We start from the raw sequence: 72,089 nt of genomic DNA, 5'->3' as shown, positions 1-72,089 counted from the left end.
GTGTCGAAACTCGATCTTCACCGCACACAACAAAGCCCTCGAGAAGTTACACAACTTTGATGAAGAACTTCGGTCTAACTCCCTATGGATTTAGAGGAATCAAAGAGAGAAGATGACTTATAGAGAGAGAAACTCTAGATCTAGAAATTTTGAAGAGTTTTAGAGAGAGAGAGAACTGAAAAAGTGATCTGAAATCTCCCTTTACGGACTGATATAACATGGTCCGCTCGAGCGTGAAATACACTTTCCCGTAAGCAATTTCGAATGAATTTTGCATTTTTGCTTTCGGCGAGCTGACCGGGCGGCTCGACCCCCATAAGTTGACCGGGTCAAAATCGGGATCGCTACAACCTCCCCCCCTTAAAGAATTTCGTCCCCGAAATTTCAAATCAAACTACCCAAACAAAAGGGGTTTCTAGCAATCAAAACCACGCTATTTCATTTTAAAAACACTATATTAACTCTCAACCAATTGTTTTTTTCTTTTTTTTTGTCATTTCCACTATGGTTATCCCATTAACAACAGCCGTCCACATCAACCTAAACATGAAGCAAAGAAATGACAATTCGTAACTACTTCATGCTTAACATAACAACATACATAACAACATGTGGTCAATAATTTTAACACATTTCCCTCAAACACTAGGGAATATTACAAGGAAAAACAACTTAAGCATTTTCAAACAAATCCGGATACTTAAAGCAGACTTCCGCCTCCCGTTCCCACATCGCTTCTTCAACCCTATGGTGTCTCCACAACACCTTCACCAACGGTATAGTTTTACCCCGTAGCATTTGCTCCCGGGTATCTAATATTTGAACCGGTCGTTTTTCATAAGATGCATCCTCATCTACCTCCAAGTCAACCCAATCAAGAACATAAGAAGGGTCGGGTTCATACTTCCTAAGCATAGATACATGAAATACGTTGTGAACCCCCGAAAGTTGTGGCGGTAAAGCTAACCGGTATGCTACTTCCCCAATTCGCTCTAAGATCTCAAAAGGCCCAATGAACCTTGGAGATAATTTACCACTCTTACCAAATCTCATCAAACCCCGCCTTTGTGAGATTTTTACAAACACATGGTCGCCAACTTCAAAAGATAAAGGTCGTCTCCTCTTATCGGCATAACTCTTTTGTCAGCTTTGAGCCGTAGCTAACCTCTTCCGAATGAGAATAACTTTCTTGATTGTCTCTCTAACAATTTCTGGACTCAATAACGGTGTATCAGCCACTTCGGCCCAACAAACCGGTGATCTACAAGGTCGGCCATACAAGGCCTCAAATGGTGCCATCCCAATACTAGCTTGGTAACTATTGTTGTAAGCAAACTCAATCAATGGTAAGTGTCTTTCCCAAGGCCCCTTAAAATCAAGTACACAAGCTCTAAGTATGTCCTCTAAAATCTGAACGGTACGTTCCGATTGTCCATCGGTTTGAGGGTGATAAGCGGTGCTAAGAGTCAACTTAGTTCCCAATACTTATTGAAGGCTTTGCCATAACCAGACAGTAAAACAAGGATCCCTATCCGACACAATAGTCATAGGGACTTCATGAAGTCGAACTATCTCTCTAATGTACAACTTTGCCAAGCATTCAACTGAGTTGTTGGTGTACATCGGAATGAAATGTGTAAACTTAGTCAACCTATCAACAATCACCCAAACGGCGTCATTGCCTCGTTGTGTTTTAGGAAGCCCAACTACAAAATCCATGGTAACACGCTCCCATTTCCACTCGGCTATCGGTAAGGGTTGTAACAAACCTGCTGGTCTTTGGTGTTTGGCATTCACTTGTTGACGAGTAAGGCACTTTGATACAAATAAAGCGACATCCCATTTTATACCCCTCCACCAAAACTGACGACTAAGATCATGATACATTTTAGTACCTCTTGGGTGTACCGCAAGGCGTGAGTGATGGAACTCTCGAAGTACTTCCTCTCTACAAGATTCTGGTACAAACAAACGGTCTAGGTAACGTACACTCAGATCCGAGTGAACGTTCAAACCTTTAACTTCCTTCCCATTGGAAATCTTAACATGGATTGATTCTACATCACGGTCTCCTTGTTGTGCCGCTATGACCTTACTAACCAAGGTAGGTTGAGCATTCAAAGTAAACAAGGTAGCACTCTCTCCGGACTCACCCAAGTGCAAATCAAATTTGCCAATAACATCTAGCATATCCCATTCCCGAATGGCCACACTTGCCAAACTACTCACAGATTTTCGACTCAAAGCATCGGCCACCACATTGGCCTTCCCCGAATGATAGTGTAACTCAAAGTCATAATCCTCCATAAATTCTATCCATCTCCGTTGTCGTAAATTCAAGTATTTTTGAGAAAACAAATACTTTAGACTCTTATGATCGGAGAAAGCCTCAAACTTCTCACCATACAAGTAATGCCTCCAAATTTTCAAAGCAAAAATCACCGTTGCTAATTCTAGATCATGGGTGGGGTAATTTTTCTCATGAGTTTTCAATTGTCGTGAACCGTAGGCCACAAATTTTCCCTCTTGCATCAAGACACAACCAAGTCCATCCCCAGATGCATCACAATAGACAGTGTAATTCAAACCCCTTTTCGAAATTATCAAAACCGGTGCGGTAGTCAATCTAGTCTTAAGCTCTTGGAATGACTTTTCACAAGCCTCACTCCACACAAATTTGATACTCTTTCTAGTCAACCTAGTCAAAGGTGCAGCTAGTCTAGAGAAGTCCCTCACAAAATGTCGATAATACCCCACTAATCCTAAGAACTCCAGATTTCAAAAACATTCTTGGGTTGTTCCCAATCCTGTACGGCATATATCTTTCAGGAGTCCACAGTCACTCCCTCCCTAGACACTACATGCCCCAAAAACTTCACCTCTGTTAACCAAAACTCGCATTTTTCAAATTTGGCATACAATTGGTGCTCACTAAGTAAACCCAGCACTACCTGCAAGTGAGTCTCGTGTTCCTCTTCAGAGGTTGAATAAATCAAGATGTCGTCCACAAAGACGACCACAAAACGGTCCAAGTATTCCCGAAAAATTCTGTTCATCAAATCCATAAAGGAAGCTGGTGCATTGGTCAACCCAAAAGGCATTACAAGGAATTCATAGTGGCCATAACGAGTACGAAAGGCCGTCTTCTGAATGTCCTCCTCCTAGACTCTCAACTGATGGTACCCCGACCTCAAATCTATTTTTGAGAAGCAATGAGACCCTCTAAGTTGGTCAGACAAATCATCTATTCTGGGTAGAGGATACTTGTTCTTAACTGTAACTCTATTCAACTTGCGGTAATCAATACACAACTGCAATGACCCATCCTTCTTCTTCGTAAAGAGAGCCGGCGCTCCCCAAGGCGATGTACTAGGGCGAATGAAGCCTTTGTCTAAAAGTTCTTGGAGTTAAATCTTCAACTCATGTAATTCGGCGGGTGCAAATCTATACGGTGACATGGAAATCGGTGCTGCGAGGCACTAATTCAATGGAGAACTCGATCTCCCGTTGAGGTGGTAAACTAGTAAGATCTTCTAGAAAGACATTCGGGTATTCACAAACTACTCTTGGTAACTCAACACGAGCCCCGCCACTCTCATTATCCAAAAGAGTTGCAAGAAGGCCACTAAGCTTGCTCCTACTACGAGGGTCAACAACTGGCGACAAGGCTCTATCAACTCGGTTTCCCAGAAAATAGAAACGATCACCACCCAAAGTGCACACCGTAACTCTCTGACAGTAACAATCAATCACAGCTTGATAAGAACACAACCAGTCCATGCCTAAAATGACATCAAAACTCGACATATCTAGTAACACAAAAGCAAACGGAAGTCGATGCCCGGCAACTTTTATTTCACAATCACGACAACCCCGGTCTAAATCAAATGTACCCCCAACAAGTGACTCTACTCTGAGTGGAGGCACTAATCGTGCTACCTCTAACCCCAATGCAGAAGCAAATACAGTAGATATAAATGAATGAGACGCACCCGTGTCTATAAATACATTAGCATAAGAATTACACACAACAAAAATACCTCTCATAACTAAGGATTCTGGCAACTGCTCTGGCATGGTAATAGCATACACGCGCCCCCGTGGCCCCTGATTGACTTGCTCCCCTCTCGGAGCATAAGCCTGTTGTACTGACTGAGCCGAAGCGGCTCCCTGATTAACTCGCGAAGCTTGGACTGATTGAGCTTACTGGTAGCTCTGAGTCTGCCTCGACACTTATGCGCTAGATGCGCCTCCCAACTGTGGGCAAGTTCTCTTCATATGCCCCGGCTGACCACATTGATAACAATTAAACCTTTGACCTTTATTCTGAGACTGAGATTGAGACTAACTTTGAGATCAATTAGGTGGTGGTAACATTAACTGCCCTCCTCCCTTCTGTGGGCATGAAAAGGATTTGTGACCCGGTTAGCCACACTTGAAACACGAGAAGCTACTCGAAGCACTTTTTCCCGGACCTAAACTAGGCAAAGGAAAAGTGGATCTAGACTGCTGTGGTTGGGACTGGGATGGATAGGTGTTCCTGCTCTTCTTGTTCTGCCTATAGTCTCCTTGAGACTCTTGGCCCCTAGACCTTGAACTCCGAAGCCTCTCCTCCTCGGCTTGTATGAAAATTTCTACGTGTGTCGCCGTCTCCACAAGAGGATCATATTCCCGAATCATATTTCCGACAAGCTTGAACATAATTTTTGTTTTCAATTTCTTTTCAAATTCAATGCAACAGCGCTCTTCCGTTGCCACCAACTCTGGTGCAAATCTGGACAAACTAGAGAATACCGCCTCAAACTCGGCCACAGGCATGTCGAGTTGTTTGAGGTCTTTAAACTCTTGCCTCAATCTCTCCCTAGCAGTGGGAGGTATGTACTTATCTTGGAAAGCAACCGCAAAGGCTTCCCATGTCGGCTCCACTCTACCCTTGGCATATTTCCACCATTAACCCGCATCTCCTTTAAGGTAGTAACTCGCTAGAGTTACTCTTAGTTCACTATCTTCGATGTGAAGCATCTCAAATATCTTCACAGTTTGTTCGAGCCACTCATCCACTTTCTTGAGCTTGGGACCACCATGGAACTTATCTGGTTTGGCCCGCAAGAACTATCTAGTAAGGAAGCTCGCTCTTGACTCCGCAATGTTCTCTCGGGCTTGATTCTCCAACCTCAACAAGTTCATAGACTCCCTTAAAGCCCCTGCAATTTCTCAAGCTAGGGCCCTCATTGCGGTTTGACTCGCTGTAGACACCCCATTTTTGACCGACCTCAAGACTTTGACGTCATCAGTTGTGCACTTGATGATTGCGCATGTTTGTGCTTGTTTTGAGCGCCCGAAGGTCTCGGCTAAGCGCCTTGTCTTTGAGCCTCTTAACTCTTTGTGTTTTGGCCTTGTTTTTGGACCAAACCTTGTTGCCTCTTGCCTAGGGGGGGTAGAAGGCCTTGCTGGCCACTTTCCTCTCTTGTAGGCCACTTCAAGTGGTCGGCCAGCTAGGGGAAGTGGCCGGTAGGCCACCTTAACTGGCCGGCGGCCAATTTTTCTCCTTTTTAGATATTTTCAGATCTTTTGAGCCAGTTGTGGCTCACTGAAGCTCATCATCCATACACGTGTATGGAGGGATGGAGCAAGCATTTTGCTTGCTTGCTCTATATAAGGAGAGGTCCCTCCCTCTTTAGAGGGGTTACAAAATTTCAGAGCTGAAATTTCCCTCTCTCTCTAGAATTCTCTCTCTCTCTCTCTATATATATATATATATTGTGCTATATTAAGTTTAAAAGTGAGTTTTCTTCACATATTTGCATTAAAATACCTAGTCAAACACCTTCACCTTAGTGTTGAGGATCTTGGAGGTCTTGTTTGAGTTCCTTGGAGTGGTTTTGGCTTGGTTTTGGCTCAGAAGCTTGCTGTCTTCTTGCTGTGCTCCAAGGGTAAGAACTAGCCCCTTTTAAGCTTTGTTCTGGTTAAGTGCTTGACCACCTTTGCATGCTATTTTAAGGCTGGTTTTAACCCTTAAAAGTTCTATTTTTAAGGCTTAAAAATGTTGGTTTGAGCCTTGTGTGGTTAGGGGGTGGTTCACCTCCTTTGCTCTTTGGCTTGTAAAGCCCTTTGACCCATCTTTGGTAGCTTTCGTAATAACCTTTGTTTGGCCTTCTAACCACTGAAACTCAGAGGAATTTCAGTGGTGGAAAGTTGGTTTTGAGGACCAAAATAGGAGGGGGTGGTCTCCCCTCCTCATGTCTTGTTTGTATGCATAGATGGCTTAATAATTGAGCATGTTTTTCTACCACCTAATGACTTGATGTAGACACCCCATTTTTGACCGTCCTTAAGACTTGGAGATCATCGTTTGAACACTTGATGATTACCCTTGTTTGTGTTCGTCTTGTTTTAGTGGAAAACCAAAACAAAAAATGGTCAAAATGATGAACTAGGGGCACAGTTGAGTCATGTTTTCTGTCTTTTTCCCCTTTATCAATGCACTTGCCGGAAAGGGCACCGTATTTACCAGAAAAGGGCACCACTGAAGCTAACCGCAAAAGGGCAGAAAGCTCTCACATCCTCCACGCAACGAGGTATCAAGCCAAGTGCGAAGCACGAACTGGAATGGAGCAAGGTATTCCACTCCCTCATCTGGACAGATCTGATCATGTCCAAACTCCCCAGCAGAGCATCGTCAACCGATGTCAGCTGCAGATTTGCTACACACCCAGTTGTAGCACAACCCCTCTGTGGGAGAAACTCACTGTTGTGAACAAGAAGAAGAATCTAGTAGAATGCTAGGGGAAGAGCCCACAATTGTCTGTTTATTCATCAACTACCCAGGGGAGAGATTAAAAATAAGAGATTGAATAATAGAGAGATGTGTGATGAGAGGAAAAGTGAGAAAAGGGCTTTTTTTTTCAGAAAACAGAGCTTGAGGGCCGAGTGATGTGAGAATCACAAATGAGAAAGGGTGGGAAACAATACCCGAAGAAACAGGCTCCCTGTGCACGTCTGTTTGTCGTGTCTTTTGTTTTGTTTGTCTCAAATCTTGTTTTGAGTCGTTTCGAGCATGACTCGATGTGTTTTGGTTGTTTACCTTTTGTTTTCCGTTGTTGAGTCATAGTGCACTGTGTTCAGTCGTAGGCTCAATACCCGATTGAGAACTCATTTCTCAATTTCAATCAAATCATTTTGTGCTCGGAGTGCTGTGCTATTCTCCACATTTGTGCAAAACAAAAATTTGTTCTTTCTTAAAACCACAAGGTTCAACCCAGGTCATGCAAGAATAGTAAAACAAGGACCTATTTGAAGCTATATGGGTTCCAGACTACAAAGCAAAAGAAAAGAGGGAAAATCGAAGCATCTGAGTGTGTTTCACCTTCAGCAAATTCTGTGATTGTACTCCGGATGTACCTCTTCAGGCCTTGTCAGTGCTTCGAAGAATGAGTGTGCCTCTACTCCAATCTTAAGCCTGCTTCAAGTCAGAATGGCAATTATAGCAGCAGCATATGTTATCTCTCGCCAATATAAACAGGGTGTTCCCTTTTCAAGCGAAGTGTGTTACAAACCCCTCCGAGAGGTAAATCGGAGGTCGCGTTTGGATTTGGTCTCGTTAAGGCTTGTATTTCCTCATTCGGCATTTTGTTTCAAACGCGCTTTTGAAGTTGCACATTCGTCGCATCGTTATGCACACTATTTCTCGCATTGTTACGCACACCATTCGTTGCATTGTTTTGCATATCTATCTTGCATTGTTATGCACCGTTACACCTGCATTGTTATGCACATTATATTTGCACTGTCGTGCACCTTTTCACTTGCGTTGTCACGCACTTTTCACTTGCATTGTTATGCACTCTCTCTTATTCGGAAACACTGGGATACGTCCCTATGTTTCTTCTCCTTTTTCGAAACATCGGGATACGTTCCTATGTTTCTCATTCCTTTTTGAAACACCGGGATACGTCCCTATGTTTCTTCTCCTTTTTCGAAACACCGGGATATGTCCTCGCGTTTCTTCTCCTTTTTCGAAACACCGAGATACGTCCTCGTGTTTCTTCTCCTTCTTCGAAACACCGGGATACGTCCCTATGTTTCTCCTACCATTTCAAAACACTGGGATACGTCCCTATGTTTCTCCCTCTTTGGTTAAAAGCGTTCGGAATATGTTCCAATGCTCACACCATTCCGAAACACCAGGATACGTCCTTATGTTTCTCCCTCTTTGGTTAAAAGCGTTCGGAATACGGTCCAATGCTCACACCATTTCGAAACACCGGGATACATCCCTATGTTTCTCTCTCCTTCCGAAACACCGGGATACGTCCCAATGTTTCTCCTTTATTCCGAAACATCGGGATACGTCCCTATGTTTCTCACTCAATTCGAAACACCGAGATATGTCCCTATGTTTCTCCCCCCTTAGTTAAAAGTGTTCGGAATACGTTCCAATGCTCACACCATTCCGAAACACCGGGATACGTCTCTATGTTTCCCACTCAATCCGAAACAGTGGGATATGTCCTAATGTTTCTCCTTCTTTGGTTACGAGCATTTGGAATACGTTCCAATGCTTATACCTTTTCGAAACACCGGGATATGTCCCTATGTTTCTCCTTCTTTGGTTAAGAGCATTTGGAATACGTTCCAATGCTTGAACCAGTCTAAAACACCGGGATACGTCCCTATGTTTCTCCTTTTCCGAAGCACCGGGATACGTCCCTATGTTTCTTCTCCTTTTCCGAAACACTAGGATACGTCCCTATGTTTCTCTCTTTGTTCCTTCCTCACACAATTTCGGCGTGTTTGGAATTTGACTTAGGTTGCATTGTATGCACTCCTAATTGTTTGTTTTGGACCTCCTCTCATGATTCCGGCATGGTTGGAGTTTGTCACCCTTTGCATCTTTACTATCATAGCATTTCATTCGCGCTATCTTGCGCACCCCACCTGTACTTGTTAGTACATTGAATTGTTTTGAATGCAAACCAGCTTTGTGAAAGCGTATAAGTCCAATTACAAGCCGGCTTCGCGAAAGCATATAAGTCCAAATACAAACCGGCTTCGCGTCAGCGTATAAGTCCAATTACAAACCAGCTTCACGCAGCGTATACGTCCAATTTTCAAACAGGCTTCGTGTAGCGTATAAGTCCAATTTTTCAAACCGGCTTCGCGTAGCGTATAAGGCCAATTCTCAAAGTCTTCTTGCATATCATTTGCATCCTGTTCCTGAACTACGCTGGTTTGATTCCTTGCAAAGGGATACGTAGGCAGCCTGCGGGCACAACCATTTATTTATCGGTAGCTTGTATGCTTTGTCTAAGTCTTCGGCCTTGTCAAAAATGGGTCGTCTCTGGGCTTTGACATTCACTCCCGTCATTTTTATGACTTTTGAGTTCTGTCAAAGAGGGACAACTGTAGACACCCCATTTTTGACCGTCCTTAAGACTTGGACGTCATCGTTTGAACACTCGATGATTACCCTTGTTTGTGTTCATCTTGAGTTCTCGGAGGTTTCGGCTACGCGCCTTACCTCAGGACCTCTCGACTTGTTTGTTTTGTTTTTGGTTTTGCATCAAACACTTGTTGTTTTGCTTCTGAGGGTGGGAAATAGCTTGTAGGCCATCCCCACACCTCACCGGCCATGGCTTGAGGCCACTGACCTTGTTTCCTTGCCACCGGCCATTGGTGATGGCCGGTCAGCACTATTGATGGTCGGCCGGCCACTGATTTTGGTCAATCGGCCACTTTTTTTGGCCGAGACCTTTTCTTGAGGGGGTTTGAACCTTTTGAACCCTTGGTTTTAGCTTCTTGAGGAAGCTTGAACCTTTTGAACCCTTGGTTTTAGCTTCTTGAGGAAGCTTGAACCTTTTGAACCTTTGTTCTAGCTTCTCCAAGAAGCTTGAACCCTTCTAAGCTTCCAAGAGAAGCTTGCACCTTTTGCACCTTTTCCTCTAGCTTCTCCAAGAAGCTTGAACCCTTCTAAGCTTCCAAGAGAAGCTTGTACCTTTTGACTTAGCTTTCCTCAGAAGCTTGCCCCCTTTGACCCTTTTGCCTTAGCTTTTCCAAGAAGCTTAGGCCTTTTGCCTTGCTCTATAAATAGAGGGCCTCTCCTCCCATTTCAAGGGTTAGAAAATCTGATATATATTATATATATATATATATCACTTTCTCTCTCTATATCTCCCTCTCTCTCTACATTTGTGTGGGTTAGAGGGTGCAAAAGGGTCTAGTTCTTGGCCATTTGAACTACACCTCCTAGCACAACACCTCCATCATCAACTTAAGGAGCTTGGAGGCCATTTTTAGAGGCTAAGGGACTGTTTTTTTGGACCAAGAGGCTGCTGTCCCCTTTTGGCTACAAAGGTAACTCATTTTCCCTCTTTATTTCCCGTTTTTGCACACACTTTTAGCCTTACTTGCAAGCATATTTAGGCTTTGACATAAACTGAAAAAAGTCTTATTTTGAGCTCCTTTTGAAGTTTGTTTAAGATCACTTTTGTGTTTGGGGTCGTTTACCCCCTCTTAGGCCTTGTTTGGCCCCATTTTGTGCTATTTTTGGTGAGCTCCGGGACCACCATGTTTGGGCCTCCTCACCACTGAAATCTTGAGGGATTTCAGTGGTGAGGATGGTGTCTTAAGGTCCTAAGAAGGAGAGGACCATCCCCTCTCCTTGTTGTCTTCAAAAAGTGTCATTTTAGCCTCATGTGTGAGCACCATTTTTAAGTTCATGTTGGCCATGTCTTAAGTGTTATTTGTGCTTATTTTGCCATGATATAGCACTTTTTTACTTGGTTTAGACACACCATGCTTGCCTTGCATACTTGTCTTGTAATGCCATGAATTGCCTTAACATGTGCCTAGCATTTAGACCACTATGCTTACTTGTTTTGGCCTAAACTTGTGAAGCTTTTATGCTTGTTTTAGCATGCTTAAGGTCTGTTTTTGGTTGCTTAGGCCATCAATGGCTTTCTTTGTATAGCTACCATGTAACCCCCCTTGGCTTGCCTTGAGTTTTAGACCATTGTTACATGCTTAGCTTGTCTTGTTTACTTGGTTTTGCACCTTCTATAATATGATTTTTGAGCTTTCTATGCATGCCATGTATCCATGTTTATCCTCTCTTAAGTGTGCTTAAAAGTTGCTCTTTGGTGCCTAAGTGTTGGACCTTGTGTGCATGCATGCTTGTATGTGTTTTGGCCCTCATTTCCATGGCATTTGGCCACTGATTTGGGCCTATTTGAGAGCTGCCCATTTTGGTTTAAGACCATTCTCACATGTCATTGCATGCTCATCCATCTTGCATGCTTGTTAGTTTGCATAACTTGCATGCTTGCATGTTTATATTGCTTGTTCACATGCTCATATTGCATGCTTAGCTTCCATACCTAGGTTGCATAACATTAAGCATGCATCTCTTGCCTCTTGAATTGATTATGATGGAGGTTGGGGCCCATTGTTTGTTTTGTGCATTTCATTCCATATTGAAATTGCACACTTTGACTCTTTGGGCCATCACGCATTGAAATGCGCGATTGGTGGTCCGAGAATCGAGTACCATGCCCCTTTGAGTCATAAACATGATAAGGGGTGTGGTGGTGCACATATTTGCTTGAAATGCATTGCCATGCCTTGTTTTGCCCTCTGCTGCTGTCAAAACAGGTTCTGCAGGAAGAATTGGCCGGTCGACTACATACAGTGCCGACCGACCATGTATTGCTGGCCGAGAGCCACACCAGTGGTCGATGACCACATCCCCTTAGCCGGTGATCATCTACCTTGGCCGGTGGCACTCCACAGTGTGCAGAGAGCATACCTTGGGACTTGTGCAGTCTTTAGAGGAGCAGAGCATGGTAAGCAGAGGCAGCTTGTGCATGGCATTAGATTTCCGGGCGAAGTCAATCCGAGCATGCGTGCATCCCTCTTCCCGAGGCCTTTTACCGCTTTCCTTAGCTTAATTGATTTGTTAATTAATTAGGTGGTCTGTAAATTATTTAATTAGCTTGTAGGTTAATTAAATTGTATTATTCTTTTGGTCCCTCCGAGCAAGGGCGAATTTGTAATAAGCGTGCGTGTGTGTGATGCATGTCTTCCAATCCCCACTTCTTTCTCCCTTTTACTTACCTACTTTTGATGGTTAGTATTAGGACATATTTCAATTAGCATCCTTATGCTATGCATGCGTGCATCCATTCATTTGTATTGCATGCACCGGGCTCGACGCATCATACTAATTGCATAGTATCTCAAATCTAACTTGAATACATGTTATCTGTGCATTTCACATGCCATCCATAGATTAGCCGAGCCTATTCTAGTGACATTCTGTATGTGATGCATTAGCCATTTTAACATGAACTAGGATCATGCATGATTACTAACTAGTTTCTTGTTTTGGCTCGGAGTACACTGTGAGTGTTCATGCTTTAGCATCTTGCATGCATGTGAATATTAACATGACAGAATGCTTGCCATGTGGCTATGTGCTTATGTGATATAACTACCTGAATGCCTGTGGGTGAAGGTTGAGTTACTTAAATTGGAACAACGCATTGAATATGAGTTTTAAGCCCGCTTGAGAGTGGCAAAATTATATTTTCTAAGCCTACTTGAGGGTGGCAAAATTCATGTCTTAGCCTACTTGCGGGTAGCACCATCAAACCATTTTCAAAACAAACATGCAATGTTTCGTTCCAATTTAGGCGATTTGGTCTATACTTGTTTGCTGTGCGCATAACGTAGTAATTCTAAGCTAATAACTGGAATAGGAACACATAATGCTTTCAAAACAAGATATCACGGTCAGTAGAGGCCGATCTTTGATCGGGCGAGAGGCGGTGCTCATAGCTGACCTTCCCCAATCGTACCCAAGTTCCCGAGCCGAGGCAACTTTGGTGATGACAGACACGTGGCCTTTGGCACCGAGTCAGGGTTTCCTAAATTTTCCAAAATAAAATATTTAGGTGGCAACTCTGTATCTGGCAAAGCAGTCCATGTTTGGCACTTCTTTTCTAAAATTCTGTTTTTCTCAAAACGATTTTCCGGATTTGGACTCTTTGGTTCAGATTAAGAACCGTGACAATTCGAGAGTCCGAACTGTAGTGAGCCCAATATGAACAGAATGGGACTCATCCTCCTGGGGCGTTCGGGGACGTCTACACTTGATCTCAGCATGTTTTTGTGACTTTTTTGACATGCTATAACTTTGTTTTTGGCTGGTTTGGTCAACTCTTGCTTGCTTCTTACACTTGTAGTGCAATCTTGTTCACTAGCCTAGTGTACTTGATGTTGTAGCATATTATTGTAGCATGTGTTGGCTCCATTCTAGCATGTTTTTGGCCTTTCATTGACATGTTTAAACTCTGTTTTGAGTGGTCTTGGTCCCTTGAGACTTGCTTTGTATAGCTATAGTGTAGTTAGCTTCACTAGTTTTGTGTTTTTAGGCCTCTTAACATGCTTTGGTTGAGTTGTTTGCATGATATGGCATTATTTAACATGTAATTTCAGTGCATATAGTGTAGACACACTCTCACATATTCCACTCTTTCATCGCTTATGAGAGTGGTGCTCTATGCCTTGCTTGTGAGTCTACATGCAAACATGTTTTTCGTGCTATTTGAGCTTCAATTTCAGCATGTTGTAGTCTCTGATTTAGCATGATTAAGCTCTGTCCAGAGCTGGTTTGGTTGTTTATGCTTTGATATTGCATGCTTCTAGAGTGATGCTCTTTACTAGCTTAATGTATTTGGATTTTGAGCAGGTCTTGTATGGATTGTTTGCATGATTTAGTGTCTTGAGCATGCCATTTCAACTTTGAAAATCTACCACCTCCCTCATTTCTTCATCTTTTTTATTTGATTTGAGAGTTGGTTGGCCTTGAGATTGTGTTTAAGCTTGGGATTGAGGCTTGTTGTAGACATCCCATTTTTGACCGTCCTCAAGACTTGGACGTCACCGTTTGAACACTCGGTGATCATCCATGTTCGTGTTCGTTTTGAGTTCTCGGAGGTCTCGGCTACGCGCCTTGCCTTAGGATCTCTCGACTTGCTTGTTTTGTGTTTGGTTTTGCACCAAACACTTGTTGTTTTGCTTCTGAGGGCAGGGAATGGCTTGTTGGCCATCCCCACAGCTCACTGGCCATGGCTTGAGGCCACCGGCCCTGTTTTGTTGCTACCGGCCAATGGTGATGGCCGGTCGGCACTCTTTATGGTCGGCCGACCATTGTTTCGGTCAATTTGTCATTTTTGGCTGGCCGACCACTGTTCATCTGCTTTTGGCAGATATTTTATGCCAGCTGTGATAGCTGGCATCCGCAATGCCTCCCATCCATACACGTGTATGGAGGGATTTCCCTCTTGCTTAGCTTGTTTTGTAAGCTTTGCAAGATTGGAATTCCTATAAAGGCAGGGCTTCTCCTCCCTCCTCAAGGGCTCCAAAAAAAGTTCCAGAGGTCTGAGATTAGGGTTAGAGAATCCTATATCAATTTATCTCTATATCTCCCTCTCCTTTTGATTTGTGTGTGCTAAAAGGTGTTTTGTTCTTAGTTTTGCACTAAGACACATAGTATTACACCATACCTTGGTTGCTGAGGTGCCAAAGGGTTGTTCTTGAAGTTTTTGAGCTGGTTTTGACCCAAGGAAGGTGCTGGAGTGGTCTTCTTGAAGAAGGTCTACAAGGGTGAGATCTATTCCCTTTATTCCCCATTTTTGCATAGGCTTTTAACCTATCTTGCATCCGTTTTTAAGCTTAGCTATAAACTAAGAAAAGTTCTATTTTTACCTGCTTTTGATCTGCGTTTCAGGTCTTTTTGAGGTTTGGGGTTGTTTTCCCTCTCTAAGGCCTTGTTAGGCCTCGTTTAAGGCCATACCCTTTGGCCACTATTTTGAGCTTTGCATGACCTCTCTACCACTGAAATTCAGAGGATTTTAGTGGTGGAGAGGTGGTTTTGAGGTCCTAAATGGGAGAGGGTTGTCCCCTCTCCTTGTTGTCTTTGATGCTTGTAACATGTGTTTTTAGTATGATTTTGGCTTAGCTTTGTGAAGCTTTTATGCATGTTTTGATGTGCTTGAGGTCTGATTTTGGTTGTTTGGGTCATCCATGACTTGCTTTGTATAGCTACTATGCAATCTAGCTTGTAGGCTTTGAGTTTTGGATTCTCTAGCATGCTCTACTTGCATCATTTCAGTGGTTTGGCATCACTTATAATGATATTTTAGTTCATATAGCATGCTCAAATACTTGCATTTATCACCTATTCTGTGCTTTGGATAATTTGTGTTTCATGCTCCATGTTTGGACCTTTGTGTGTGGTCCCATGTTTAGACCATTTAGATGCCATCTAAGTGTGTCTTTGGCCTTATTTTGGTCTGCCTCGGGACTGTTTTGAGTCACTTTGGCCCTTTGAGGCTTGGTTGACATGATCATGGCTTGAGCCCCTTGGCTAGCCTTGAGTTTTGGACCTTGTTGCATGCCTTACTTACGTGGTTTGGTTGGTTTGGCACCATCCTTAACATGATTTCAGAATTTATCAATGCTTGCCATATGTCCATGTTCATCCATTTTAAGTGTACTTAAAGTTGCTTCTTTATGCTTAAGTATTGGACCATGTATGCATGCATGTTTGTATGTAAATTTGCCTTCATGTTCTTAGCATTTTGGCCGCTGATTTGGGCTTATTTGAGAGCTGCCCAAATTGGTTTAAGACCAATCTCGCATGTTGTTGCATGCTTGCCTTGTATGTTGTTGCACACTTGGCCCATTGACATGTTGTTGCATGTTTAAGTGGTGTTGCATTTGGCGTGCATTGCTTTGCATATTTGTATGAAGTTGTCCCTCACATGTTGTTACATGCTTGCCTAACCACAAATATTGTCACATGCCTTGCATGTTTGCATATTAGTTTAGGTTGCATTACATTTGGCATGTTTAATATACATTGCTTGTTGGCATGTCCATGTTGCACTAGTGTGATTGCATGTCTAGGATTGCATAGCATTGAGCATGCATCCCTTGCCTCTTGATCAACCATGATTGAGGTTGGGGGTCCCTTGGTATGTTTTGTGTTTTGTGCATTTAATATTGAAGTTGCATACTTGACTCATTTGGCCATCACGCATTGAGATGCGCGATTGATGGTCCGAGGGTCGAGAACCATGCTCCTCTAAGTCTCAAACATGCTGAGGAGGGTGGTGGTGCATAAATTGCTTTGAAAATGCATTGCCATGTCTTGTCTGTCCTCTGTTACAGCAAACCAGTCTTCTGCAGAAAGAAATGGCCGGCCGGCAATTTTCAGTGCCTGCCGACTATCAAAACCCAGCCGGTGGTATAATGTTTGGTCGATGACCAGTTCTCCATGGCCGGTGACCATTCCTCTTAGCCGGTGGCATCCCACAACCCTCAGGGAGTAGTCTTGAAGTAACCATGAGACTTGTGAAGTCCTCAGAGGTGCAGAGCTGTGTAAACAGAGGCAACATGTGACATAGCAGTGGATTTCCGAGCAGGGCCAAGCATGCTGGCATTCGTCCCACTTCCCGAGGCTGTTTTACTGCTTTCAGTCATTTAATTAATTTGTTTAATTAATTAAGGGTGTATAATATTTAATTAGCTTGTTAGTTAATTAATTTGCATTATTCATTCGTACCCTCCGAGAGAAGACAATTGTGTAATAAGCGTGTGTGTGTGTGATGCATGTCTTCCAACCACCATTTCTTTCTCCATTTTACTTAACTGCTTATGATGGTTAGTTCTAGGGCACGTTTCAATTAGCATCCTTATGCTATGCATGCGTGCATTTGTTCATCTGTATTGCATGCATCGGGCTCGGCGCATCATACTAACTGCATAGTATTTCAATTCCAATTTGAATACGTGCATCGAGTTGTTGCATTTCGCATCCCATCCTTAGATTAGCCGAGCCTATTCTAGTTGCACTTTGTATGCGATGCATTAGCCATCTTAACATGGACTAAGATCATGCATGATTGCTAACTAGTTTCTTGTTTTGGTTCGGAGTACTGGGTAAGCTTTTATGCTTTAGCATCCTTGCATGCGTGTGAGTGTTAACATGAAAGCATGTTTGCCATGAGGCTAATTGCTTAGTTGATTTACTACCTGAATGCCTGTGTGTGAAGGTTGGGTTGCTTGAATTGGAATAATTCGTCGAAACCCGTGTTTTAGCCTACTTGCGAGTAGCAAGCCTCAAACCATTTTCCAAATAAAACGGATATGCGATGCTTTGTTCCAAATTAGGCTATCTAGTCTATACTTGTGTGTTGTGCACATCACATAGTAAATTCTAGCTAATTAACTGGAATAAGAACACATATGTTTTCCAAAACAAAATATCATGCTTAGTACAGGCCGATCTTCGGATCGGGCAGGCGGGGGTGCTCATAGCTGACCTTCCCCAATCGTACCCAAGTTCCCAAGCCGAGGCAACTTTGGTGATAACGGACATGTGGCCTTAGGCAATGAGTCAAGGTTTACTAAATTTCTCAAAAATAAAACATTTAGGTGGCGACTCTGTATCTGGCAAAGCAGTCCATGTTTGGCACTTCTTTTTAAAAATCTATTTTTCAAAAACGATTTGCCGGATTTGGACTCTTTGGTGATTTATCAATCTCACATCGCACATTGTGAGATTAGATTAAGAACTGTGACTATTTGAGTTCGAACTGTAGCATGAGGCCCACGGGCGTGTCTACAATTTCTGGCGACTCTGCTGGGGAGTTAGAGAACTTGACTCGAACTCATGATATTTTATTTTGACTACGCTCATGTGTTTCTTTGCATTGCATGTGCATTGGTGCACCTAGGACACCATGTTTGCCATCTGCTATTCCTGAACGGTTTGCCAAAGGCTCGCTTTGTTAAGCGTGCCATAAGGCTGACTGGTTATGGGCTCTGCCACGATGGGAACACAAACCCCGATTTTTACCGAGGCACCCTTTTTGACCGTTCGACCTAGTGCATATCGGAATCCATAGTGACCATTCCAAACTAGGACAGGTTGCTTACCCGATTGTAGGTTGTTTGAAACCGTTGTATGCGTAGTGAAACCCTAGTTCTTGACGAAACTAGGACAGGGAAACCCTACCCCAATATAGGGGTGTGTTGGCTTTCATTTGCTTGTTATATGTGCTTTTAGAGTTGACCTCTACAGGGAACGCACATATCAGTTTGCAAGTCTGGGCATCAGGCCTGCGGGCATGTCAGTGTTTTGAGAATCAGTAGTATCTGCGGGTATCAGATTCAGTTTTGGGGCAGTAGTTTTGGGGAACAGTGATCAGTGATCGAATACCGTTATTTAGTTGTGCTTGCGATTGTTTGGGTAAAATTGGGCTGAGACGCTGCCTGCTTTCTCTTTCAAGAGGAGGGGGGAATTTCAGAGATTTGAGTTCAGAATAGTCAGTGTTCTCCTTCGCCGAAGCAAGGCAGATATCTGATCAATCAAGTCACCAATCACATCACCTTCGTTTAGTTCAGTGGATTTATGATGTCACAGAATTCAGAGAAAGTTGTGGTTATGGCAGCCGCACTAAACCAAGGGATCAGCTTACAGGGTGAGACCAATGCTGAGATATCACACCCACCCAGGTCGCCTGCTGCGCGCCCGATCTGGGAACCCCAGTTGTTTCAAGCTCGTGAACCCACCACGTTTGAATTAATGGGAATGATTGGCGACCTCCAGAGATCCGTGGCTAATTTAGCTTATGGAATGTCAGCCCCGCCACCAACTGCATCGTATGTTGGGAATTTCATGCCACATGAGCCCCCGCTACTAGGGCGAATTGTAATTGAGCTCAGCCAGCCTGAAGCTGTCTCAAACTCCGGCAATGACGTATCGACGACAATGGGGCTTCGCACTGAAGCAACAACCCAAACCTCCCACCAAACTGAGGCTAGTGGAAAGAACAAGATGAGGGCAGATGCAGATCCCTATGCACAACTCCAGCAAGCTGTTGAGGCTCTGAAAGCCGGGGGGTTGAATAAGCAACAAGTACTCGCAGTTGTAGCTAAGACTGTGGATGACATCTTCTCCACTCAGGCCGAGAGCAGTTCAAGCCAAAGGAAAAATCGAGATAGGGACCGTCGTACCAGAACCATTCCTCTCAACCCTAATCCTGCACCTGGAAAAGATCAGAGAGCCAAGGCAGCACCTGCCGATCCTTTTGCTAGTGCGCCCAGTAAAGGTCCACAAACTTCGAAGTATCTGCCCCGAGGGCGCAGGGCTTTTCATGCCCTCTACATGCCTTTGTCCAAGGCACTTCAAATCCTCATGGAAAAAGGTCATCTCAAACCCCTTGAGCCTCGGCCTCTCCCTGCTCATCTTCCACCGGGTCATGATGCCACCCAATACTGTGCGTACCATCAACAGGCTGGTCACACCACTGACAATTGCTTTCGTCTGTGCCACGAAGTGCAAGACTTGATCGATAATGAGGTCATCCTCCCACCCAGCTTAGCAAAGTCTGTCACCACTGAGTTTCTGGACTTCGAAGATAATGCAAGTATGTGATCAGGGGTTGGCCCACCTATGGGCGGTGCTCGGTTTACTTCAAATGTGACGTGTGGTGCGCACTGTTTTGGGCATCTGCGAATGCTAACTTTTGTAGTTTCTGACTTGGGTGTTGAGTTAGTTTTTGGGGTTTTTGTTTTGAGTCTGTCTCTTTGTTTTGAGTCAGTCTTTTTGATTAAGGGTCTGTCTTGTTGTATCGAGTCAGTTCTGTTGTATAGAAGTTGGGTGATTCCGGGGATGTTGCTTCAGATATCACTATTTTGTTTTGTGTTCGTCCTTTCTTTTGAGTATGTTTATGTCTTGAAGCCAGTCACACTTGAAGATCTGAAAGAAACAACAGTAATTTTCACACTCTCGTGTTTGTTTCTGCCTTGCGCCAGGTGTGCCAGAATCTTGAATGAAACAGCAGTGCATTTCACCTGCTCTTCTGTGCCTTCAAGTCATTGCATTAACCTAAGTTTTTCAAAACTTTTTGAACATTGTGATGAAAACGAAGAGGAAGGAATTCCTCGGGTTTTGCAAAAATTTGATCAAATTGAGAGAAAGAAAGGCATGCTAAGCCCTTAATGAATGGAATCATGCTTGTTGGTATGAGTACTGAGAAGGACCCTGGCTTGATCCAGATTGGTTCTGCATTGTCTTTTGCGCGAGCGATTTGTCGCTTTCTTAAAAAAAAAATTTCAAAAAAATATTTTGGGCAGTCCTGCAAAGATCTGTGCAGAATCGCTCTTGAGATTGTGCAGCCTAAGATCGCTCTCAGCCTCGAGACTCGACCCCTTGCTTTCGAACCTTGAACTTAGATTCAGAATGTTCAACGGTCAACCACAATGTAAGGCCTATGTGGCCGGATCAGAAGCAGCCCGTGAACTAGGGGCAAGAAAAGGTCAAGAAGATCACGTGTTATCAAAAGAAGCTTGCGAAACTAGATCAGGAACACCCCTCAAACTAGGGGCAAAAGAATTTCAAATGTGCTCAAAGAATCAAAGATGAAGATCGGCAAGAATGCCAAATCCCAGAAGGGAGCAAAGAAGAAAGTACTGCTGAAGGACAACTAAGTTCCTATCCACAACACTAGGGGCAAATTCAGCCCCCATTAGATGGACTTCTGCGTCATCAGCGAACAGCAGCCATTCTTCCGGATTCAGGTGGCTTCGAGATCTCAAAACCATTTGACATGGACAAAGCTACACTTTTACCCTTGAGAGGCTCACTGGGCCGAAAACTCGGAAGGGCAACCCAGGCAAAAGTTAGAACAAGCAAAAGAGAAACGTAAAAAAAGAACAAAAAAAAAGAGAAAAATGCGAAGAATGAAAAAAAAGATGAAAAGAAATGAAAAGAAAAAAAAAAAAGAACAAAGCTTGCAAGGTTGAAAACCTAGAAGGGCGGCCTTGGCAAAAGTTAGAGCGTAGAAGGAGAGGTTAATATCCGAGTGTCCCTTAACTGGAACTACGTAAGGCTTAATTCCCATGTTTGGGATACGTAGGCAACTTCATCCTGAAGTCCAGCCACAAACACTTCAAAATTGATTATGTCCATGTAATGGTTTTGATCATCTTTGCCTTATCTGTATCCAAGAGTTTGGTTGTGTTCGTCACTCTGAGGACTGACTACAATGCACTGTAGTGCCATTCAAACAAGGGGCAACTTTCCGTTGCCATTCAATGCGCCGCGGTGCCATTCAAACAAGGGGCAACTTTTCGTTGCTGTGCAGTGCCGTTCTTGCATGATTTTAAGTCAGAAAGTTGAACGAGCATGTTGATCAAACTTTTATATTGATCAAAATTGTTTTAAGCAAAAACAAAAAAGGGTCAAAATGATGAACTAGGAGCACAGTTGAATCAGGCTTTCTATCTTTTCCCCGATATCCATGCGTTTGCCAGAAAGGGCACTCTACCTGCTAGAAAGGCACACAACTGAAGCTAATAACAAAGGGCCGAAAGCTCTCAGTATCCTTCGAGCAACGAGGTATCAAGCCAAGTGCGAAGCACGAACTCGAGTGGATCAAGTTACTCCATTCCCTCTTCCGAAGCCTTGACTAAATGACACCGGGGGGGATAGCGGCGAGCTAATAGTGTTGGGCATGAACCCACAACCTTTTATTTATCCATCAAACCACCCAGGGGAGGGATAAAAAATGAGAAATTGAAGAATAGAGAGATGTGCACTGAGAGAAAAGTGAGGAAAAGGGCTTTTTCAGAAAAAAACAGAGATTGAGTGCCAGAATGATGTGAGAATCACAAATGAGAAAGGGTGGAAAACAATACCCAGAGAAACTGGCCTCTCGCTTTTGTAACACGTCCGAATGTCGTGTCTTTTGTTTGTTTCGATTCTTGTCATGAGTCATTTCAAGTGTCTGTGTTTTTAGGTTGTATACCTTTTGTCTTCTATTGTTGAGTCATTCTTCGCTGTGTTCAGTAGTAGGCTCAATACCCGATTGAGAACTCATTTCTCGATTTTCAAAATGAATCGCTTTGTGCTCAGAGTGCTGTGCCATTCTCCACGTTTGTTCTTCCACATTTGGAGCATCCGTGTATGTTTCAACTTCTGCCAATCCCACCTTCGCATCCCGTCTGTTCGAATCGAACTGTTTGTTCAGAATTAGCTGTATGCCGAATAAACCGAATGCTGTGTTATAGGCTGTAAGTTCAGAATGAGCAATGTTCAGAATGGGCTGTGTATTTAGACTCGACAGTGTCCCGTATGAGCCGTATGATCAAAATGAGCAGAGTACTGTGATGAGAGCGGTGTGTTCAAAATGAACACTCTATATGTTGAACATATTGAGAACTTGTGATTAGTTCCATTTCCAGTGTCTTCCGATGTTGGTTTTGCAAATTCACACCTGTATTACTCCAATTTGCTTATCGAGTTATTGCTCATTTGCTTATCGAGTTGTTACTTTGTCGCTCATTCGCTTATCGAGTTGTTACCCATTTTGCTTATCGAGTTGTCGTTCATTTGCTTATCAAGTTATTACTCATTTTCTTATTGAGTTGTTACTCATTTGATTACCAAGTTGTCGCAATTTTGCTTATCGAGTTGTTGCTCTTTGTTTATCGATTTGTAAACTTGTCAAGGTTTTATGGTTGCTTATTGAGTTAAGTTGCTACGTTGGTCTACCTGACCTGGTGATACATGCATGTTCAATTTCCAATTCAATTACATTGTTATGTAATATGATGCAATGCGATGTATGAAATATGCAATGCAACACTTTTTTTTAGGAAAAAGTTTGTTTCATTCCATCATATTTTCAAGTACATAGTTTTGAAGAAAACAAAACCTGCCTACGGCAGTACAATGTGCTCAAGCCACCAGCAAAAAGAAAGGAAAAGCAAAAAGGGAAAAGCAACAAAAATGTCTAAACAAAGCCAGAAAAAGAAGAAAGGCTGCAAAAGTCTAGATCAATGTCAAATGGTCTCAGGCATGAGAGTTTGTCCTCGTCCTCTTCCTGGACGAAGGTCCAGGAGCATCGTCGCCGACTCCACCATCTGAGCTCGAGCCCAAATCATCTCCAGTTCTATCTTCCGATGACTCTGCCTCTGCCTCTGTCTCGGACTCATCATCGTCTGGTATCGGTGCTCGTGAGCTGCTCCCAACATGAGTGCGCCCTACTTTGGTGCGGGGGTGTATTGCGGTCCCTCGCCCTGCTCTTCCTCCTCCTCGGGTAGATACAGATGGTCCTGCTGGAGCACCCCCTGCAGCTGACATCTGGAATGGGGGCTGAAAAGGACAAATGATAAATGCGTCAACAAAGCAGAGTATGAATACAGAATGCAGTGTACGAGTGCGGTGTATGAATGCTGTGAACAATATATCAGTGCAGAATGCTGTGTTTGAATGCTATGAACAGTGTATCAGTGTAGAATGTCGTGTATGAATGCTATGAGCAGTGCGTCAGTATAGAGTATAGTGACTGAGTGCAGTGTATGAATGTCGTGAGCAATGCTATGAACAGTATGCGGGTTGCAATGTATCAACCCCGTGAAGGCCGTGTATCAAGTGCCATGTTGGCAGTGCGATGCATCAGATTATGTGTGAAACAGATTATGCACAGTTTGAGATTGTGGTTGAAAGAGCTTACCGGGATACCATAGGTAGCCAGTAGGTCGAGGCTCCGCTGTAGCATCCCCATCATAGAGGCAGTCAACTCCAAAGACTGGCGAGTGTACTTGGCAGAAGTCTGCAAGGGTATTAGAGACATCAGTATTCTGCGGAATATCAAAAAAAATGAAATGAAATGACTGTACAAGATATAAAATGCAGTAGTACATACCGGAGGCAAGCCATAGAATCCGACTAGCTCGTGATCAGGCGGAGGAGGAGCGATGGGAATCTGGTAAGTCTTCCCACCCTGCCCTCGGCATGTCATCATAGTAGGCAGCTCAGGCCACCCGGCTCCCTACCCTCTCCGAGATCCACTCCTGCCTCGAGCCGGAGGTACCCTCGCTACCCTCGGTGCCCTCGGTGCCCCTACTCCAGCTGTTGGCGCCGCAGGCCTCTCTCTCAGAGCTCGACGAGCACTACTCAGAGGCCGCATGATATAGGTCTGGACAAACTCTGCATAGTCGCCCTCATCTACAAAGCGCTCATAGCTCCAGCCGATGGTGTAGCTCATCATCTTCGCTAAGGTGTATCTCTCAGTGATCCTTGCATGGGTAGGAGGAGGTGCTGGAACCGGCTGCTCTGGCACGCCCAAGGTTTGCCGCAAGAAGCGCTCCCCAAAGTACCAAGCGCGGCAGATAGGGCCCTTTAATAGAACTCTGAATCGGGCCGTCTCTCGGGCACTAGCATACCGGTCCCGAACTGCATCGGGTAATGGAGCCTAAGGTTGCCAGGTAATTTGCAAATAAAACGCAATTTGTTACCTACTGATATTGAAAGAACAATGCAAAGTGAAGCTTAAATAAACTGTAATGTTTGACATACCTCGGCTGCGGTGATGGTATCAAAGTAGCGGTGGAAGAAAATGAGGGACTCCCGTGGTCTCCGCTCACACCTCACGTCGAAGCGGTGAGAGAATGGAACGCCAAGGGACATCTCCTCGTTTGGCACTGGGGCCAGCCTCGGGAACTAGGCATACACCCACAACTGTACAGTGTGACAGAACAGATATGAGCATGCTTATCAGATAAAGCAGTATACAGATAAAGCAGTATACAGATAAAGCAGAAAGCGGTATGTGCAGTGTATTGTGCAGAGTGTGCAGTGTACAGATAGTGTGAAATAGAACTGAGAAAATAGAAAAGGGAATATGTACCTCCCAAGCTCGCCAGTAGCCTCCGAGCAACTGTCCGCTGAGGCGGGAGGACGAACTCATGTAGCCATAGAGAGTGGCCAAGCCTGCGCCACCCCAGTCATAGCGGCGGATCTGCGTCACATCCACGAGTGCGCTTAGCAAATAGAGGGCGACGGTGTTCGTCCGGTCGGCAAACAGAGTGGTCCCCAGCAAGAACATGATGAAGCCCCAGGCGTACTGCTCCTCCTCCTCCTGGGTAGTAGGTGCCTAGATCCGAAAATGGTCTTCGAACCAAGAGTATCGCATGAACCCTGCCCGAGTGAGAGGTGGCTGAGCACCGAGTAGGTACATCTGAGCGACGTCCCACTCGTCCATGTCAGTATCGAAGGGGATCGGATCACCCCCCACTCCGATGCTTGGGAGCATGGAGAAGTCGAAGGGAGTCGTCGTCATCTCCCCGGTAGCGGAAAGGTAGAAAGAGTTGGTGGTGTCCCACCACCTTTCCACTAGAGCAGCAAGGAGAGGCCTACTCGCAGTGAGGCGCGAGAGTCCCATGCAAAAAGTCCTGAAGCCAGCTCGGTCAACGATGCGACGAGCCGCATCGGGCAGCTCCATGTACCAAGCCCTGGCGGCAACATTCTCATACCTTCGGAAGGCATGGGAATCCCCCTGTGGTCAAAACAAACATTTGCGAAGCAGTGTTACAAATACAGCGTTGAAAGCACTTAGAATTGATGAAAATATAGCGTGTGTGCGTGTGTTCAGATTCAACCAGATATCGGGTGCAGGTGTGCTCGCAGTGAACTACAGCATGTGATGTATCAGTGTGTTTGAGTGATTCAGTGGAAAATACAGCGTGTGTGCACGTGTTCAAATTCAAACAGACATCGGGTGCAGGTGTGCTCGCAGTGAACTACAGCATGTGATGTATCAGTGTGTTTAAGTGGTTCAGTGAAAATACAGCATGTGTGCACGTGTTCAGATTCAAACAGATATCAGGTGCGGGTGTGCTCGCAGTGAACTACAGCATGCAATGTATCAGTGTATCCGGCCAAACATTTAAAGAATAGAATCAACTATTACAGTTATGTATTCTACTTTGCAGAAAATGAAACAGGGAAGAGTGTACCTCAGAAGCGCCATAGGACAGATGTGACTATGTCTCATGCAGCAGAAGCTCCGGTGGCGCACCTTGTGCATGGCTCCAGAAGTGGCGAAGGCTGTCAGGAGGAAGCACGTGTATCGCCGGCTTGTAGGTCGCCGGATCGAACGGCCGGATGTAGAGAGGTAGGAGCTCGACCTCAGGGTCAACATCCATCTCCGGGGGAGCCCCACCTTGTGGAAGATCGTCTGCCATGTCGAGAAGGGTGCAAAAATGGCCGAAAGTATGAAAACCGGGCGAGAATGTGAAAAGTCAACTGAAAAGTCAACCCCGAGAGGGTGAAAAATGGGTGGAAAGCTCGGAGTGCGGAAAAGGCATGAGAATCAAGGTAAAATCGAGGAAAACAAGCCTCGAGTGGTGGAAATCGAGAAAAATGCACCGAAACCAAGATTTGTTCGGTTCAAAACGTGCGAAACGAGGAGGTGTTCGCGAATCAAACGACAAAACGGGCTTAAAAATCGAGGAAAAACGAGGAATGAAGGTTGGAAAATAACCTAGAGAGAGGGGAGAGATTTTCGACCAAGTGGCAAGTGAAGAAATAGGGCTAGAAGCCCTATATATAAAGACCCGTGGCCAAAAGGACAAAACTGCCTCGAACAGGCATTTTTGGCCGGTTGGCCAAATAGATGGCCGTTGGCCTTATTTTGTGGTCGGTGGATGGCCGATGGTCTTTCCTAGTGGTCGGTGCACCTCTTACATCCTTTTTTGGGTCATATATGTGGTTTGGGGCCTTACTTGCTCAGGACAGTGCAAGAAACTGCATTTTTGAAGCTTAACCGGTCTCCATTTTGACCTCGGACCGTGTCTTCTGTGCGTAGCACTTGATACGCGCATGGTGTATCCTTTTTCGTATCCTTTAGTATCTTGGGAGATTCAATAACTGCTTTGAATACGTTGCATTACGTGTGTTGTCTTGTTTATGATAAACATACACAAATTGCATTGTCATGCATTCCAACAGAAACGTGCGTTGTCGCGCATTCGAGTTCAATTGCAGTGTCATGCATCTCAAAAAGCGTGCGTTGTCGCGCGTTCGAGTTCGTTTGCATTGTCATGCATTTCAATTATATGCATTGTCATGCATTTCAACATCCCACATTGTCATGCGTGCCTCATTTGCATTATCGTGCATTCCAATAGTTTGCATTATCATTCATTTCAGCATCTCGCATTATCATGCGCACCTCACATGCATTGTCATGCATTTCCCTATCTTGCATTGTCGTGCATGTTTCTCATTTTGCATTATCATGCATTTTCACCCACATTGTCACACACTTTCAACAATATGCATTGTCATGTATCTTTCATTCGCATTTTCATGCATTTCAAACCATGTGCCTTGTCGTACATTTCCATATATTGCGTTGTACATAACATTACATTCCATTGCATATAGAATGTATGTATTGCATTGTAGTTTGCATGCATTTGCTGCATATCCATCTATGGCTTGCGCCTTTCCATGTTGAGCTTGGTTTGGTATGTGCCCATACTTTTCACGTTGAAGAACGGTTATGATATTATGTGTACGCACCTAGTGTTGAGGGTGACGACACCGTTTCCGTGTTAGACGTGGTTTGTTTGTGTCCATGCTTTTCCTAGGCAAGATATGTTTTGGCCGCGCGCCTTATCCATTCTATCCATTGCATACAGAATATAGGTTGCATTGTCTTGCATCCTCCCGTCCACCCACGTTGTTTCACATTGCATCCTCCCGTTCACCCGCGTTGTTTCACATTCTTAGGTTGCATCGTCTTGCATCCTCCCATCCACCCGCATTGTTTCGCATTCTTAGGTTGCATTGTCTTGCATCCTGCCGTCCACCCGCGTTGTTTCGCATTCTTAGGTTGCATTGTCTTGCATCCTCCCGTCCATCCGCGTTGTTTCGCATTCTTAGGTTGTATTGTCTTGCACCTTTCCATTCAAATTCCTATACACGTTGCATGCGTTGTTGCGTATTGCTTTACTTATATGTGTTCAAGTTCCTCATTATACACATTGTATGCGTTGTCGCGTACGCTTTACTTATATGTGTTCAAGTTCCTTTATTTTCACACATTGCATGTGTTGTCACGCATGCTTTACTTACATGTGTATACTTATCAATTGCCTTACACATTGTACATGTTGTCGCATGTGCTTTACTTACGTGTGTACATTTTATTCTTTGTCTTACACATTGTACATGTTATCTCATGTGCTTTACTTATATGTGTATACTCTTCCTCACCTCCACACATTGTACACGTTGTCACGTGTACTTTACTTATATGTGTTTGTGCCTTCATAGCATTGTTATGCCTGTTTCAAATCGCATTGTTATGCACACACTCGGGTTGCGTTGTTATGCACCCCTTTCACCCGCATTGTCATACGCCCCTTCGCTTGCGTTGTCATGCACTTTTCACTTGCATTGCTATGCATGTATCTAACGGTATTGTACCTGCTAAGTTCTCTTTCTTTTTCAGGTACGATATTGTATGTACGGTTCATTTGAGGCATGGACGACCAGACGAACCGCACAGGTATTGTATTCTCCGTGTCAAACGTAGTGACAATTACATAATTCTCTTACATCCTTTTTGTATTGTAATGTAGTTTGGTTTTTGGCTTGCTTAAAATTGTCGCATTTATTGTATGTATTTGCTTCGTTACAGTTTTCTTTGCATGATCATGAGTTATGTTCGGCACCATGCATTGTTCTTGCATTTTGCCCCTACCTTCGGGCACATATCTTGCTATCTTGCATGCTTGTCTAAGTCTTCGGCCTTTTCAAAAATGGGTCGTCTCTGGGCTTTGACACTCACTCCCGTCATTGTTATGACTTTCGAGTTCTGTCAAACAGGGACAACTATAGACACCCCATTTTTGACCGTCCTCAAGACTTGGACATCACCGTTTGAACACTCGGTGATCATCCATGTTCGTGTTCGTTTTGAGTTCTCGGAGGTCTCAGCTACGCGCCTTGCCTTAGGATCTCTCGACTTACTTGTTTTGTGTTTGGTTTTGCACCAAACACTTTTTGTTTTGCTTCTGAGGGCAGGGAATGGCTTGTTGGCCATCCCCACACCTCACCGACCATGGCTTGAGGCCACCGGCCCTGTTTTGTTACCGGCCATTGGTGATGGCCGGTCGGCACTTTTTATGGTCGGCCGACCATTGTTTTAGTCAATTTGTCATTTTTGGCTAGCCGACCACTGTTCATCTGCTTTTGGCAGATATTTTATGCTAGCTGTGATAGCTGGCATCCGCAATGCCCGCCCTCCATACACGTGTATGGAGGGATTTCCCTCTTACTTAGCTTGTTTTGTAAGCTTTGCAAGATTGGAATTCCAATAAAGGCAGGGCTTCTCCTCCCTCCTCAAGGGCTCCAAAAAAAGTTCTAGAGGTCTGAGATTAGGGTTAGAGAATCCTACATCTATCTATCTCTATGTCTCCCTCTCCTTTTGATTTGTGTGTGCTAAAAGGTGTTTTGTTCTTAGTTTTGCACTAAGACACATAGTATTACACCATACCTTGGTTGCTGAGGTGCCAAAGGGTTGTTCTTGAAGTTTTTGAGCTGGTTTTGACCCAAGGAAGGTGCTGGAGTGGTCTTCTTGAAGAAGGTCTACAAGGGTGAGAACTATTCCCTTTATTCCCATTTTTGCATAGGCTTTTAACCTATCTTGCATCCGTTTTTAAGCTTAGCTATAAACTAAGAAAAGTTCTGTTTTTACCTGCTTTTGATCTGTGTTTAAGGTCTTTTTGAGGTTTGGGGTTGTTTTCCCCCTCTAAGGCCTTGTTAGGCCTCGTTTAAGGCCATACCCTTTGGCCACTATTTTGAGCTTTGCATGACCTCTCTACCACTGAAATCCAGAGGATTTTAGTGGTGGAGAGGTGGTTTTGAGGTCCTAAATGGGAGAGGGTTGTCCCCTCTCCTTGTTGTCTTTGATGCTTGCATAAGTGGCTTGTGTTGTAGCATGTCTGCCTAGCTTGCTTTGGCTCCATTTCAATGCATATTAGGCTTTATTTTGCTATGATATAGCACTGTTTTAAGTTGGTTTAGACATGCCTTGTATGCTCCGTACAGTTGTCTTGTAATCCCATGTTTTGGCCTTAACATGCATCATGTTGTAACATGTGTTTTTAGTATGATTTTGGCTTAGCTTTGTGAAGCTTTTATGCATGTTTTGGTGTGCTTGAGGTCTGATTTTGGTTGTTTGGGTCATCCATGACTTGCTTTGTATAGCTACTATGCAATCTAGCTTGTAGGCTTTGAGTTTTGGATTCTCTAGCATGCTCTACTTGCATCATTTCAGTGGTTTGGCATCACTTATAATGATATTTCAGTTCATATAGCATGCTCAAATACTTGCATTTATCACCTATTCCGTACTTTGGATAATTTGTGTTTCATGCTCCATGTTTGGACCTTTGTGTATGCTCCCATGTTTAGACCATTTAGATGCCATCTAAGTGTGTCTTTGGCCTTATTTTGGTCTGCCTCGGGACTGTTTTGAGTCCCTTTGACCCTTTGAGGCTTGGTTGACATGGTCATGGCTTGAGCCCCTTGGCTAGCCTTGAGTTTTGGACCTTGTTGCATGCCTTACTTACGTGGTTTGGTTGGTTTGGCACCATCCTTAACATGATTTCAGAGTTTATCAATGCTTGCCATATGTCCATGTTCATCCATTTTAAGTGTACTTAAAGTTGCTTCTTTATGCTTAAGTATTAGACCATGTATGCATGCATGTTTGAATGTAAATTTGTCTTGATGTTCTTAGCATTTTGGCCGCTGATTTGGGCTTATTTGAGAGCTGCCCAAATTGGTTTAAGACCAATCCCACATGTTGTTGCATGCTTGCCTTGTATGTTGTTGCATACTTGGCCCATTGACATGTTGTGCATGTTTAAGTGGTGTTGCATTTGGCATGCATTGCTTTGCATATTTGTATGAGGTTGTCCCTCACATGTTGTTACATGCTTGCCTAACCACAAATATTGTCACATGCCTTGCATGTTTGCATATTAGTTTAGGTTGCATTACATTTGGCATGTTTAATATACATTGCTTGTTGGCATGTCCATGTTGCACTAGTATGATTGCATGTCTAGGATTGCATAGCATTGAGCATGCATCCCTTGCCTCTTGATCAACCATGATTGAGGTTGGGGGTCCCTTGGTATGTTTTGTGTTTTGTGCATTTAATATTGAAGTTGCATACTTGACTCATTTGGCCATCACGCATTGAGATGCGCGATTGATGGTCCGAGGGTCGAGAACCATGCTCCTCTAAGTCTCAAACATGCTGAGGAGGGTGGTGGTGCATAAATTGCTTTGAAAATGCATTGCCATGTCTTGTCTGTCCTCTGTTGCAGCAAACCAGTCTTCTGCAGAAAGAAATGGCCGGTCGGCAATTTTCAGTGCCGGCCGACTATCAAAACCCAGCCGGTGGTATAATGTTTGGTCGATGACCAATTCTCCATGGCCGGTGACCATTCCTCTTGGCCGGTGGCATCCCACAACCCTCAGGGAGTAGTCCAGAAGTAACCTTGAGACTTGTGAAGTCCTTAGAGGTGCAGAGCAGTGTAAACAGAGGCAACATGTGACATAGCAGTGAATTTCCGAGCGGGGCCGAGCGTGCTGGCATTCGTCCCACTTCTCGAGGCTGTTTTACTGCTTTCAGTCATTTAATTAATTTGTTTAATTAATTAAGGGTCTGTAATATTTAATTAGCTTGTTAGTTAATTAATTTGCATTATTCATTCGTACCCTCCGAGAGAGGGCAATTGTGTAATAAGCGTGCGTGTATGTGATGCATGTCTTCCAACCACCGTTTCTTTCTCCATTTTACTTACCTGCTTATGATGGTTAGTTCTAGGGCACGTTTCAATTAGCATCCTTATGCTATGCATGCGTGCATCCGTTCATCTGTATTGCATGCATCGGGCTCGGCGCATCATACTAACCGCATAGTATTTCAATTCCAATTTGAATACGTGCATCGAGTTTTTGCATTTCACATGCCATCCTTAGATTAGCCGAGCCTATTCTAGTTGCACTTTGTATGCGATGCATTAGCCATCTTAACATGGACTAGGATCATGCATGATTGCTAACTAGTTTCTTGTTTTGGCTCGGAGTACTAGGTAAGCTTTTATGCTTTAGCATCCTTGCATGCGTGTGAGTGTTAACATGAAAGCATGTTTGCCATGAGGCTAATTGCTTAGTTGATTTACTGCCTGAATGCCTGTGGGTGAAGGTTGGGTTGCTTGAATTGGAATAATTCGTCGAAACCCGTGTTTTAGCCTACTTGCGAGTAGCAAACCTCAAACCATTTTCCAAACAAAACGGATATGCGATGCTTTGTTCCAAATTAGGTGATCTAGTCTATACTTGTGTGTTGTGCGCATCACATAGTAAATTCTAGCTAATTAACTGAAATAAGAACACATATGTACAGGCCGATCTTTGGATCGGGCGAGCGGGGGTGCTCATAGCTGACCTTCCCCAATCGTACCCAAGTTTCCGAGCCAAGGCAACTTTGGTGATGACGGACATGTGGCCTTAGGCAACGAGTCAGGGTTTCCTAAATTTCTCAAAAATAAAACATTTAGGTGGCGACTCTGTATCTGGCAAAGCAGTCCATGTTTGGCACTTCTTTCTAAAAATCTATTTTTCAAAAACGATTTGCTAGATTTGGACTCTTTGGTGATTTATCAATCTCACATCGTACATTGTGAGATCAGATTAAGAACTATGACTATTTGAGTCCGAACTGTAGCATGAGGCCCACGGGCGCGTCTACACTTGTGCTTAAATGGCTTTAACCCTCTTTTGAGGGTTCCTCCTAGTCAAAGGCATGGTCTCTCCTATGCCTTAAACCATTTTTTTGGTTGACCTCCTCTCCTTAGACGACTTGCACATTGGACTTAACTGATTAACGAGTGGTTTGGTAAAGTTAAAATGAGTAAACAAGAATTGAGCAAAGTAAAACATGCCAAGATAGCATTTGTGTTGCATTGCACGTGTTTGGATCGGAAGTTAATCCAAACACAAGAAATGTGGGACGTTTTATACTCGAAGTGATGAAACGTGTTGCATTTCTTGGTCGCCAACATCCTTGATCATGCATGATGGGGTGGAGGCTCTTTGTGTATTGTTTGTGCATTCACTAAGCTTGTACAAGCTTGGTTCTTGGGCCATCATGCATTGAGATGCTTGGTTGGTGGCTTGAGAGCCAAGTGTTACACTCCTTTGAGCTTGAGGCATGATGAGGAGTGTGGCAGTACATACATTTTCTTGCAAATACATTGTTGTGCCTCTGTTGTTCTTTGTTGCAGCAAAACCAGAAGTTTGGAAAAGCAGGTGGCCGACCGGCCACTTAAGGTAGCCGACCGGCCAATTGCGGTGGTCGGCAGCCACCTTTTGTGGCCGACCAGCCACTAGTCTATTTTTGTGCCAAAATGTTCCTATTTTGAGGTAGAAGCAGTCTGGATGTTGGTTCAATGTTCAGCAATCAAGGAGAGTGCAAACAGAGGCAACCGGTGGCAAAGTGATGGATTTCCGGGATGACGCTGACCAAGCATGCATGTCTCCCTCGCCCGCGAGGCCATTTCATTGCTTTTAATTAGTTCGTGTAATTAATTATTTTATTCCAATTGTATTGTAATAATTAATTAGCTTAGAATAGTTAATTAGTTTGTTTGTAATAATTAGCTTAGCTTAGTGTAGCATAACTTATTTATTCGGACCCTCATTCGCGAGGGCACAATGTTGTAATAAGCGTGTGTGTGTGTGTGCATGTCTTCCAACCCCACTTCTTTCTCCTTTTTACTTAACCTCTTTCGATGGTTAGTTTAGGGCACGTTTTGATTAGCATACCTTATGTTTGCATGTTTGCATCCATTCATTTGTCTTGCATGCACCGGGCTCAGGGCATCATTCAAACTGCACCGTATTTCAATATCTCTTTGAATACGTGTATCAAATTGTTGCATTCATATGCCATCATAGATAGCCGAGCCTATTTAGTTGCATTACTGCATGTGTTGCATTCGGCATCTTAACATAGCTAGGATCATGCATTGTTTTCTAACTAAATTTTGTTTTGGCTTGGAGTACACTGTGAGTGTTTACGCTTTAGCATACTTGCATGAGTGTGAGTGTTGCCATGATAGCATGCTTTCCATGATAGCATGCTTGTCATGAGGCTATTTGCTTAAATGCTTAACTGTTTGAATGCCTGTGGGTGGAGGCTTGATTGCCTGAATTGGAACAACTCGATAATTGTGAGTTTTAAGCCCACTTTGTGAAGTGGTAAAATCATGTTTTCAAGCCCACTTGAGGGTGGCAAATCCATGCTTTAGCCTACTTGCGAGTAGTACTTTCAAACCATTTTCACAAACAAACATGAGTTGTTTTGTTCCAATTCTTGTGATTGAGTCTATATTTGTATGTTGTGCGTATCACATAGTTAGTTAGCTAATAACCGGAATAAGAACACACGAGGTTTATAAAACAACATATCATGCTTAGTAGAGGCCGATCCTTTGATCGGGCGAGCGGGGGTGCTTATTTTAGGACCTTTCCCTCTCGTACCCAAATTCCCGAGCTGAGGCAACTTTGGTGCTGACGGACATGTGGCCTTTGGCACGAGTCAGGGTTTCCTAAATTTTCTAAAAATAAAACATTTAAATGGTGACTCTGTAATCTAACAAAGCAGTCAATGTTTGGCGTTTTTTCATTCAAAATTGATTTTCCAAAACCAATTGCCAGATTTGGACTCTTTAGTGTTTATCAGTCTCACATTGCATTTTGTGAGATTAGATTCAGAATTGTGACAGGAGTCTGAACTGTAGTAAGACCAATTTGTGCCTCTCCGAAAGGGGGGCACGCGAAGAAAGTCGGGTCTACACCCGCTTGTCCCACCTGCTCGGCCACATTAGCTTGGCCTGCTTGCTCGGCCATATTAGCTAGGCCGAACCCTTCTTCTTGCACCAGAACCCTATGGGCCGGTACCTCATGCACACCTTGGCGAGCCCTACCACACCTTTCGCCTCTACCACCACGGACTTGACCCCTTCCTGACATCCTAATAAAGAACACAAGAGAAATAATTTAGCACATTAACTTATAAATGATCGTAACTTGACTCACACGTTCGACTACAATAATTCCATTTATTTCTCTACCATATACACAATTCAACTTCACTCCACATAAGCACTTAGTCATGTAAACACATACGGACTATTCTTTTACGATGAAATCCGTCCCACGAAAAACCAAGAATTCTTAGTAGAACGAGTATTGATCAAGTATCCTTCTAATGAGACCTCAAGGAATTTAATAGGCTCAAACAACATCCCAAAAGTTCAGTTTCATACCCATCTAGTCACATAAGTATGTTATCACATAGTCACAAAATGCATAACACTTCCTAAGCATGCTAAATGAACCCATTGTGGTTAAACAACCACTTCCCACGAGCTTCAAGCATTCAAACCCGGTAACTCTGATACCAAGTTATAACGCCCCAAATTTCTAGCCCAAATGATAATACAACAATCATGGCTCTTTCAACGAAAACAGAATATAAATCTCTAAACTTACATTACATGATACAATAGTTCTTCATGCAACAATACATTAATCCAACAATAAGTAAATAAACAAATAAATACCCCCAAGGGTTTACAAGTTTCCAAGGCTTGAGTCTGGTTACAATAAACGGTTATTCAAATCCACACACATACCGCCCTTAGCTTACACACAGAGTCACAGCAAAATGAGAGTCTCGTAATCTCAACACACATTTCCTCGCCTTTAGTTAGGCGGCATCACCACATCTTTTCCTGTACAAAAATCCCGTAGGGTGAGCATAAAGCTCAGTAAGAAATCCTTAGCAAAGTATATACATTTTATACAAGTCTCAAAAGATGAAATGCACATGCCATGCTATGCTTTTTTGAAAGAAAATCACATCGTCATATTTGAAAACCCTCATGCTCAATGATGTCATGCAATTTCAATTCTTCAAAACTTAACAATTCATTTCAAGAGCGGTAAATACGACTCTGGTAATCCCTAGGTCGGTGTCTGCAAGTAGACTATACAAGTACTATCAATTTATCATTTTACCAGTATTAACCGGAAAGCTCGACACCTAACCGCGCAGTTTTTCAGTCTTTCACCCCGAACTCTCAGGCCAACTTATTCAATATCATCTACACCATTTATCAAGACTTACCAACGTATTTATCCCAAAATCATTTCATGAAAACTTGTTTCTCAACATTCTTTTCTCAATGCAAGTTTTCAAATCAACTTTCAAAGTTTAATGTAATCAAATAAATTGATATGCCAATAACACAAGATGAATATAAATCTTTTATTCCAATTCATCATCCAAGGAATAACACAATTCCCTCTTCTCAAGTATCCTCAACAATTAGTCCTTTCAAGACTATTTCAACGTTTTGAACAACAATTTTCAAAATGAACAACAATTCACATATTCCCTGAAATTCATCATTTATATAAATATGAATAAGAAATTTTCCAAATATCCATTTATTTTGACACACAAAATAAATATAACAATATCATTCATGGATTTTCAGTCTCTTTTAAAAAAATCTCCAAATTCTAGGTTTTCTCACCAAAACTATACAACTCAAATATTTTGAAAGAAAACTTTCCAAAAATCATCTTTTCTTCAATCAACGAAGATCAAATCCCATAAAATCATTTTAAAAGAACAAGAGACAAACCCACTTTCAAAATTGCTCAACTTCTTGAATCAACAGTCAATTTTCAAAGTTATCGAAAGATGATTTCGAAAATCATATAGATCTTGCAAAAATATATATATATAACTCTAAGAAAATCCCTACCTCAAGTTTCGAAGAAGAAATGAGATGAAACCCCCAAAATCAACGGTGTCGAAACTCGATCTTCACCGCACACAACGAAGCCCTCGAGAAGTTACACAACTTTTATGAAGAACTTCGGTCTAACTCCCAATGGATTTAGAGGAATCAAAGAGAGAAGATGACTTCTAGAGGGAGAAGCTCTAGATCTGAAAATTTTGGAGAGTTTTAGAGAGAGAGAGAGAGAACTGAAAAAGTGATCTGAAATCTCCTCTTACGGACTGATATAATATGGTCCGCTCGAGCTCGACCTCCGTAAGTTGACCGGGTCAAAATCAGGATCGCTACACCTAAATGATATGAGAACTCAATAATCAGAAAAACTTAGCACTCAATCATAAAAAAGGCAAGCAAGAACTTTATGTATTAACCATTTTAAAGCTTATAATAAGATACTAAATGAAACCTTCAAATATGCACGCTTCTCTGGAGGTGAACCAAAAAAGACATCTACCAAAGCCTGAGCCAACTCCTTAGAGCATGATGCCAAAGCCCTAATGTTTTTGCTTGTAATTTTCTTTGAATAAGGGGGTTTACTTTCAAACACTACAGAAGAACCATTTACTTGCAAATGCACCAGTACCCACATTAGATCTTACTACAGTTTTGTTTTGATTCACAAGTTCCTATGAAGAAAGAAATGAGATATATAAGATCAAATATTACAGAACCGAGCAAAAGAAGAGACATTAGCCCAAAAAGAAAAGAAAAAAAATTAAGAAGAAGAAAAACAAAGAAAAGTAATACAATCATTGAGGTAAGTTATTCAATCAAACCTGCAAAGCAATGGCTATATTTTCGAGCATAAATGAGTCCTTTGTGATGAAGGTAATTAAAAGTTTCACTAAAGATCCAAAATTTTGGTAAGTATCAGTTGGATGGCGACAGAAGGCAGGTAATAATCCCTAACAGCCATGGGCATTGGCCTGCAGCTCTTCTTGAATCACCGACTTTCTAACTGACGAAAAGCAAAAATTTCAATTCCAAAAACAGAAACTCAGAGAATTGCAGCTCTTAAATTATGTACCATCACAGAAGCTAGATGAACAAAAATCAGTGACAAGTTGAAAATAAAATTTAAAAAAAGAAAAGAAAAGTAAAAAGAATAAGAAGAAGAAGATAATTAAAATAGATTGACTCCTTATCCCCCATGATAAACAGAATTTCACACGACAGTCCAAAGTTGTCGTAAAAGGCCCATTAGTGATTACATAGTGGAGCAGTTCTGATATTTTCGAAGTAATAGGATACATGTTCTTTACAACATTCCAGTGTGGGCAATGTGTCCCAGTGAACTAGGCAATTGGGCCACCCTAGGAGACCCATGGCCTAAAAACAAGCCCCGCAATACAAACTTATTACAAAATTTGGCCTCCATAAAACTATACACAGCCATGAGGTAACCAATACAAGTAGACAGAACACAAGAGAAGAACAGACAGAATAGTGCATCTTGTCTTCCACACAAGCCTCATGAATTGTACATCCCTGTAGCTTTGGACTTGATAAATTATGTTATTCGTGATTTTTTTGTGTAGAGTGGGTGATGTTGGATCCGAGGATTGAGTTTTGTGATAGCTAGGTTTATAGATGTGAGTAAGATATGGAAGGCAAATCAAAAGTATTTAATGTGTTGTGTTTCGGGAGAAAGGAACTAGCATACTATTGAGGATGTATAGATGAAGATAGATAGACTAAGCTTATCTTTGCTTCGACCTACTCATTTTTGCCTTAAAGAGAAATTTTGTAATTCTTCTTGAAAATCCTAAGTGATTCGTGATTAGTTCAAGATTAAAATATTCCAAATCCCAGAAATCCAAAACACACAATCTAAATCAACAAGCACTTACGAAAGTGATTTAGATTGTTTGTTTTTTCAGAATAATTAATAACTCGACACAAACGATTTTTACGTGGAAAAAACCACAATTGGACACCTCCAACTGTGATTAAAAAAACCACGGGCGAAACGCCACTAATCAATCCACTACTGAAGTAAAAAAGATTACAAAGATATCATACAAATTACCCAACTCAGTCAATTTGTCTTCGAATCTTCTGTAACTCTTTCTCCACGACGTCGTCTCGGAACTGATCAATCCTGAAGTTGATTCCACAATCTCACTTACGTATAGAATCAAACGCCTTTCGAAACTATACGCTTGAATCTTCGGAATCCACCGAAGAGAACTCTCTCTTGAATTTAAAGTAACCAACTCCTTGATGTATGTATTTTAGAACATGAGTGAAGAACTCTTCTCAAAACATCAAGGAAAAACTCATCAAAACTTCAGAAGAAAACTTCAAACAAAGCCCTAGGACTCTTGAATAAGATCTAGGAAAAAAGTAGTCCTAAAAACAACCTAACAAATATAAATAGGAATCCTGAATCCGCGATCTCCGCTCGAGCGCCCAACATCCCGCTCGAGCGGCTTCAACAAAATACACGTGTGATAACACAGTGATCCGCTCGAGCGCTTCATGACCCGCTCGAGCGCAAAATTACGCACTCCAGTACTTTTACAGACCTGTCAATATACTGAGAGACCACAAACTCCGCTCGAGCGTCAATGTCCCCGCTCGAGCGGGAAGAACAAAAACACAGAAAATAAATAATTTTAACAACTCAAGGTTTTGTATCCGGATTTGACAATCAAGGGACCTAACAATCTCCCCCTTTGTCAATTCCCGGACAAAACCTTTCTAAACAAATGTCCTTAAACACACGCACTAGACAAGATTAAAAACAAATACTAAAAACACTCAAAACAACTCTATAAACAAACAATCTTTCCAATCTTGCCATATATCGGTCCATCAATCCAATTCTTCATCCAACATTCACCTGTGAAAAGACTAGCAACATACCAGAAAAACCAAAACTTGTGGAACTATATAAGAATATATCAAAATGTATCCATCCAATAGAACCAAAGGAACAAAATATTCATATGAACAAAATATCCATGTGACATAACCAAGAGAACAAAATATCCATATGAACAAAACAAAATATAATCACCAGAGTACCATCAATACAATATACCATCAATATCACAGCAAATATACCATCAATATCACAGCAAGAACCAAACTCTCCCCCTTTTTGACCGGGAATGAAGAAAGCAAGAAATCAAGCACCAGGTGGAGGAGGGGGCGGCTGAAGCGTCAGCAAGGAAATGATGTGGTCCAGCTGCGAAGTAGTGTGAGCGGCAGTCTGCTCCATCTGACCAAGACGACCATCAAAGGCATCAAAACGGGCATCGAGAAAGTCTAACCTCCGGGTCATAGCCTCCTCAAAGTGCTGAAGCTAATCAGGAAAAGTGCGAGGTGGAACAGGTGGAGTAGGATCCTCCGCACCCCCGGCGGCGGCATCATCATATTCAGCCTCCTCAGCAAGTCCAACAGTGGTACCTGCAGAAGGATCAGCCCGAGAAGACTCCCCCTTAACATGAGCCCGACTCTGAGAAACAGTTTTCTTGGTGAAAGGTCTGGAGGGGAAGGCAAACTCATCATCCTCTAATACACGAACCCCAAGTTCAGACAACAGACGGTTGATCAAACAACCATAGGGAAGGCCTAACTGTTTATTCCCAGAAACACCTATCATTTTCCTAATGATCAGGGTAGCGAGATCAATTGACATGTGACGCGCAATACATAACAAAACAAAACCTTGGTCTTGATTAATTTCTGAGGAGTGAGTGGTCACAAGGATGTTGGCACAAACAATCAAATTAAGCAGTCTAAACTCCGGAAGAAGTTCAAACTGTTTAATCAAGGCACCCGTAGGCCAAGGACGGGAAGAACCACATAACACCTCAGTCACATGATTGAAATCACAGGTAGGACGACCTGGGACAGGAAAAGGATAGTGTTGAGGGTACACTTGATCAACCTTAAGAAGATGGCGAATGAGTGCAGGGGTGACAGAAACGGATTTAGACCGGACCCAAGTAGTGAATGAAGGCTCAAAGTCACTGATTTGCTTAATATTGCAGTAAAATTCTCGCACCCAATCGAGACATTGACGCCCAGAAAAAGACAACACCAAATCACCACCTAGAGGATCAAACAAGGGACGGATAGGGATGGATTCGAAAGTGTTGGGCTGGACATTTCGTTCTAGGTGAACAGTGCGAGCCTCAAAAGATTTATGGAACAACTTGTCTTGCTTAGCATTTTGAAACCTTTCAGAATTAAAGGTAGGACGAGACACAGTTGCCTTTCGGCGTTTAGGGGCAGACATGATGAGATGAGAAAAAACTAAAAACAGAAAACCCAACAAAGCCAAAAAGAAACCAAACCCGAAGAGCAAAACAGGCACAAGACAGAGACCATTAGTAACATTGAACACATAATGCATAATCATGGATGACAAAGTGCAATGATATCAGTTCATAAACAGGGAAGACAAATATCAATGAAATGTAGAATGCAAAAATGTGCATTAGGACAATGGCAGAATATCAATGACCTAGTGAAGCTAAACACTGATATAAATACAAATAGAACTTCATATGGCAACACTTCTCCATTTTGAGGTCAAAAACAGGGGCTCAAACAGGCATCACAAACACAAACAAACAACCTCAAGCATGTGGAACTCACAACCCTAGGGCGAATGGACAACACTGATTTCATACACACAAACATGAAATGCAACATGAGGAAGACCAGACCATGTAGTGAAAGTGTGTGTGAGAGAAAGGGGAAAAACAATGAAACACAAAAAGACCCAAAAACGAAAGACAATCCCCAAAAATGCCGAAATAACAGACAAAACAGAGGAGAAGAGAGGGCAAAACTTACCAAAAGGGAAATCAGTAAGGAAAAGGAGGAAGAAAGGTGAAATCGACCACGCAAAGCCCACGAGCAAAACCCTAGGTCTGAGCAACTGAAGAGGAGAGAGAAAAAAATGACCTGAAGAGTCGAGGGAGGGAGTTTTATATAAAATCGGTCCGCTCGAGCGTAGGAATGAACGCTCGAGCGTGATTCAAGGCAAGCTGACACCCGCTCGAGCTCGAATAAGGATGCTCGAGCGTAAAAATACCTCTCTCAGAACTTTAAAGCAAAGAGCAAACTACTGCAGGACGAAAAAATACGCTCGAGCGTACAAAGTTCCGCTCGAGCGGGACCCTTTTTTTTTTTTTTTTAAATTAAAAACAAAATACTCAATAACAAGAGATGAGACCCGAAACAAAAGTAGATGCGCACATTCAGCCAGAATTGAATACTAAGATGAGATAATCTGCAGTTCATGAAGTCTGGAAACTTGCAGTTGTGAAAACAAAATGACACTGAACATCATGAGCAAAGCAGATAAAAGATAATCAATGATCATAAGCTACATGAGAATGTACAACTCAAAATCCAACATGAGAGCTCACAAAAAAATGTGTGTGTGTGCAATCCATGAGAGGTCACTGAGCTAGAGTTAATCCTAGTAGTGATCGGATGGCTGGACCTCCATCAAGAGTAACTCAACAATACAGAGAAAAGTCAAACCACTAGGAATCACGGGGTATTTGTTGAGTAAATGCGGAGGCTCCCCCTCAATCAATGAGTCCCTTTTTTTTTTTTTTTTAACATTTTTTTCTTGTGGGCACTCACTGGTGGCTTTCACGCTCAAGAGTATGGAAACCAAACCAGAGAAGAATGAAATCATAAAGGATGGCCTGGTTGGTGCCTCTGAGGTAGCCTTTTCCTAATGCCCGGACTTCAAGGAACAGAGGGAGAAATCGTGGAAGTGAAAACAGATGGTAGATGGTTAAGAGACTCAACATCACCCATGATATGCTAGTATCAGTCAATTCCACTGTAAAAGTTTAAGAAACACTGTTAGTGGTCCATAGAGAACTTTGATCACATGTGCGGAAACCCCTGCAACAATTAATCTCAAGGATGTGTACAGAATGAGATCATGAGGTTAATGAGCATGGGCATTCAAAATGAGCTATGACCAATGAACAATGAGATCTTGTAAGCAGCATGAGTAGTGTACATAAAAAGTTGGATGCAAGTACAACAGATATCAATGACAATGAGATTATGACATCCAAGCATACATAAGGCAAAATGCTTACACCTACTTAAGTAACAAGTAACACTCTAGTGATCGAGCATGACACCCAAGGTCTTTCTAAGGAACTCAAACCGAAGAAGATCAAGGGGTTTTGTAAAAATATCAGTTTTTGGATGCTCAGTGGGAATATGCTCAAGAACAACAAGGCCCTCTTCCACTAACTCTCGAATAAAATGATGACGAATGTCAATGTGTTTGGTACGAGAGTGTTGGACAGGATTTTTTGAAATGTTTATGGCACTTGTGTTATCACAGAAAAGAGTAAAAGTGTTTTGTTCTATCCCATAATCATGAAGCATTTGCTTCATCCACAACATTTGTGCACAATAACTCCCTGCAGCAATGTACTCAGCCTCAGCAGTCGAAAGAGAAATGGCATTTTTCTTTTTACTATGCCAGGAAACTAGATTATTTCCAAGGTAAAAACACCCTCCGGATGTACTTTTCCTATCATCAGCACACCCTGCCCAGTCGGCATCAGAAAAACCAGTAATTTCAGCTGTAGTATTAGTGGAAAACCAAACCCCATACCCCAAAGTCCCATTAACATATTTAATGATGCGTTTGACAGCAAGAAGATGAGACTCTTTAGGACTAGCTTGGTAACGGGCACAAACACCTACACTGAAAGCAATATCAGGACGACTGGCTGTGAGGTACAAAAGACTCCCTATCATACTCCTATAAAGGGTAAGATCAACATCAAAGCCAGAGGAATCTTTGGAGAGGTGAAGACTGGTGCTCATGGGAGTGCGTGCATGTTTGGCAGACTCAAGACCAAACTTAGACACCAGATTTTTCGCATACTTAGACTGAGACACAAAAATACCTGAAGGAGACTGTTTAATTTGAAGACCCAAAAAGTAAGACAACTCTCCCATCATGCTCATCTCAAATTCATGTGTCATGCAATCTGAAAAATATTTCACAAGATGTTCCGCAGTGGATCCAAACACAATATCATCAACATAAATCTGAGCAACAAGAATATGAGACTTAGTATGTTTCACAAATAAAGTCTTATCCACACTACCCCTTTGAAAATCATTATCAAGAAGAAAGGTAGTAAGTCTATCATACCAAGCTCGAGGGGCTTGTTTTAAGCCATACAAAGCCTTGTCTAACTTGTAGACATGATTAGGACATTTAGGGTCCTCAAACCCTTTTGGTTGCTCAACATAAGCCTCTTCTCTCAAGTACCCATTCAGAAAGGCACTTTTCACATCCATTTGAAACAATTTAAAGCCAAGAAAACATGCAACACCAAGCAAAATTCGAATAGATTCGAGACGTGCAACTGGGGCAAACGCCTCATCATAGTCAACACCCTCTACTTGTGTGTAGCCTTGAGCAACCAACCTTGCTTTATTCCTAACAAATGTACCATTCTCATCAGATTTATTTTTAAAGATCCACTTGGTACCTAACACATTCATGTCTCTAGGTCTAGGAACTAGAGTCCAGACTTTGTTACGTTCAAATTGACCTAATTCTTCATGCATAGCATTGACCCAACTATCATCTAGCAAGGCCTCTTTAAAATTCTTAGGTTCAATTAATGAAACATAACACATATGTGATACCTCATCCCGAATCTGTCTTCGGGTTTTCATTCGATCTGAGACATTTCCAATCACCTGTTGAGCTGGATGATTCAGTTTCACCCTGGCTGATGGTTTAAGCTCAGGACTTGCGGTGACAGGAGCAACAGGAGTGATGTCCCTTGGAGTACTCTTTGGACTTGACCTTACCTGTGAGGATGGTTCTGTAACCATTTCTTGTGATGGGTCCGCACCTTCTCCTTGATTTTGCGATTCCGTATCCAAGATTGGAGACTCATCATTATCATCCTCATTTGTTGCTGGAGTAGGTGCACCTGTGTCATCTATAACCACATTGATAGATTCCATTAAAGATGAAGTTTGCAGGTTATAGACTCTAAAAGCCCTACTAGTGGTTGAATACCCTAGAAAAATACCTTCATCACTTCGGGAGTCAAATTTGCCCAAAGGCTCTCTATCTTTGAAGATGTAACACTTACTCCCAAAAGTTTTGAAGTATTTTACATTAGGTTTCAAACCCTTCCACAATTCATATGGAGTTTGTAAAGTGCCGGGCCTTAAATACACGCGATTTATGACATAAACAGCAGTATTTAAGGCTTCAGCCCAAAACTTAGGAGGAAGTTTCTTGCTAAGGAGCATGACCCTAGCCATTTCTTGAACAACCCTGTTCTTCCTCTCAACAACTCCATTTTGTTGTGGAGTAATAGGAGCAGAAAATTCATGCTTGATTCCATGCATATCACAAAAATCCGAAAACGAACTATTTTCAAACTCACGACCATGATCAGTTCGGATTCTTATGATACGCCCAATGGAAACACCCTGTTTATTTTGGATTTTAAAGACTAGGGCCTGGAAAGCATCAAACGTATCAGATTTTTCTTTCAAAAAATTTACCCAAGAAAATCGAGTAAAATCATCAACAGTTAAAAAAATGTATCTTTTACGTCCGATGCTTTCAGTGCGAGTAGGACCCATTAAATCCATGTGAACCAATTCAAGAGAACGTTTGGTTGTAAAGCTGTTCACCTTTTTATGAGGGGCACGAGTTTGCTTTCCAAGTTGACATGGTCCACACACATGGCTCAAATTCTTACCCAATTTAGGTACTCCTCTCACAAGCTCTTTGTTGGCTATCTTAGTTAGGTCTTTGAAATTCATGTGACCTAATCTTTGATGCCACAAGTCAATGTTACTAATGATGGCAGAGTGACAAGTGAGATCATTAGTAGTAACAATCCCATAGCAGTTATCAGATGTGCGAACCCCATGTAAGACAGTATTTCCCTTTTTATCCAAAATTTCACATTTATTTTTTGAAAATAATACTTCATGATGGGAATCACACATTTGACTAATGCTCAAAAGATTTGCTTTAAGACCATCAACAAGAAGAACATTTTCGAGCTTAGGAAGACCAGCAACACTTATAGAGCCCTTACCAATGACTCTAGAAGTGCCGCCATCTCCAAAAGTAACAATTCCTCCTTCATATTTTTCAAGGGAGGTGAAGTAAGATTTGTTACCGGACATATGACGAGAACACCCACTATCAAGATACCACATGTGTGAATCACGTGCTTTTAGAGCAGTGTGAACAACTAAACAAGTCAAATCATCTTTTCTCACCCAAATCTTTTTAGTCTTGGTATTCCGCCTAGACATGTAAGGTTGTCTCCTAGCCCAAAAAGTATTTGAATTTCTACCCTTTTTAGACACCTTACCAAACAATTCATAGCAATAAGGACGAATGTGGCCATACCTACCACAGTGATGACAAATAAAAACCGGTTTTACCTCCTTTTTGTTGATCTTACCAGCTTTGGGTAGATGAAGAGAGAGATCAGCCTGGTTTACCTGCAATTTTCCCTTTGCTTGAGTCTTCTTGTCATGTGAAGTAGAGGCCTGTCCCTTGTGAGCTGTTGCACCATAGCCTAACCCGCTTTTGTCGCAACCCATTTGTTGAGACCCGAGGATGTCTTCTAAAGATTTGGAACCTTTGTTCCACATGGCAATAGTGGCTCTAGCAACACGGAGCCCTTCATCTTTTTGACAGACTATCTCTTCCAATCTGGCTTGTGACAGCTCAAGACTTTCAAACTTTTCTTCGTATGTGGAATACACCTTCAGAAGTTCATTCCTTTCAGTTTCACAGGATAGTAGTTTTCCACATAAGTCTTGCCTGTCACTCGAGATCTTGACGATATTCTGCTTTGCTGCTACAAGTTCTCCTTTCAGCCTGACATTCTCACTCTCACATGTTTTGATCTTGAGAGAGAGTTTGTCATTGGTTTTGGATAAATTCAGAGATTCCTCGTATAGCTTTTCGTAAGCTTGTTGTAGTTCATCGCCATTGATCTCATCATTGTCATCAGATATTTCGTCATCATCTTTTTGCTCTTCATTCTCCTTTGCCTCTTCCAATCTAGCAACTAAGACTGAAAGGTTGCTGGATGGTGGTGAAAGTGAATTTCCTCCTTCATGGAATTGGCTCAAAATTTCCCATGCCTCTTTAGCCTTTTTGCAATGAACAATCCGTTGTTGTTCTTCAGCAGAAATTGCTCTACGAATAGTGATAAGGGCTCTCAGATTGCTCAGATTGTCAGCCCTGTCTGTATCTTCTTCAATGGCCTGCCAGCCTTCTGGATCAAAAGCTCTCAGAAAAGTCCTCATTCTGATTTTCCAAAACAGGTAGTTACTCCCATCAAAAGTAGGAGCATGATGCAGGTTCTGACCACGAGCTAACTCCGCTGGCTTTGGAAGAGTTTGAGTGAAAGTGGACCAAAATGCCATAAAAGCACTATCCCCGTCTTCTCCAGATTCAGGTTCTTCGGGTTCTTGCTCCGACCCGCTTTCATCATCCCAAGTTACAGTGTAGACTTTCTTTCGATTCTTTTTCGAAGGGCATTCAAGGGCAATGTGGCCAAACCCTTGACATTCATAACACTTGACCCCTTGCCCCTTTACAATCTTCTTTTCAGTTTTTGGAGCAAGTTTTGGTGGAAAAGTTTTGGGTTTTTCATTACTCTTGTCTTTAGAAATAGGGTCTCTGAAATTAGGCTTCTTTTTCTTCAAAATTTTTTTAAATTGTTTAGTAAACATAGCCGTCATTTCAGACTCTAAATCAAATTCAACCTCCGGAGTTTTTGCAGACTCATGAGCACTAGTGAAAGCCATACTTTCTTTTTGTTTTTTCTTTGAAATCTGGTGGGCTTCATAAGTCTGCAAGTTTCCAACCAATTGATCAAGCTTGAGGGTATCAACATCCTGAGCCTCCTCAATGGCTGTCATTTTTGGTTGGAACCTCTCGGGTAAAGACCTCAAAATTTTTCCAACAATTTTAGCTTCCGGGATTTTTTCCCCGAGTGTGAAACAGGAATTCACGATATCACTAAGTTTTGCATAGAAATCATCAAACGTCTCCTCATCGCGCATAAAAAGGGTTTCAAAGGAGGATGTGAGACGTTGAAGTTTTGACCTTTTGACAGAAGTAGTACCTTCGTGAATCGTTTCTAGAATGTCCCAAGCCTCTTTTGCTACCTCACACGTGCAGATACGACGAAATTCTTCAGGTGTGACGGAGCAAAACAGGGAATTGAGAGCCTTACTGTTCCAACTCGAGTTTTGGTAATCAGTCGTGTCCCATTTATCAAGGGGTTTAGGAATATTAACACCATCAACGATGACAGTAGGTTCACTCCACCCATAGATTACGCTGTGCCAAACTTTCTCATCGATGGATTTTAAAAATGCTCTCATACGAGCTTTCCAATACGAATAGTTTGTACCATCGAGTAAAGGCGGTCTATGGGTCGAGTTACCTTCACGAATAGAATCCATATCACTAGTCACACAAAATCACACTCCTATATTTTTTTTAAAAAAAGAGTGACCTGCTCTGATACCAATTGAAAATCCTAAGTGATTCGTGATTAGATCAAGATTAAAATATTCCAAATCCCAGAAATCCAAAACACACAATCTAAATCAACAAGCACTTACGAAAGTGATTTAGATTGTTTGTTTTTTCAGAATAATTAATAACTCGACACAAACGATTTTTACGTGGAAAAAATCACAATTGGACACCTCCAACTGTGATTAAAAAAACTACGGGCGAAACGCCACTAATCAATCCACTACTGAAGTAAAAAAGATTACAAAGATATCATACAAATTATCCAACTCAGTCAATTTGTCTTCGAATCTTCTGTAACTCTTTCTCCACGACTTCGTCTCGGAACTGATCAATCCTGAAGTTGATTCCACAACCTCACTTACGTATAGAATCAAACGCCTTTCGAAACTATACGCTTGAATCTTCGGAATCCACCGAAGAGAACTCTCTCTTGAATTTAAAGTAACCAACTCCTTGATGTATGTATTTTAGAACATGAGTGAAGAACTCTTCTCAAAACATCAAGGAAAAACTCATCAAAACTTCAGAAGAAAACTTCAAACAAAGCCCTAGGACTTTTGAATAAGATCTAGGAAAAAAGTAGTCCTAAAAACAACCTAACAAATATAAATAGGAATCCTGAATCCGCGATCTCCGCTCGAGCGCCCAACATCCCGCTCGAGTGGCTTCAACAAAATACGCGTGTGATAACACAGTGATCCGCTCGAGCGCTTCATGACCCGCTCGAGCGCAAAATTACGCACTCCAGTACTTTTATAGACCTGTCAATATACTGAGAGACCACAAACTCCACTCGAGCGTCAATGTCCCCGCTCGAGCGGGACAGAAAATAAATAATTTTAACAACTCAAGGTTTTGTATCCGGATTTAACAATCAAGGGACCTAACACTTCTTTTTCTCTAATAAATTTTGTGCATAAACTTAAATTTAGGGGAGAATATAGATTTATTTGTGTTATTTTTTTGCTTTGTGTATATCTCTAGTTCACATAAGCATTGTCCCTTTGGTGGCTTTCTAATTCAAACTGTATGTTACTTATCCCCCCAAAAAAAGAAAAATGAGCGAAAGAAACAAAAAAAACCACCATTCGGAACAAAAAGCAAAAAATGGAAGATGCTTGTACACACGTGGGTGCATGTGTGTTCAACAAGAGAAAGATGAGCAAATGGCCATGGTACAACTTGCAACAACTTGGAGGAAAATAACCAAAATAGCTTTTAAAAGAGTTGATAACAACCATACAAAATGATTTCCTCAAGAAAGAGGTAAGTCTCTTTTTGCAAAATCAAAATGATAAATGTTCTGGAAGCACCCTATGGAAGCATGTATGTTTTAACACATGTATAATATGTAAATACAAAGTACTAAAAATAAACTTTTAAGGTCACCAATAATTGGATCACTCCTAAGCCAGTTCCAACTATGGGCTGTGAAAACCAATGCAGTATATTCACCAATTTGATTAAAAGGCCAAAGCAGTACATTCCACCAGAAAGAGTATGTGATTTTATGTTGTGTTTCTATGCAAACAACTAAAAGAGAGATTTAGACAACAACACAGTAACATGCAATCGGGATGCAAAAGAAACAATTCCCTGTGGCATGAGGATAAGTTTGGTGTATGCTGTAATCTCTAAAGAAATCACATACCAAGTTTGCGGAACAATGCAGATATGACTGCCAAACTTTGCTCATTCGGAACTCCAACACAGCTGCTGAGCACATTTTGAAAGATAGCACATGTGGATTTTACTGAACTTGATTCCATGCTATGCTTAACTTCATCATCAACTGACTCATTATCGATAGTCAAACAATTTCTTCTGATATGGAAATTAATCAACTCTTTTAAAGTATTTGAAGCCTGTGAAGCAGTACTAGCCTCAGAAGTTAAAAGACCTAAGAATACATAAACAACATAAGAATTGGCAAGCTGTACAGTATGAAATTGTGAAAATGGCAAGTGGAAGCTAATGACTGTTCACATAAGTTTATGGGATGATAACATAAAATTAACAAAATACAGAACTGCATCCAAATCTGTAAAAGAAACCATAACCATAATATATTCAATGTCAACAATCATCGATCAGAATATTGTTTACGACAACATAAGCAAATTTTTAGTACCTTAACATCCATTAAGTTTGAATGCCAGGTTACGAGAGAAAGGTTTTCAGATAGCGAGAGTGAAAGATGGAATCGAGTCAAGCTCATCCTAACTCAAGCTAAGCTCGTTTGATAAACAACTGTTATTTTAGGATAGATCTTGACTTGAATACATAATCAAACAAGTCCAGCAGTTCATGAACAGCTGCTGTTTGTTTGATGCCCTATAATTGTGCCACATTATCACCTAAAACAAAGCCTTTTTTTATGAAAATTGAAGAAATTTACCCCCAAAAAAAGCTCGGCAAATTTACCCAATCTACTGAATGTATAAATGGGCAAAAGAATATTAGGTGTGGCATGTATGCTTTTACTAAATTAGTGCTTCTCTCTGTTTAGCTAATTTTGTTTGTCAAGGTTATGTATAAGCACAAGACGAACATGAGACTCATTCTTCTCTAAAACAACAAAACACATCTGAGGGATCTCCAGAAGCCTTGAAAGCCTCATACCCATTCAAAGGAGGGAATGACATGAAACAAGCAGTTTTAAAATGATCTCAAAGAGTTCCATGCTGGTGAACCATCAATTCTGAAGAAACATCCAATAATAATAATAATAATAATAATAGTAATAATAATAATATGAATTGATGCTGGTGAAAGAACAGTGGAAACATAATAGAAGTCATCAGTAACTTTACCATTGATCCCGACCTTTGTCTTCTCACCACTTCGTGATTCTAAAAACAGCAAAATAAAATAGGTACGTCAACAAATACAACTCCTTGGTTATGCAGACTAACATAATATTACGCTCTAAATTAATGAGTATTATGATTCTTACTCTGAGCGGTAGCAGGCATTTCAGTAGCAATGGCTTTGATAGGCCGCATACTCCTAGCACCACATTATCTGTATAGCTCAGACAAAATCATTCAGCACCAATAACAATAAGCAAATGCTACACTTAATTGCAGACACACACACATACACACACACACACACGCAAGCAGAGAGAGAGAGAGAGAGAGAGTGAATGAATGAATGAATGAATTACTCACCTGTACAGGAGATGACTTGCCAGGAACAACAGTGCCAAAAATGCTTGACTGAAACTTTGGTGAATTCAGATTGCGATTGAAACCAACAGAAAACACCTGAAACGAAACAAAATAACAACAACAATAGATACAACAATTCCATGCCGTGCATCACAATTCAGGGACAGAGGCAGGGGCAACTAAAGCCTATGACATGCTAACAAAATTGGAACATCCAAAACCAAACTCATACTAAAGTCATTAAGAGGAAGGATGAACCACTTCATATTATTTTATTTTATTTTATTTTTATATTTAATTTCTCACTAAGAAACATAACGTGATCAGAATAATTAAAGAATAGTAACCAGAAACAAAATTATGAATCCTCTACTTTGTGCTTGTTTTGATTTCCATAAAAGGCAAACAAACTTAAAAATTGTAGGGGATATTTCCATATTAATTTGTTATCTCAGCTTAAACTTTGTCAACACGAAACAGATTCGAATCAAGTTAATCCCTGACAATAAACTAATGAGCGAAAACCAAAACAGGCAAGAGAGAAAGAGAAGCATGGTTTTAAAGTCGGAAAAAAATAATCACAGCTTGTTGCAGTTGTAATTTTATTTTCTGACGGATGAAAAATCACCTTGGATTGATCGGCAGAGCACAGAGTAGGGCCTGGCAGGGAGGCCTTGGAAAGTGAAGCTTCGAGAGCATGCAAAAGGGGCTGTTCAGTCTAGACTCCTCTTCTCCCTTGTTTTGGCTCTTCTTCTCCTCTATTTTCTGCAGGAAAAAATCAGATCAGATTTTGTGTGTTTTAGATTGATTCCAATGTAGTTTAAATACACATTTGCTTCCAAAACACCCAACACAATCAAATAAAGCCGTGAATATTGAATCTAGTCGCAAATGTGAGTTGGATGAAAGGCTGTGAGTCATGGTCTGTTGAGGGGCCATCTGCCCTCCTATCTTTCTTTCTCTATCGTCTCTACTCCCTTTCGTTTTCAGCTTCTTGACCCGATAGAAACAAAGACACTTCTCACTAGGAAAAAAAAAATCTAATCTTTTTAAATATATAATCAATTGCAAATTTAAAGAGGCTTCCTATGGAATGTAAAAGACTAAAAGTTAATATTGCAAATGCCATAAGCAGAGATGTCTCACAAAAAATTTCGACGCTAAATGTCAAATTTCTTGTAGTGATTCGTGAAGTAAATAGGCTAATATATCAACTTATTAACCTGGGTTTTAGCTACATTAAAGTCTTCAGTTAAGCTAATACACACTCCATATGAAGATTCTGTGATGTCATCGCAATTCATGAAAAAAGTTAAAAAGGATAGGTCTTGTAGAGATGAGAGAGACCACAGAATCTAAGGACTTGTGGCCACTCACCTCAATATTATTCTCTACCCTTCACTTGATACACAATTCCGACCAGGTTCAAGCCTCAACATTTACTTAGCTAACATTCATCTCTTCATTGGAGTGAACAAAGTTGGAAACTTCACTATAAATTGCCAGTGAGATGTGCATTATGTTACCATGGAAGCAGAAGAAGGTGAAGGAAGGTCAGTTGTCCCCTAGAGTTCCCCGGAACACTTCATTGGGACTTTTTTAATATATCCTCAACTGAGGGTATGGTTGTAAAGAGCCCTTATATATCCAGATATTGTTATTAAAGTTATGCATGATCCTACTGAAGTGTTTGGGGGAACTCTGGTTGCCACCTGATACCATTTAGTAAGAGTGAGATAGTGAGAATGAGATTTCAACTATAATAGAAGTGCCATTTTTTAACTGAAGGTAAGAAGTTCACTTTTTTTATCATGATACTATAGCATGGATTAAAACTAGGGTTTCCGGTTTCATTTGATGAGACAATTGATTGAACCATCAAGTAAAGGTTGTAATTTTCTTAGATTGATGCTTACTTTTTGTGATTTTCTTTTTGTGTTTTTTTTGGATTTCAATTTGACTACGATAGATAAAATTAGGTTTAAATATAGGATTTATGATTTTAAATATCGGTTGATAATTACTGTGTTGGTTAATACCTATTGGGTTTTTTCCTTCTAACACTAACACAACCTGATATACCCATTGAAATTAACATTGTATTGGCTGATATGTATTGGATTTTTTCCTTCTAACACTAACACAATGTAATATACCCAATTGAAATTAACATTACATGTATATTGATTGGTTTATCACAACTGATATAGCTGGTTGACCTGTTATAAATCTTTTTTTATAGCTAAAAATTTCACTATACCATTATGTTGCGACTGATATCAATACGTCTCCCAATACTCTTATCTAAAATTTTGAATTTCTAATACATTTGATTTTACAGTTCGAACAAGTCTTTCGAAATCAATTTATTCCCTACGGTCTCTGGCCCCAAGAGTTTTGGGAGTGAAGGGAGTTGAACATGAAATCTTGAAGGGAGCAAATCCCCAAGTCCCGGTTCTCATCTAATAGGCCAAACCCTTGGGATTAATTTTTTTATAATTTTTATAATTCGTAATCAATCTTATTTCCGATAGGGACATAAGATTCAATTCTCATTTGCACCTTCATAGAAATAAAATTATTTTGAGTTATTCCGATTAGAACGCAAATTTTCCTTTCAATTTCACTCTGTGACAACCCAAATTTCACTTAATTTTACTCTATGTACTACATTTAAATATGGACGTTGAAAGAAATAAAACTGTTTTCATTAGAAAAATTTATCATGTATACTTTTATAAAAGGTATATCATAAATTTTTTTGGGTCATTTTGTGATGCTTAGTTATGCCATTATGTTTATGAACGGTATCATAAAAATGTTACAAACTATTCGTGGTGAGAAATGTTTATTTTTATTTAATTTTTTTTTTGGTCAAATGATAGAAAATTAATTACAAATTGAGAGAATAATATAATTACATCAAACTATCCAACAAGACATATCTACAAGTCCAACCCAATAACCACTACAACTTATCCACCAAGTCCATCAAGCCTAACAATCACTCAATACAACCATCAGAAGAGACGGAAAAAAAAAAAAAAAAGTATCAAACTTCTCGAGTTGAACCAACAATCTTATACCACAATCTCTAAGCCAAAAGTCCAGATTTGTAGCAAGAAAAGTTACAAACCATTTTGATGTAAAAAATTGCCGACATGTTACGGTGTTTATTAGAGAGAACATTGTGGTTGTATTAAACAGCACTAACACTGTGTTTGGTTGATAAATTTGAGAAGAGATTTGGAAAGAAAAATGGAACATATAGATCAAATGTGAATAAAATATACTTATATTTCACTTAGTTTCACATATTTTTCTTTTCCTTTCCAAATCTCTTCCAAATTTCCTAACCAAATACAACATAAACGAAGTGAACGAAAACAAACCGGATGAAATCTCCGTGGGATGCTAGGAAAGCTTGTATAGTTTGTACCATTTTTAAACAAAGGTAGCAAGACATAACTGTATCGAGAATATTGAGTGATATAGATTGTCATGCATTTTTTTAAAATCATTAGTTTCAAAGTGAGAAATGTTAGAAATTTATAATTTTAAATCTACAATGATATGATAAGAGAGTTGAGTTTTATATTATTGAATGGATAATTAATCAAAAGTGGACACGTATCATACTACATCATTTTGAATCAAATTATGAAAAAATTTTGGAGTCTCAAACATTTTCTACTAAAAAATGTCATGGTTTGTATCATAATAAATTTAAGAATAAAATAAGGAAAAAAAAAAATGCAAAGACGTTTTGGTTATCTAAAATACATAAATTGTAGTATTTCAAAATTGTCTCATTTACACTATCTATTTTTTTTTTTTTTTTTCGGTCTCATTTTCGAATTTGATAACTACACCCGTTTGGTTGTAAAATGATGCAATTCAAAATTTTACTTTTTTTTAAAGAAATTATTTTATTTCATTTTTTACTTTTTCCACCCTGTATTATAAGTTTTTCAATTTCCAAAAGTATTATTTTGTGTCAAACATAAAATTCAAAAAATTACATAATTGGTTTCCTATCTTATCATTTCTTAAGGCTATGCTTGATTCATAAATTTGAAAAGGGAAAGAAAAAATGTAAGTGAAATATGAATGAAAAATTGCAATTCAGTTGGAAAACCAAAAACAAATTGCAAATTAGTGATAAAGCTTATCAACTTTAATAATTGAAGCAATAAACTTTTCCATGATTTTGTAATTTTTTTTTTGGTATTTCCACTGATTTGCAATTTCTCTAAATGTGAATGTAATATAATTATATTCTACTCACATTTTTCCTTTTTCGTTCTAAATTCCTCCTTAAATCCATGAACCAAACACATGTTAAAGTTATTTTTAAATATAAATATGATTCCCAATAATAATACTCAAATAGAAATATATTCTAAATCTATAATTTAAAAATGCTTTGTTTAAATTGTGTGCATGGCCAAACATTTTACAAAATGAGACAAAGGGATTACAAAATTTGGTTCCTCATAATTTTTTTTTTATTATATAGAAAACATAATTACTATCTTAATCGAAAATTAGATATTTGAAATTTATTCAATTTAATACTTGCACAAAATTTGAAGGTCGCAACAAAAGCCCTAGAGTGAAGCTTCAGCCAATGAACAAAGTGAGAGATCCAGAATTGAAAGCCCTGATCGCATCAAGTGCAGAACTTGTATTTAACCCGAGTCTATATCAAATTGCAAGCCCATTTCTCTGTATTTGTCCATAGTTTGGGAATTGTGTTTGTTTAATCGATGCTAGCGAGAATGACAGTTATAGTCTCTGAGCCCTTTTTACTCATTCACATAATTCAATTTAGTTGTAATTTGCCAACGATGTTCCTATTATCATTTTTTTTTTGACTTTTTTTTTGGCTTTTTTTTTATTAATTTTTTTTTATTAATCTAAACTAGAATGTACTAAAAATTTTAAAAAATGAGCTTAAATTTAAACTAAACTAAAGAGAAAAAAAACCCAATTTTTTGGACTATTTTTTGGGGGTTTTTTTTATCTTTTTTTTATAATTTTTTTTAATTTTCTTAAAAATAAGCCTTTCTAGTCTAGATGTATCCAAACAGTAAAAAAAAATTGACAAAAAAATTAACGTATATTTATAAGACAAAAAACAAAAACTGAAAATGTGCCAACTTTTAAGGGTTCTTTTTTAAGTTGAAAAAATTATATTGAATTTGCAGTATTTTTTGTCAATTAATAGGAAATAGTTTACAAATTCATCCCTAATCTGCCGATTGGGAGTATGAGGCAAATACCAATTGGTGGTTGGATTTGTCAATTAGAAACCTCACAAAATAGGTTGACTTCTAGCTGAAGTTTGACAATTAGAAACCTCACAAAATAGGTAGACTTCTAGCTGAAGTTTGTCATTTTCTTTTTCTATTCCTTTTTTTTTTTATCGCACCTTAATTTCTTGTGTTGGACTTTTTGTAAATTAATTTTCAATCAAGATATCAGACTTTACAAAAAAATCATATTGCCTAATATAAAATGATGGATATGTAACCACCGATCATACATTTTAGGGTTTTCTAACCCAAACTAATGATACCTCAAGTTTGATCTACCTCATGTGTATGGCCACTTGAATTGTATGTGCAGAATTAGCACTAGTCTGCATTTTCTAACCGCCTCAACATCAATTTTTGTGTTTCCAACTTCATCATCTCTTTCTATTTAATCATTTCAAACTCGCGATTCGAAATTGAGTATCATTTAGATGAATGACAAAGACCTTCAATTGCCCCTCCATTAATTGTATGGATTTTTTCATTTTTTTTAATCAGCGAAAAAAAAGATTTATCAATAGAAGAAACAATACTACAATGACTAAATGGATCAACAAAAGCAAATAGGATAAACAACCCAATTGTACTGAACATCAATCCCTTGCACAATTCCGAAAAATTATTAAGTACTGAGTACCATCAAAACATTAGTTTTTAAATTCCATCAAAACCTTCAAAACCATTAGCACATAGTTGAGATATTTGAGGAAACCAGAAGTTGATTGAAGATTGCTAGGCCTTCCACCATCCTCTTTTGAACAAGTATCTTTAAAAAAATTAAAAATGTATGTTTAAAAATATTAATTAATATTTTATATTTTGTTGAAAATGGGATTTGAATCCACGCTCTTTCCAATCAAGGTGCAATGATATATGAACATGTAAAGAGGCGATTGTTAGTTGTCAAAAAAAATAATGACATTTGATCATTCCAATAATATTTGGAAATGTATTTTTTAATAAGGCTGGGAACCTGTAGTATTGCTCTTTAAAAAAACAAAGTAGAGACACAAAAATAATAGACAACAACCATCAAACATATTCTACCTGACGGAAAGACGGTGAAATCTAACCACAATTAAATTGTATAATTATCATATTCTATCTAACGGAAAGACTATGAAATCTAATCACAATTAAATTATATGATTATTTTTTACATATATAGTAAGATTGTGCGATATTCTATCTCCTCCTTTTTTTTCTCAATCTCCTGGTGAATTATATATAAATTTCAGAATCATTAATCTTTTAGAATTAACTTTATGCTAGAACATAAGCATGACAAACCTCATAGATTTACATTTAGGGAAAGGATATTTAGAAGTTTCTCTAAAGATTTTCTCAACTTTGGTGACACTGTTTGTTGTTTTCAGGTTCAATTAGCTTCGGCTCATACATTTCTAAGAACAATCAAATTGTATGATTTTTTTTATTTATTTTTTATTTTATATATATATATATATATATATTTATAATGAGATTGTGTGATATTCATGGAGGTCTTAAAAAAAATGTTAAAAGGGTTGAGGCCTTTAATGAATAATCATATATTTATTGACCAACTTTTGAAAGTTATGTGGCAATATATTTTGTGATGTAATTATTTGTTTGGCGTCAATTTACAGAAACTAAAATATATGATAAATGGGACATTGTTATTGTAGAGGTAAGAATGATCGCTTCTCTTATATTTGATTAATATTTTCTTCCAAGTTATTGCTTATTTCCTAAATGGAATTAATTTTAAATCATATTAGAGGTGTAATGGGTTATGCCATGCTAACCCAACAGGTGCATGCCCTATGTTGTCCCTAAGGTTCATGACGTGCCATTCTATTTGAACCTAAAATTATCGCAAGAAGCCCAACTCAAATTTTAAAATTTTAATTTCTATTATATCTTAATATAAATTTATTAATAAAGACAAAATATATTAAATCTTAAAATAAAATATTATTTTTTCTCATGGTTCACTCTAATCAATTATACTCTTTTTTTTTTCAATTCAAATATCTTTATCTTGTTCTCCAAGTTTCAATTATTTTCTCTTCTTCTTCTTTTTCCTCACTCCAATCAACCCCATTAAAATTTACCATTATCATCAACAACATTATTTTTTTTATTATATTGTTACTTGTAAATAGAAGAAAATTTGAACAAAATCAAACAACGGATGAGAGTAATAATCAAAATAATTTTTTAAAGCAACCTGTAGACACCCTATTTTTGACCGCCCTTAAGACTTGGACGCGACTGATGGTTTACTTGATGGAGAAAGTTGTGCAGGGCAAAGGTTCAGTTTCTTCGGCAAGGAGAGAGTCAAATCTCAACTTCGTACCCCTTTCTTGGACCAAAACAATCTTGATCAAAAGATTTTAGACTTGAAACCCTCTCTTTCAAAACGTTTTGAAAATAAAGTTCCTACGATGTTCCGAGGCTCGCATTTTGTCGAATGTTGCGCTTTTCGGTAAACCGAGCAAGGACAAAGTAGAAATGAATGAAAGAGAGATGAAATCTTTGAAAAATCTTTCAAAACACCTTGTCTAGGGGTTTGGAGTTGAAGAAAAGAGGAGAAAAGAGAGGAAAACTAGTTTGGGAGAAGTTCGGCATGAATCCAGGTAGGACCGAAACTGCGCGACTTCACCGAAACGGGCATAACTCTTTGCACAAGAGGAATTTTGATGCAAGGTTGGTGCCATTGGAAAGCTAACTTCTGGGGCTTCAGTGTGGCCACATGGCCGACCAGAAAATCAGATGGCAGACCAAAAAAATCAGGTGGTCCAAAGTGGTTCAGCATGAATCCAGGAGGACCAAAAACTGCGTGGCTTCACCGAAACGGGCATAACTCTTTTCACAGGAGGAATTTAGATGTGAGGCCATTACCATTGGAAAGGAGACTTCTAGGGCTTCATTTCACACTTAAGAATCTCCTAAAACCAAGTCCGGGTTGGGGAGATATGGTTGGTTGAAGTCCAGTTGGACCGAATCTGCGCGGCTTCACCAAAACAGGCATAACTTTTTGCACAGGAGGAATTTTAATGCAAGGTTTGCGGCATTGGAAAGCTAACTTCAAGGGCTTCATGGCCGGCCATCTTTAGACCTTGAACCTTTTGAACCCTGGTTAGCCGACCAAGGCAAGTGGTCGGCCGGCCACTTGAACTGGTCGGCCAGCTACCCTCTGTTTTGTCTCCCTGAGTGTGTTCCAGCTGTGCCAGCTGGGAGCCATTTGCAGCATCCTCCATACACGTGTATGGAGGATCTTCAAAGTTGTTTTTAGCTTCCAAGAGAAGCTTTAGACCTCTTTGTCTATGTAGGAGGTCCTCTCACTCCTTTGGGTTGGGGAGAAAAAACCAGCTGAGATATACACCCATTTCCCCTCCATCTCTCTACTTCAAGCCTTCAAACACCCTTGTTCTTGGTCATTTTACACTACAACTCCTAGCCTACCACCTCCACCATCCATTCTAGCCCTTGAAGCTGATTTCTAGAGGTTGAAGGTTCACTAACTTAGTCTAAAAGCTCCAGCTTTGCTGCTCTTCAAGGGTAAGTGCCTATTTCCCTTAAACTTGCATTTTTTTGCTCCATTGATTAGCCCTACTTGCAAGTATTTATGGGCTTCAGAATAAACTGAAAAAGTTCTGATTTTGAGCCCCTCTTCAACTTTATTTAAGGACACTTTGCTATTTGAGGTCATCTACTTCCCCTTACCTTCTATCTCTCTTTTAGGGCTATTTTTGCATCATATTTTAGCCCTACTTGTGAACATTTTTGAGAGTTGTCCTAAACTGAAAATGTTCTTACTTTGAGCCCCTCTTCAAGTTTTGTTAAGGGCATTTTTCTGTTTGGGGTCATCCTCCCTTATGCATGCTTCATTCCGTCATGATTAGGGCCATGCATTAGAGCACTTGCATTGGCCATGGTTTGGCCTCTTAGCCACTGAAATCCAGTGGATTTTTAGTGGCTTAGATGTATTTTTGAGGGCCAAAATTAGAGGGGGGTGACCCCCTCTCTCCTTGTCTTGTTTAGCGGTCTTTTAGGCCTTCCAAAGGGACCCTATTTTTCATGCTTCGAAGTCATGTTTCAGGTCTCATTCTGTGAGTTTTGGGGTCTGACTTGGCTCTTTCCAAGGCCCTTTTGGCCATGTTTTATGTCTACAATGCATGTGTAGATCAATCCCATCCAAGGCCTTTCAAAGGGGCCTTTCTTTGCATGTTTCCTAGACCTATTTCAGGGCCAATTTTGGTGAGTTTTAGGGCTGTCATAGTCCATTTACGGAGGTGGTTTTGCTATGCTTCATGTCTATCTTGTATGTTCTTAACAACCCCTTGCATGGCCCTCCAAAGAAGCCCCTCATTTTTGCATGCGTTGGCTGCATTTCAATGATTATTTGGGCATATTTTTGCATGTTTTGTTCACTGTTTTTGGCTGGTTTGATGAGATCTCATGCGCATCATATAGTTGTAATACAACCCATACTTACTAGCCAATGTTGCAGGCTATTTTAGTCCATCATGTTAGCATCTTTTGGCCATGCTTTAAACTGAAAATGTGCATGTTTTGGGACTGCCTTGGCTCTGTCTTTAGACTTCATGATCAAATAATGCTTGCTTTGTATACTTGTGGTTCAATGCATTGGACTAGTTTTGAGTTTCGGGGCTTATTCCATGCATCGGGTGCCATATTTCCATGTTTCGGGACCATTTAGCATTATGTTTCAATGCTGAAAATTACATGTTTGAATGCCACGCTTCATCCTTGCCATGTTTTGGTAGAGTGGCATTTAATGCCTTAGGTTCGGTCCTCTGTTTGCGTGCATGTGTGTACGCATTTCGATCATCTCATTTTCATCTTACGCCTACTGATGTGAGTGTGGCTGAGGTCCACTCGTGTTAGTGTAAGTCCATCGTGCATTGTGTATGCCTTTTCAATTCATAGCATTGCGTATGCTAGGTTGCGTGTTAGAGTATTGTGTATGCCATGTTACATCGAGCATTGTGCATGCCATTTCATAGCATTGCGTATGCTAGGTTGTATGTTAGTCGCATTGTGTATGCCATCTCATTTGCATTGTGTTTGGGATAGGAGTTAGCCCAAGCACGGGAAATGAGGGACGTTTCGTACTCCGAGTGACGGAACGTGTCTCAATTCCCAGTCGCCGACACTCCGGATTACCCATGATGGAGTTTAGGTCTTGTTGTGTTTTCATGTGCATTCATTTCACATCAAGTCGTGCAATTCGACTCCTCAGCCATCATGCATCGAGATGCGTGATTGGTGGCACGAGGATCGAAGACTACACTCCCTAAAGAGTAGTCATGCATACATATGTGAAAATACTTTGCTGTGCCCCTTTCTTGCTCTCTGTTGCAGCAAATAAAAAATCAGCAGCTTTCTAAAGCCTTGCATAGCATTCCGGGGTTAATTGGAAACAGAGGCGAATCGGGGCATCGCAATGGGTTTCCGTGCCAGGCAACTCAAGCATGCATCTTTCATCATTCGGAACAGAGCTGAGGCGGTCCATAAGCTTGCATGCTGATTTACTTGCTTTCCTAGTTAAAGTGTTAATTAATTAGGATTTTGTAATATTTAATTATTTATTCGGACTGTATTATTTATTCGGACCCTCCGAGCGAGGGCACAATGTTGTAATAAGTGTGCGTGCGTGTGATGTATGTCTTCCAACCCCACGTCTTTCTCCCTTTTATTTACCAGCTTATGATGGTTAGATTAAGGCATGTTTCAATTAGCATACAATATGATAGCATGTTTGCTTTCATTCATCTGTCTTGCATGCACCGGGCTCGGCGCATCATGCTGACTGCATTTTATTTCAATTCCGAGTTGAATACTTGTTAGTTGTAGCATTTCACATGCCATCTTAGAATAGCCGAGCCTATCTCAGTTGCATTTTGCATGTGTTGCATTAGGCATTACTGTATAGTTAGGACCATGCATGGATTTCTAATTAGCTTCTTTTCTGGCTTGGAGTACTCGGTAAGTGTTTTTGCTTTAGCATCCTTGCATGTGTGTGAGTGACTGCCATGATAGCATGCTTACCATGAGGCTATGTGCTTATATGATATAACTGCCTGAATGCCTATGGGTGAAGGTTGGGTTATTTGAATTGGAACAATTCATTAATTGTGAGTTTTAAACCCACTAGATAGTGGCAAAATCATGTTTTCTAAGCCCATCCGGGGGTGGCAAATCCACGTCTTAGCCTACTTGCGGGTAGCACCATCAAACCATTTTCAAAACAAACATGAGATGCTTTGTTCCAATTCAGGCGACCCAGTCTATACTTGTATGCTGTGCGCATCACATAGTAATCTAGGCTAATAACCGGAATAAGAATGCATAATGTTTTCAAAACTAGATATCATGATTAGTAGAGGCCGATCTTTGATCGGGCAAGCGGGGGTGCTCACGAAGTGACCTTCCCCAATCGTACCCAAGTTCCCGAGCCGAGGCAACTTTGGTGATGACGGACACGTGGCCTTAAGCAACGAGTTAGGGTTTCCTAAATTTCCCAAAATAAAATATTTAGGTGGCGACTCTGTATCTGGCAAAGCAGTCCATGTTTGGCACTTCTTTCAAAAAAATTTGTTTTCAAAAACGATTTGTCGGATTTGGACTCTTTGATGATTTCATCGGTCTTGCATTGCACTCTGCGAGATTAGATACAGGACCGTGACATTGAGTCCTGAACTGTAGTGAGCCCATACGAACAAAATGGGGGACATCCTCCCGGGACGTTCGGGGACATCTACAGTTTCTGGCGACTCTGCTGGGGACTTAGAGAACTTGACTCGAACTCATGATATCTGGTTTTGACTATACTTATGTGTTTTTTTGCATTGCATTTGCATTGGTGCGCCTAGGACACCGTGTTTGCCATCTGCTATTCCTGAACGGTTTGCCGGAGGCTTGCTTTGTCAAAGCATGCCGTAAGGCTGACCGGTTGCGGGCTCTGCCAGTATGGGAACACAAATCCCGATTTTTTACCGGGGCACCCTTTTTTACCATTCGACCTAGTGCATATTCGGAATCCATAGTGACCATTCCAAACTAGGACAGGTTGCTTACCCGTTTATAGGTTGTTTGAAACCGCTGCGTGCGTAGTAAAACCCTAGTTCCTGACAAAATAGGACAGGGAAACCTTACCTCAACATAGGGGTGTTTTGGCTCTTACTTGTTTGTTATGTGCTTTTAGAGTGCGTCTCTACAAGAATGCATGTATCAGTTTGCGAGTCCGGGCATCAAGCCTGCGGGCATCAGTATTTGGAAGAATCAGTTTTACCTGAGGGTATCAGTTCACCGGCAGAATTTTGGGCAGAATTCAGTAGAGAGCACACTCATTCAACTATGCTCATATCTGTTCAGGTGAAATCAGGCTGAGATGTTGTCTGTTTTCTCTTTTGCTAGGTAGTCTTGGAACCATAGCTTCAGAAGGCTCCAATATCCCCCGGGTACACCAAACTTGTGTTAATAGACTTTATTGGGTCAGAAATTCAATTCAAGGGCAATCAGTGTTCCTTTACCAGAGGCAGGGTGAAAAGGTCGGTCAGGCACAGATCACCAGTACAGCAGCTACCAGCTCAGTGGTCTTTGAACAGCCAGGTTGAGATTTCGAGTCTACTGCAGAGATAGATATACTGGTGGTTCAATTAGATCAGGACGATATGTCAGGCTTAGAAGAGATGGTGCGCTAGCTCCAGGATAGTATGAAAGCCATGCAACAAGACGCTGCCCGTCAAACGGAATTCGCTAAGCAACAGGCCGTGGTCATAGCCCAACAAGCAGAGACAATTACCAGGTTAGAGCAGCAAACTGGCGTATCTACTTCACACCAGGCTCCTCCCCCACCAAGAGTTCCCATACTCGGGGAGGCAACCCACGTTCAGGATGATACAGACATTCCAGGCGGGCCAGCTCCCCCTCCGGTTCTACCCCAGCTATCTAAAAAACTCACCAACCTACCAGACTCCCCCTTTGAGTTCGAGACGGACCCCACAGCATTAAAAGTGAGCAAGCTTGAGAAATTGTTCAAAAAGTCTCAGGGGGCCCACTCTATTCCTGATATAGAGGATGGTTATACTGACTCAGTGGTGACCTTGCCGGAGCGGTTTAAAATGACGCATATCGATCGGTTCGATGGCTCTGAAGACCCAATGGTGCACCTCCAACTGTTTTATGATATCTTGAGGCCAATGGGTTTGACCACAGCTCAGAAGTTGTCTCTCTTTGGCCGAACCATGTCTGGGATAGCCGCAATCTGGTATGCGAAATTGGAGGACTCCGTGAAATGGAACTGAGAAGAGCTGGCTGAGGCCTTTATTGTTCAATACTCATACAACACACAGATCGAGGTCACAACTCGTGATCTCGAAGTCACCCGCCAAGAACCAAAGGAGGGTTTCTCAGAATTCGTGACGAGATGGAGAGCAAAGGCCTCAATGATGACTACAAGGCCTTCCGACAAAGATCAGATCAAGATGATTGTTCGGAATTTACATGGCATGTTATTGCAGAAAATGATCGTACTACCGCTGTTTACCTTTCCAGACCTTCATGGAATGGGGGTTCAAATCGAGGATGCCATCCGACAAGGGATCTTTGCAGAAGATAATGAGCTGTTGAAGAAAAATGTTGCTCGCAGTTCCAATGCTACTACTGATGGTAGCACAGCTGTGAAATGCTCAGAAGTAGACACCATCACCACTTCCCTCAATGGCCAAAAACCAACCCCTTCAACTCGGCCCCAAGCCCGAAAATTCCATCCTCTTTACATGAGTCTCTCTCAAGCTTTGGAAAAGCTGCGAGAAGAAGGGCACCTAGAATTTCTAGAACCCCAACCCCTTCCAAACCCTCTTCCACCAAGATATGACCCAGCTAAATACTGTGTCTATCATCAACAGCACGGTCATGATACGAACCGTTGCATCCGCCTCCGTCATAAGATTCAGGATCTTATTGACGAAGAGACCCTAGCTCCACCAAAAGGACCTCAGGTTAGTACTGACCCGTCACCTTTACATCTCAACCTCATCCATATACTGCCGTCCACCTACGACCCCAGCGTATACATCACCCTGGCCCATCTACCCAAGCCTGAGGTGTTTATCCTGGAAAGCATGGACTTATGCATGATGGGTTCATTTGAACCCCAATCATCCCAAACCCATGAACCCACTACTTCTGAGCTGAAGAGAATGATCAAAGATCTTCAGAGAACTGTGACAGATCTGGCCTCCGGGACATTGGCTCCATCATCAACCACATCACATACCGGGGAGTTCATGTCAAAAGGCTCCCCAGTCTTGGAACGGGCTGCATTTGAGAAATGCCAATCCCTTGGCAAAGTGGAGGCGAGTGGAAAGAACAAGATAGGGGCGGACATGGATCCCCATGAACATCTTCTGTTGACTGTTGAGGCTTTGAAAGCCGAGGGACTGATCAAAGAGCAAGTGCTTGCAGTTGTTGCAAAAACTGTGGACGACATTTTTGTCACTCAAGTTGAGGGCAATTTGAATCAAGGGACAAGCCGGGAGAAGGGCCGTTGTACCAAGAATGTTCCTTTCAGCTCTAATCCCGTGCTCGGAAGAAATCAGCAAACCCAGTCAGCGCCTGCCAATCCCTTTACTGGTGCGTCCAGCAAAAATCCACAAACCTCGAAGTATCTACCCCGAGGACAGAGGGTCTTCCGTGCCCTCTATATGCCTTTGTCCAAAGCTCTCCAAATCCTTGTTGGACAAGGCCATCTCAAACACCTTGAGCCTCGGCCTCTCCCGAACCCTCTTCCGGCTACACATGATGCTACCCAGTACTGCGCGTACCATCAGCAAACTGGCTATACTACCGACAACTGCTTTCGTCTTCCCCACGAAGTACAGGATCTGTTTGACAACGGGGTTGTCCTCCCGCCAAGCTCTGCAAAGTCTATCGGCACTGGATCGGTGAACTTGGGGGATAATGTGATGTGATCGGGGGATGAACCAGCTGCGGGTGGCGCTCGATTAACTACAGACGTGGGAATGGCACGCACTATTCTAAGCAATATGCAAACACCAGTTTTTGTGCTTTCTGACTTGGGTATTGAGTCAGTCTTGTTGTTTTGTATAGAGTCAGTCTTTTCTTACTGAGTCAGTTGGGTTTGTCTTGTTGTACCGAGTCAGTCCTATTTTGTCGGAGTCGGGTGATTTCGAGGGTGTTACCTCGGACATCACTTGCTAGTTTTGTGTTTGTCTTTTCGTTTTCTTTTGAGTCTGTTTCTGCCTTGGAACCAGTAATGCCAACGGATTTGAATGAATAACAGTGATTTTTACACTCTCGTGTTTGCTTCTGCCTTGTACCAGTTGTGCCAGAAGTTCTGAATGAAATAGCAGTGCTTTTCACCTACTTTTCTGTGCCTTGAAATCATTGCATTGATCTAAGTTTTTCAAAACTTTTTCTAACACTACGGTGAAAACAAAGAGGGAAGAATTCCTCGGGTTTTGCAAAATTTGATCAACTGAGAGGAAGAGAGACATGCTAAGCCTTAATGATTGAGATCATGTTTGTTAGTGTGAGTACTGAGAAGGATCCTGGCTTGATCCAGATTGGTTCTACACTGTCTTCAGCGCGAGCGATTTGTCGTTTTCTTAAAAGATTTCAAAAAATGTTTTGCGCCGTCCTGCGAAGACCTGTGCGGAATCGCTCTTGATATTGTGTAGCTTAGGATCGCTCTCAGCCTCGAGACTTGACCTCTCTTGATTTCAAACCTTGAACCTTAATTCAGAATGTTCAACGGCCAACCGCAATGTGAGGCCTGTGTGACCAGATTCGAAGCAGCCTATGCGTTAATGGCAATAAAGTTAGGTCGAGAAGGCCAGCCATCGTCAAAAGAAGCTTGCAAAGCTAGATCAGGAGCACCCCTTAAACTAGGGGCAAAAGAATTTCAAATGTGCTCGAAGAGTCAAAGATGAAGATCAGCGAGAATGCCAAATCCCAGAAGGGAGAAAAGAAGAAAGTATTGGTGAAGGATAACCAAGTTCCTATCCACAACACTAGGGGCAAATTCAGGCCCCCATTGGATGGACTCCTACATCATCAGCGAACAACAACCATTCTCATGGATTCAGATGGCTTCGAGATCTCAAACCATTCCACATGGACAAAAGCTACACTTTTACCCTTGAGAGGCTCGCTGGGCCGAAAACCCGGAAGGGCGACCCAGGCAAAAATTAGAGCAAGAAAAAGAAGGAAAAGAACAAAAAAGAAAAAGAAAAAATGCAAGGAATAAAAAATAAAAGAAGGAAAAGAAATGAAATGAAAAAATGAAGAAAAGATGAAGAAAAGAAATGAAAAGAATTCAAAAGAAAAGAAGAACAAAGCTTGCAAGGTTGAAAACCCGAAAGGGCGGCCTTGGCAAAAGTTAGAGTGCAAAAGGAGAGGTTAAATACACGAGTGTACCTTAAGCCGAACTACGTAAGGCTTGATTCCCATCATTGGGATACGTAGGCAACTTCACTCTGAAGTCCAGCCATAAAACACTTCAAATTCGACTGTGTCCATGCGATGGTTCTGGTCATCTTTGTCTTCTCTGTATCTGAGGATTTGGTTGTGTTCGTTACTCTGAGGACTGACTACAATGCGCTGCGATGCCATTCAAACAAGGGGTAACTTTCTGTTGCCATGCAGTGTCCTTCAGGAAAGGGACAATTTTCCTTCGGATCTGAGGTTGTGCATCACAAGAGTAGGTTCTGTGCTCATTGAGCAATGACCATTTGCAAAAATAGTTTTTGAGAATTTTTAATAAGGTTGACTAATTCTCTCGAAAATTATTCCATTCTTCTAAAACGGGACTATTTCTTGGACCCAAAAAAGGAAAATTTTCAGTGCTCATAGCCTAACTTGCATGATTTTAAATCAGAAAATTGAACAAGGATGTTAATCTAACTCTCATTTTGGTCAAAATTGTTTTAACAGAAAGCCAAAAACAAAAAATGGTCAAAATGATGAACTAGGGGCACAGTTGAGTCAGGTGTTCTGTCTTTTCCCCATTGTCAACACACTTGCAAAAAAGGGCACTCTACCTACTAAAACGGGGCACCACTGAAGCTGACCACAAAAGGGCAGAAAGCTCTCACATCCTCCAAGCAACGAGGTATCAAGCAAAGTGCGAAGCACGAGCTGGAATGGGGCAAGATATTACACTCTCTCATCTGGACAGATCTGATCACGTCCAAACTCCCCAGCAGAGCATCGTCAACCGATGTCAGCTGCAGATTTGCTACACACCCAGTTGTAGCGCAATTCCTCTGTGGAAGGAATTCACTAGCTGTGCGCAGAAGAAAGAGAATCTAGCAGAATGCTAGGGGCAAGAGCCCGCAACTTCTTGTTTATCCATCAACCACCCAGGGGAGAGATAAAAAATGAGAGATTAAAGAATAGAGAGATGTGCGCTGAGAGAAAAGTGAGGAAAAGGGTTTTGTGAGAAAAGCCGAGGCTGAGAGCAGAGTGATGTGAGAATCACAAATAAGAAAGGGTGGGAAACAATACCCAGAGAAACTGGCTCCTCGTGCACCAAGAGGTATCTTGCCTTTGTAACACAGCTGAGTGTTGTGTCCGTGTGTTTTGTTTGTCTCAATTCTTGTTTTGAGTCGTTTGAGTGTCAAAAATGTGTTTAGGTTGTTTTACCTTGTTTTTCCTTTGTTGAGTTGTGTTTAGGTTGTTTTACCTTTGTTTTCCGTTGTTGAGTCGTTTTGGCTGTGGTCAGTTGTAGGCTCAATACCCGGTTAAGAATTCATTTCTCGATTTCAAAATGAATCGTTTTGTGCTTAGGAGTACCGTGTCATTCTCCACATTTGTGCAAAACAAGATTTTGTTCTTTCAAAAAAAAAAAAAAAAACCGCAAGGTTCTACCCAGGTCATGTAAAAACAGTAAAACTAGGACCTATCTAAAGCTATATGGGTTCCAGACTGCAATGCAAAAGAAAAGAGGGAAAGTTTGGAACATCCGAGTTTGTTTTAACTTCTACAGGTTCCGTTTTTGCATCCCGTCTTTTCAGATCGGACTGTCTGTTCAGACTGAGCTGTGTGTCGAGTAAACTGAATACTGTGTTACGAGCTGCATGTTTAGAATGAGCAGTGTGCTGATACAAGCTGTGTGTTCAAAGTGAAAAGAATACTATGTTGACTGTTTCACTGTTTCAAGCCAGAATGGCGATCAGAAGTACTCTCCTTGAATACCATTCCCCGTCAGAGTAAACGGTTTACCACCACACACTCTATGAGGCGCTTTCTAAAGTGCCACTTTGTTTGTTTATTGCATTCCCTAAATGCCATGCTCTACATCGCTTATAACATGTACTGTATCATCGCACTTATTGCATTCATTTGCATCTTATACTATCTCTTTTTGTTTATCCTTTTACGCCGGGCAGCGTTTAGGATCGTGGTCCCCCGGGACTTAACTTAGGATGCGTGGAACGCGCTCCTGAGTTACCTGACCTCTTCTCACGATTTCAGCGTGGTTAGAGTGTTCCTTTCCTTACGCGATTCCAGCGTGTTTGGAATTTATCTCAGGTTGCGTTGTGTATGCACCTGGGCGGTTGTTTACCAGACCTCTTCTCACGATTTCAGCGTGGTTAGAGTTCGTTCCTTCCTCACACGATTTCAGCGTGTTTGGAATTTGTTTACCTCTTCTCACGATTTCTACGTGGTTTGAGTGTCCTGTTCCTTACGCGATTTCAGCGTGTTTGGAATTTATCTCGAGACGCGTGAAGCACGAGCCCAGACGGTTGTTTTCAGGCCTCCTCTCACCATTTTAGCGTGGTTTGAGTGCCCGTTTCCTCACACGATTTTAGCGTGTTTGGAATTTATCTCAAGTTGCGTTGTGCGCGCACCTAGGCGGTTGTTTCCGTACCTCTTCTCACGATTTCAGCGTGGTTAGAGCGTTTTTTTCCTTACACGATTTCAGCGTGTTTGGAATTTATCTCAGGTTGCGTTGTGTACGCACTTGGGCGGTTGTTTTCAGGCCTCCTCTCACGATTTCAGCGTGATTTGAGTGCCCGTTTCCTCACACAATTTCAACGTGTTTGGAATTTATCTCAGGTTGCGTTGTGCGCACACCTGGGCGGTTGTTTCTAGACCTCTTCTCACGATTTCAGCGTGGTTAGAGTGTTTCTTTCCTTACACGATTTCAGCGTGTTTGGATCTTATCTCAGGTTGCGTTGTGCATGCACCTGGGCGATTGTTTTCAGACCTCTTCTCACGATTTCAGCGTGGTTAGAGTGTTCTTTTCCTCACATGATTTTAGCGTGTTTGGAATTTATCTCAGGTTGCGTTATGTATGCACCTGGACGGTTATTTCAGGCCTTCTCTCACGATTTCAGCATGGTTTGAGTGCCTGTTTCCTCACACGATTTCAGCGTGTTTGGAATTTATCTTAGGTTGCGTTGTGCGCGCACCTGGGCGGTTGTTTCCGGACCTCTTCTCACAATTTCAGCGTGGTTAGAGTGTTCCTTTCCTTACACATTTTCAGCGTGTTTGGAATTTATCCCAGGTTGCGTTGTAGACGCGCTGGGTGGGTTGTTGGACCTTCTCTCATGATTTCAGCGTGATTTGAGTGTCCCGTTCCTCACACGATTTCAGCGTGTTTGGATCTTATCTCAGGTTGCGTTGTGCACGCACCTGGGCGGTTGTTTTCAGGCCTCTTCTCACGATTTCAGCGTGGTTAGAGTGTTCTTTTCCTTACACGATTTCAGCGTGTTTGGAATTTATCTCAGGTTGCGTTGTAGATGCGCTGGGCGGGTTGTTTTTGGACCTCCTCTCACGATTTCAACGTGATTGGAGCCTCCCCTTCCTCACACGATTTCAGCGTGTTTGGAATTTATCTTAGATTGCCTGGAACGCGCTCCTGATTGATTTTCTTTATTCTTCCTCCACTAACGAGTCCAGCGTGGTTGGCGTATGTCACCGTTTTGCATCTATTGTACTCTCTGTTACATCGCATCTATTATCTATTGCATCACATCTATTACATCCATTGCATTGTATCTGTTTTATTGTCTGGTCTAGGAGACCTTAAATCCTCCGGTCTAAGGAGACCTTAAATCCTACATCATCATTCGCGCTGTTTTGCGCATCGTACTTGCATTTTGCTTGCATTTCATCGTACTATCTTGTGCACTCTCTGGTCTAGGAGACCTTAAATCCTCTAAA

At 41.3% G+C, this 72,089-nt stretch overlaps 2 protein-coding genes across 3 annotated transcripts; both read right to left on the bottom strand.

The window, feature by feature from the left end:
- Window positions 1-22,745: 22,745 nt before the first annotated feature.
- Window positions 22,746-34,973, bottom strand: LOC145792648 (uncharacterized). Its single transcript, XM_082873774.1, has 6 exons — window positions 25,873-34,973; window positions 24,765-25,412; window positions 24,434-24,595; window positions 23,781-24,329; window positions 23,589-23,687; window positions 22,746-23,227 (listed from the first exon to the last, which is right to left on the bottom strand). Exons 4-6 carry the CDS (start codon window positions 23,877-23,879, stop codon window positions 22,925-22,927), a joined length of 501 nt encoding a protein of 166 aa, XP_082729900.1. The 5' UTR covers window positions 23,880-24,329; window positions 24,434-24,595; window positions 24,765-25,412; window positions 25,873-34,973; the 3' UTR covers window positions 22,746-22,924.
- A 6,718-nt stretch (window positions 34,974-41,691) lies between these two features.
- On the bottom strand, window positions 41,692-56,173 carry LOC114322483 (retrovirus-related Pol polyprotein from transposon RE2). 2 transcript variants are annotated; one of them, XM_082873772.1, is made up of 7 exons: window positions 52,942-56,173; window positions 52,193-52,329; window positions 51,565-51,660; window positions 51,348-51,415; window positions 51,205-51,243; window positions 50,043-50,291; window positions 41,692-44,792 (listed from the first exon to the last, which is right to left on the bottom strand). In XM_082873772.1, exons 4-7 carry the CDS (start codon window positions 51,394-51,396, stop codon window positions 42,934-42,936), a joined length of 2,196 nt encoding a protein of 731 aa, XP_082729898.1. In that variant the 5' UTR covers window positions 51,397-51,415; window positions 51,565-51,660; window positions 52,193-52,329; window positions 52,942-56,173; the 3' UTR covers window positions 41,692-42,933. The 2 variants fall into 2 exon arrangements, with proteins under 2 accessions (XP_082729898.1, XP_082729899.1); XM_082873773.1 differs by lacking the exon at window positions 52,942-56,173 and having other exon boundaries at window positions 50,043-50,256; window positions 52,193-52,757.
- Between the last annotated feature and the right edge of the window lie 15,916 nt (window positions 56,174-72,089).

Source organism: Camellia sinensis, chromosome 6 (assembly GCF_055761805.1).
Source record: "Camellia sinensis isolate YWXY chromosome 6, ASM5576180v1, whole genome shotgun sequence".
NCBI classification, from domain to species: domain Eukaryota; kingdom Viridiplantae; phylum Streptophyta; class Magnoliopsida; order Ericales; family Theaceae; genus Camellia; species Camellia sinensis.
Note: the sequence above shows the minus strand (reverse complement) of the source record. Positions and strands in the feature narration are given on the sequence as shown.

Coding starts and splice junctions, on each gene's coding strand:
- LOC114322483 (XM_082873772.1), bottom strand. CDS start 51,396: ATGCGGCCTATCAAAGCCATTGCTACTGAAATGCCTGCTACCGCTCAG. Junction 51,244..51,347: donor AATGCCTGCTACCGCTCAGA/GTAAGAATCATA, acceptor TGCTGTTTTTAG/AATCACGAAGTGGTGAGAAG. Junction 44,793..50,042: donor TGCATTGTTCCGCAAACTTG/GTATGTGATTTC, acceptor ATGTGGTTATAG/ATGACACAGGTGCACCTACT.
- LOC145792648 (XM_082873774.1), bottom strand. CDS start 23,879: ATGATGACATGCCGAGGGCAGGGTGGGAAGACTTACCAGATTCCCATC. Junction 23,688..23,780: donor GATTCTATGGCTTGCCTCCG/GTATGTACTACT, acceptor ATACCCTTGCAG/ACTTCTGCCAAGTACACTCG. Junction 23,228..23,588: donor TGGCTACCTATGGTATCCCG/GTAAGCTCTTTC, acceptor TGTCCTTTTCAG/CCCCCATTCCAGATGTCAGC.